This window comes from Salmo salar, chromosome ssa13 (assembly GCF_905237065.1).
Source record: "Salmo salar chromosome ssa13, Ssal_v3.1, whole genome shotgun sequence".
In the NCBI taxonomy this organism is placed as follows: Eukaryota; Metazoa; Chordata; class Actinopteri; order Salmoniformes; family Salmonidae; genus Salmo; species Salmo salar.
In genome coordinates, this window is record NC_059454.1 from 62757559 (window position 1) to 62813670 (window position 56112).

Sequence of the window (56112 nt, forward strand, 5' to 3'; positions counted from 1 at the left end):
TTTGACATGCAGTGCGCGACATGCGGCCAATGCAGAGTGCAATGCCTCTGACCACTTTTGACGCATCCACATTTCAAGAACAAGGGAAAAATTTACTGAATGAGTAAGTTCAAGGATCCGCCCAAGACCTGGTGGAAAAGTTAATGGGTTTCTGTAGTGGGAGATGATGGTTGCGTCTCCAATGGCGCCCTATTCCCTATACAGATGTAGGTTCTTAATTTGATCACTCTTTTGTTGCTGAGAATTTTCCTGCACAGCAGGAAATGCAAACTTGTAGTGTATTCAAGGTTTAAAAAGGCATCTAAAGTTTGTAATTTCAGACTTGATTTGCCCTAGTGAAAAATGTATCAACCCCTACAAAAAATGTCCATTAATTATAATCTCCATAATAATTTACATTTCTTGTTGCTGTAGGATTATTTACCTGCTGTAGCAAACTGGCTCAAATTAAGATCCTACGTCTATATTGTGCAATTTCGAGAGGTAGTGTGCATATTAGTGTACTTACAAGTGCGTGACCGGGAGAAGGTTCTGAGTCCGTGACTGATGATGACTCGGTCCACTGCCCATCTGTTTCACGTCAGGAAAGTGTGTGTGCTTGTGCGTGTGTGCATAGCCTTGGCTGTGCCTGGCTCCTTGCTCTCCGGGCCCCCTGGCTCTGACTCCCTCCCTCATAAGGTTGGCAGACTGAGAGGAGACATATACACATTCATATTATTCACGCAGAGCAAACCTTGCGCTCTTTTACTCATGGCATTATATCATAGAGCTCCCATACTCATCCCTTATCTCACCACTTCTCACCCCATCCCTTCTTTATCTCCAAGGAGCATGGGAGAGATCAAGGGTGACCTCATGTATGATGTAACCCCTATCCCCACTCACTGAAACACGCTTTTACAATGAAGTGTTTCATTCTAAACTTCATCTGAAAATGTTTTACCCCAGTATCTTTAAGACTCCAGTTACTAGCAGACAGCTGTTGTGTGTCTCAGGTCCATATTCAAACATCGGGATGGGAGGGTGGAACACAAATAAGAAGACTCAGGATAATGGAATCAAACCATATGCCACTTAGCTTTCCTTGATGAATCAGTTGTTTGCATGAAAAACAAAAAAACACCATTCCGAACATTTGGTTTGTTCTCTTTGAGGTGTGTCCAAGAACATGCGCTTTATGAAAACCAGGTTGGATCTGTCTGTTTATTGTTTTGCATGGCATTTTATGGTCATTTACCAGAGTTTAGAAAGTAATGCCTGCTAAAGAATCTAAATATCCTGCCAAATCACATGTGCTAGGATTTAATTTAATAGTCACTATTTGGAAAAAATGTGACTAATCAACAATGGCCATAATCCACCAGTCTTTCTTAAAACCTGTTGGGGATAGGGGGCAGTATTTGCACGGCCAGATAAAAAACGTACCCGATTTAATATTTCATCTGGTTACTACTCCTGCCCAGTAACTAGAATATGCATATAATTAGTAGATTTGGATAGAAAACACTCTAAAGTTTCTAAAACTGTTTGAATGGTGTCTGTGAGTATAACAGAACTCATATGGCAGTCAAAACCCTGAGACAAATCCTAACAGGAAATGGAAATCTGATGTGTGGAATCACTTCAAACCTTTGCCATTGAAACACACAGGGACTTATTAATCATTTAGCACTTCCTAAGGCTTCCACTAGATGTCAACAGTCTTTACAAAGTGGTTTGAGTCTTCTATGGTAGAAACTGACCCAAAGAGAGGCTTGGGAAGTTGGTCACAGGGGGAGGACTATTACTACTATGACGCGGGCGCCCATGGGAAACCTTTTGTTCCGAAACGTTTAGTAAGACAATGCAATCGTCTGCCTTGAATATTATTGAAGCTCTGGTTGAAAAAGGCCCTAAAGATTTATGTTATACAACGTTTGACATGTTTGAACAAACGTAAATATATTTTTTTTGCACATTCGTGACGACAAGTCCCGCGTGCTTCAGTACATTATGAGTAGCCTTCGGAACGCGCTAACAAGAAGGAACTATTGGGACATAAATTATTAACTTTTTCGAACAAAACTACATTTGTTGTAGACCTGGGATTCCTAGAAGTGCCTTCTGATGAAGATAATCAAAGGTAAGGGAATATTTACAATAGTATTTTTGATTTTAAATGGTTCCAAGATGGCGCTAACATGTATCGCCTAGCCTATTTTTCTGAGCATACCACGTCGTTTATTGCAAAGTGTGATTTCCCAGTAAATGTATTTTTAAATCTGGCAATGCGGTTGCATTCACGAGATGTTAATCTATAATTCTTTGAATGACAATATTACATTTTAACAATGTTTTCGAATAGTAATTTTGTAAATTGTAGCGCTGATCCACCAGAAGCATTTGAAGGGAAAATATTTTCTGAACGTCACGCGCCGATGTAAAATGCTGTTTTTATATATAAATATGAACTTTATCGAACAAAAAATGCATGTATTGTGTAACATGATGTCCTAGGAGTGTCATCTGATGAAGATTGTCAAAGGTTAGTGCTGCATTTAGCTGTGTTTTGGGTATTTGTGATGCATGCTAGTTGCTTTGAAAATGGCAGTGTGATTATTTCTGGCTGGGTACTCTCCTAACATAATCTAATGTTTTGCTTTTGCTGTAAAGCCTTTTTGAAATCGGACAACGTGGTTCGATTCAGGAGAGGTGTATCTATAAAACGGTGTAAAATTGTCATATGTTTGAGAAATTGAAGTTATAGCATTTATGAGGTTTTGTATTTCGCGCGACGCGATTCCACTGGCTGTTGACTAGGGTGGGACGCAAACGTCCCACCTTGCCCAGAGAGGTTAAAGAGGCTATACAGTAGCCTCTTTAATACCTCTGTGGGTGGGTGCCACTAAGCCAAAAGGGGTCCCCTAAAATGGAAAGAAATATTGTCTAGAAATTACCTCATTGGACAGAGAGGGGCACAACCTAAAACTAAGGTTTCATTCATTGATTAATGTTATATCATATGTCTATAAGTACCATTAAGGAAAGATTCAAGCCATTTGACGTGAACAATTTGTAACTAAACTTCCCTACAGCCTCATTAAAAATAGATAAATTGGCTTTTTGGGATAATGCACCTCTAAGTCTAAACAGATGCAAAGTTTGATCATAATTACAGTTTTAAACCCAAGCTGACTTCACTAGACAACTTCAGCTTCAGGGGGGAAAGCAGGAAAGGAGTGTCTACCTCTCTATAGCATGGGATTGTTGGATCTTCAAGAGTGAAATAAAACAATTTGGTGGTGTTTTATTCATAACTAAAGTCATTATTTATATATGTGAGTGGTTTGCTATTGTCCGTATGATCTTGGTATTTGTACTTCCCTTTTGTAAATAATAATATCAACTTTGACGTGCTTTTGAAATTTCCTTGTGTCCCACGGAGACCAGGCCCCTTCTGGACAGTTTGTTAATGATGTGTTAACAAACTGTCCAGAGGGAGGTATATGCTTGGAAGCTCACCATTTGAAAGTAAATTGTATCATGAGACAACCCTAATAGAGACATGGTATGTTCAGTGGGCTGCTCACCCTTGAGATTGGTATACTGTAGAGGCAGAGATAGACTGGCCATAAGGCAATTCTGGCAAATGGCAGATGGGCTTGTCGATCTTCAGTGCAGTAATATGATTATTTGGATAATAAGGGGCCTCAAAAAAATGTAAATAAAGGGCTGGTGTGTTAGAAATGCCCAGGAAAATGTCTGGTCCCAGTCCATCCCTGAATATAAGGGTGATGCAGTTTGACATGAACAATACTCTCTCCCCTGACTCAGTGGTGACTGATGTTCAGTGACTCAACACTACTTGAGACGAAAGTGACTGAGGTCTGCTTCCAATTAAGAAACTGCAAGCATCTCCTGTACTCCGCTCTTATCTCGGTCCATGTCATAAACAAGTCAAAATACTGCACAGGAGAAGAAAAAAATCAAGACAGGAAATCTGCGTCAAAGGAAATGATGCCTTTAGGGCGGGGTGGCATGGAGTTGCCAAAAACATCTGTCTGGTAAAGGAACAGAAGAAAACAAGGGGCGTGAGGGTTGTGTGCTTGCGTGTGAGAATGCGTGAGTTTCATTTTGGAGCCTTAAAGAGAGTTTTTGGTACTTACTTTTAAAGCTTACTTACTTTTATGTGGATAATTGCGAGACATAGCCCTAGGTTATTTAACTCACTTTAACAAAAATAGATTTCAGTTAAATAGATAATAAGCATAGATGATATACAGTGTTGTGCAGCTTTAGATTTGTATGTTTGTTAAGCACTCGGGGAATTCCGAACCCGAGTTAAGTGCGCTTAAAAGGAGCATAATTCCCTTTTATACATGTATTCTGCCCATGAACTTAAGCCTGATAATAGCATGCTATTCACCCACTACTCATTGGGGGTGGAGATCAAAGAAATTAAGGTGTGGCAGAGGTGTGTTTACAGATAAGCCGTATTCTGACCTTGACTTAATTCCCTCATAATTCCACCACCTCTATGCGCGATGAAACAACGAATAAGATGAAGTATTCTGTCAGGGTTCCAAGTGGAACAACATCTACTTAATTTTTTCCGATAGAAATAACACCATTTGCCATGCACTGTCATTTACAAATTGATATTGACAGTGATGTAGTGGTACAAAAATAGATGGGTAAATGCTTATCGTCGTTCACGGTGAGTAAAGTATATACGGTTAAAGTCGGAAGTTTACATAGACCTTAGCCAAATACATTTAAACTCAGTTTTTCACAATTCCTGACATTTAATCCTAGTAAAAAATCCCTGTTTTAGGTCAGTTAGGATCAGAACTTTATTTGAAGAATGTTAAATGTCAGAATAATAGTAGAGAGAATGATTTATTTCAGCTTTTTTTTCTTTCATCACATTCCCAGTGGGTCAGAAGTTTACATACACACAATTAGTATTTGGTAGCATTGCCTTTAAATTGTTTAACTTGGTTAAAACGTTTCAGGTAGCCTTCCACAAGCTTCCCACAATAGGTTGGGTGAATTTGGGCCCATTCCTCCTGACAGAGCTGGTGTAACTGAGTCAGGTTTGTAGGCCTCCTTGCTCGCACATGCTTTTTCAGTTTTGCCACACATTTTCTATAGGATTGAGGTCAGGGCTTTGTGATGGCCACTCCAATACCTTGACTTTGTTGTCCTTAAGCCATTTTGCCACAACTTTGGAAGTATGCTTGGGGTCATTGTCCATTTGCGACCAAGCTTTAACTTCCTGACTGATGTCTTGAGATGTTGCTTCAATATATCCACATCATTTTCCTGCCTCATGACAACAGCTATTTTGTGAATTGCACCAGTCCCTCCTGCAGCGATGCACCCCCACAACATGGATGCTGCCACCCCCGTGCTTCACATGGTGTTCTTCGGCTTGCTAGCTTCCCCCTTTTTCCTCCAAACATAGCGATGGTCATTGTGGCCAAACAGTTCCATTTTTGTTTCATCAGACCAGAGGACATTTCTCCAAAAAGTGAACCAGACTTGTGGAGGTCTACATTTTTTTTCTGAGGTCTTGGCTGATTTCTTTTGATTTTCCCATGATTTCAAGCAAAGAGGCACTGAGTTTGAAAGTAGGCCTTGAAATACATCCACAGGTACACCTCCAATTGACTCAAATTATGTCAATTAGCCTATCAGAACCTTCTAAAGCCATGACATCATTTTCTGGAATTTTCCAAGCTGTTTAAAGGCACAGTCAATTTAGTTTATGTAAGCTTCTGACCCACTGGAATTGTGATTTAGTGAAATAATCTGTCTGTAAGCAATTGTTGGGAAAATTACTTGTCATGCACAAAGTAGATGTCCTAACCGACTTGCCGAAACTATAGTTTGTGAACAAGAAATTTGTGGAGTGGTTGAAAAACAAGTTTTAATGACTCAAACCTAAGTGTATGTAAACTTCCAACTTCAACTTTATAGTGTACCTAAATGCCTTCTAGATATGCATTTTTATAAGGTACTTTCCAAAGAACCGTTCTATTCGGTTTGAGAATGGCAGCGGTGAGTGTCTGGGAAGTCTGCAAGTGTTTGTGACATCCGCGTTGATTTTAGCCATGAACAGAAGAACAAGATAAAATTCTGGTTTTCGGTCTGGAGTTTTTGCACGGGCTTTAGCACTGGACACCTGTTAAAACAGAGGGTCCTGAGGAATGTGTTAATCTTCCCAGGAGAAAGGGAGGCTAGGAGAAAGGGTCATCTATTGTCTGTCTGGGCTCAGCCCTGGGGATGTCATATCATGGAAGAAAAATAAATCAGGCTGCCTTGGCATGTAGTCTCCAATTGATGCCATTTGTAAACTGGCTAATGCCACTCTGTTGCATGAGGCCTTACTGTAGTGTAGGGGAGATGGGAGCACAGAAGTACTGGTTCATCTTTTCAATTTTTAAAGGACATAGGCAGGAACTATACCAGAGCTTCAGAAAGTGTCCACTGAAATGTTGGTTCAATGGAGTTCCCACTGGGCACAGATGTCAGTTCAACGTGTAGTTTTGGTTTACATCCATTGGATTTAGGTTAAAATTTGGGTGAAAAAAAATAGTAAATTCCTTTGTTGAGGACTTTTTGCAAATCCAATCAGTTTTCCACATTGATTCAATGTCATCACATTGATTTTTTTGGTGGAAATTACGTGGAAACAACATTGATTCAACCAGTTTTTGTCAAGTGGGGCGGCAGGTAGCCTAGTGGTTAGGGCGTTGGGCCAGTAACCGTAAAGGTTGCTAGATCAAATCCCCCAGCTGACAAGGTACAAATCTGTCGTTCTGTCCCTGAACAAGGCAGTTAACCCACTGTTCCTAGGCCATCTTAACTGACTTGCCTAGTTAAATAAGAAAGGGGGTTATTGTCTCTAGCTGAAAACTTGATCAGTGTCATTTTGATGGTTATAGAGGGCTTCATTGCGTGATGACTGACTGTATCTACCAAGTACATTGGAATTGAACTTGCTTAAACACATACAACTGTTAAAAATAGGTGAAGTCCTCTAGGTAGTTTCAGTGCCTATTAACTGATAGAATGAACGCAATGGTTCATTGTGAAGTGATACATTTACAGAATCCACCCCAACTTTCAGTTTGTGACAGTAATTCAAAAATAGACCTCTGTCGTAAAAGCCTATCAAACGTAGCCAATTTTATTTTTGAAGCTGTTACATTATTTAAAGTGGAAATGTTCAAATGTATTTGAAGGGGGCCTCCCAGGTGGCGCAGCGGTCTAAGGCACTGCATTGCTGTGCTTGAGGCGTCACTACAGACCCGGGTTCGATCCGAGGCTGTATCACAACTGGACATGATCGGGAGTCCCATAGGGCGCCACACAATTGGCCCAGCGTCGTTCGGGCTATGGGAGGGTTTGGCCGGGGGGACTTTACTTGGCACACCGTGCTCTAGCGACTCCTTGTGGAGGGCTGGGCGCCTGCAGGCTAACCCTGGTCTTCAGTTGAATGGTGTTTCCTCTGACACATTGGTGCAGCTGGCTTCCGCCTAAAGTGGGCGGGTGTTAAGAAACGTGGTTTGGCGGGTCATGTTTCAGAGGACGCATGACTCAACCTTCGCCTCCTTAGCCTGTTGGGGAGTTGCAGCGATGAGACAAGATTGAAATTGGAGGTAAAATACAAAAAAATATATAGAATTATGTTGAAGGTGAATTTTTAAGCTGTGCTCTGAAAGTTATCGACAACCAAAGCCAATACATCTGATTGTCTGTTTCACAACATGGTCTCAGAGCATTTCCAGTTAGGGGGAGTGATGAGCAGCAGAGTCTCACAACTCAATTGCTGGTTGAAAACTGTTTTCTGCTCCTCCCAAAATATAGAATTTGTAGATAATTGGCCCTCTTTTTGGGACTCACCCACAAGCAGGACCAAGCCTGCCCTGCTGAGGAGTGACGTACACCATCCTAGCTGGAGGGGTGCTCTCATCTTATCTATAAACATAGACAGGGCTCTAACTCCTATAGCTCCACAATGAGATAGGGTGCGCAGCAGGCTGTTAGCCACCCTGCCAGCTTAGTGGAGTCTGCAACTAGCATAGTCAGTGTAGTCAGCTCAGCTATCCCCATTGAGACCGTGTCTGTGCCTCGATCTAGTTTGGGAAAAACTAAACATGGCGGTGTTCGCCTTAGCAATCTCACTGGAATAAAGACCTCCTCCATTCCTGTCATTATTGAAAGAGATTGTGATATCTCACATCTCAAAATAGGGCTACTTAATGTTAGATCCCTCACTTCCAAGGCAGTTATAGTCAATGAACTAATCACTGATCATAATCTTGATGTGATTGGCCCTTCCTGAAACATGGCTTAAGCCTGATGAATTTACTGTGGTAAATGAGGCCTCTCCTCCTGGTTACACTAGTGACCATATCCCCGCGCATCCCGCAAAGGCGGAGGTGTTACTAACATTTACGTTAGCAAATTTCAATTTACAAAAAACTAAATGACTGCGTTTTCATCTTTTGAGCTTCTAGTCATGAAATCTATGCAGCCTACTCAATCCCTTTTTATAGCTACTGTTTACAGGCCTCCTGGGCCGTATACAGCGTTCCTCACTGAGTTCCCTGAATTCCTAATTTTTGGTGACTTTAATATTCACATGGAAAAGTCCACAGACCCACTCCAAAATGCTTTCGGAGCCATCATAAACTCAGTGGGTTTTATCCAACATTTTTCCGGACCTACTCACCGCCACAGTCATACTCTGGATTTAGTTTTGTCCCGTGGAATAAATATGGTGGATCTTAATGTTTTTCCTCGTAATCCTGGACTATCGGACCACCATTTTATTATGTTTGCAATCGCAACAAATGATCTGCTCAGAACCCAACCAAGGATCATCAAAAGCCGTGCTATAAATTCTCGGACAACCCAGGGATTCCTAGATGCCCTTCCAGACTCCATCCACCTACCCAAGGATGTTGGAGTACAACAATTGGTTAACCACCAAACTGAGGATCTAAATGTAACTTTGCGTAATGCCCTAGATGCAGTCGCACCCCTAAAAACAAAAAACATTTGTCATAAGAAACTAGTTCCCTGGTATATAGAAAATACCAGAGCCCTGAAGCAAGCTCCAGAAAAATGGAACGGAAATGACGCTACACCAAACTGGAAGTCTTCCGACTGGCTTGGAAAGACATTACCGAGCAGTATCGAAGAGCCCTCACTGATGCTTGATCATCCTATTTTTCCAACTTAATTGAGGAGAATAAGAACAATACCAAATTAATTTTTGATACTGTCACAAAGCTAACTAAAAAGCAGCATTCCCCAAGAGCGGATGGCTTTCACTTCAGAAATGATAAATTCATGAACTTCTTTGACCAAAAGATCATGATCATTAGAAAGCAAATTATGGACTCCTCTTTAAAGCTCAGTTGTCCTGAGTCTACACAACACTGCCAGGACCTAGGATCAAGGGAGACACTCAAGTTTCTTAATATTATATCTCTTGACACATTGATGAAAATAGTCTTGGCCTCTAAACCTTCAAGCTGCATACTGGACCCTATTCCAACTAAACTACTAAAAGAGCTGCTTCCTGTGCTTGGCCATTCTATGTTGAACATAATAAACGGCTCCCTATTCACTGGATGTGTACCAAACTCACTATAAGTGTCAATAATAAAGCCTCTTTTGAAAAGGCCAAACCTTGCCCCAGAAAATAGTTTTTAATATCGGCCTAAATCGAATCTCCCATTCCTCTCAAAAAAAATTGAAAAAGCTGTTGCACAGCAACTCACTGCCTTCCTGAAGACAAACAATGTATATGAAACGCCTCAGTCTGGTTTTAGACCCCATTATAGCACTGAGACTGCACTTATGAAGGTGGTAAATTACCTTTGTCTCTGTGGATGGTTTGTCCTCTGACAAATCAACTGTAAATTTCGGTGTTCCTCAAGGTTCCGTTTTAGGACCACTATTGTTTTCACTATATATTTTACCTCTTGGTAATGTCATTCGGAAACGTAATGTTAACTTTCACTGCTATGCGGACAATACACAGCTGTACATTTCGATGAAACATGGAGAAGCCCCAAAATTGCCCTCCCTGGAAGCCTGTGTTTCAGACATAAGGAAGTGGATGGCAGTAAATATACTGCTCAAAAAAATAAAGGGAACACTTAAACAACACATCCTAGATCTGAATGAAAGAAATAATCTTATTAAATACTTTTTTCTTTACATAGTTGAATGTGGTGACAACAAAATCACACAAAAATAATGGAAATCCAATTTATCAACCCATGGAGGTCTGGATTTGGAGTCACACTCAAAATTAAAGTGGAAAACCACACTATAGGCTGATCCAACTTTGATGTAATGTCCTTAAAACAAGTCAACAAGTCTCCTGAGGGATCTCCTCCCAGACCTGGACTAAAGCATCCGCCAACTCCTGGACAGTCTGTGGTGCAACGTGGCGTTGGTGGATGGAGCGAGACATGATGTCCCAGATGTGCTCAATTGGATTCAGGTCTGGGGAATGGCAGTCCATAGATGCCAGTCCATAGCATCAATGCCTTCCTCTTGCAGGAACTGCTGACACACTCCAGCCACATGAGGTCTAGCATTGTCTTGCATTAGGAGGAACCCAGGGCCAACCGCACCAGCATATGGTCTCACAAGGGGTCTGAGGATCTCATCTCGGTACCTAATGGCAGTCAGGCTACCTCTGGCGAGCACATGGAGGGCTGTGCGGCCCCCCAAAGAAATGCCACCCCACACCATGACTGCCCCAACACCAAACCGGTCATCCTGGAGGATGTTACAGGCAGCAGAACGTTCTCCACGGCGTCTCCAGACTCTGTCACGTCTGTCACGTGCTCAGTGTGAACCTGCTTTCATCTGTGAAGAGCACAGGGCGCCAGTGGCGAATTTGCCAATCTTGATGTTCTCTGGCAAATGCCAAACGTCCTGCACGGTGTTGGGCTGTAAGCACAACCCCCACCTGTGGACGTCGGGCCCTCATACCACCCTCATGGAGTCTGTTTCTGACCGTTTGAGCAGACACATGCACATTTGTGGCCTGCTGGAGGTCATTTTGCAGGGCTCTGGCAGTGCTTCTCCTGCTCCTCCTTGCACAATGGCAGAGGTAGCGGTCCTGCTGCTGGGTTGTTGCCCTCCTACGGCCTCCTCCACGTCTTCTGATGTACTGGCCTGTCTCCTGGTAGCGCTCCATGCTCTGGACACTACGCTGACAGACACAGCAAACCTTCTTGCCACAGCTCGCATTGATGTGCCATCCTGGATGAGCTGCACTACCTGAGCCACTTGTGTGGGTTGTAGACTCCGTCTCATGCTACCACTAGAGTGAAAGCACCGCCAGCATTCAAAAGTGACCAAAACATCAGCCAGGAAGCATAGGAACTGAGAAGTGGTCTGTGGTCCCCACCTGCAGAACCACTCCTTTATTGGGGGTGTCTTGCTAATTTCCTATAATTTCCACCTGTTGTCTATTCCATTTGCACAACAGCATGTGAAATTTATTGTCAATCAGTGTTGCTTCCTAAGTGGACAGTTTGATTTCACAGAAGTGTGATTGACTTGGAGTTACATTGTGTTGTTTAAGTGTTCCCTTTATTTTTTGAGCAGTGTAGTTCTAGATCCCAAGAAACAAAGCGATATTCTGTTGGATCTGACAATTAATCTTGATGGCTGTACAGTCTTCTGAAATAAAACTGTGAAAGATCTCAACGTGTCTATGGACCCTGATCTCTCTTTTGCTGAACATATCAAGAATATTTCAAGGACAGCTTTTTTCCATCTTCGTAACATTGCAAAAATCTGAAACTTTTTGTCCAATAATGATGCAGAAAAATGTATCCATGCTTTTGTCACTTACAGATTAGACTACTGTAATGCTCTACTTTCCAGCTACTCTGCTAAAGCACTAAATAAACTTCAGTTAGTGCTAAACACTGCTGCTAGAATCTTGACTAGAACCCCAAAATTTGATCATATTACTCCAGTGCTAGCCTCTCTACACTGGCTTCCTGTTAAAGGCTAGGGCTGATATCAAGGTTTTACTGCTAACCTACAAAGCATTACATGGGCTTGCTCCTACCTATCTCTCCAATTTTGGTCCTGCCGTACATACCTACACGTACGGTACAGTCACAAGACGCAGGCCTCCATACTGTCCCTAGAATTTCTAAGCAAACAGCTGGAGGCAGGGCTTTCTCCTACAGAGCTCAATTTTTATGGAATGGTCTGCCTATCCATGTGAGAGATGCAGACTCGGTCTCGACCTTTAGGTTTGTTTTGAAGACTCATCTCTTCAGTAGCTCCTATGATTGAGTGTAGTCTGGCCCAAGGTGTGAAGCTGAACGGAAAGGCACTGGAGCGACAAACCGCCCTTGCTGTCTCTGCCTGGCTGGTTCCCCTCTCTCCACTGGGATTCTCTGCCTCTAACCCTATTACAGGAGTTGAGTCACTGGCTTACTGGTGCTCTTCCATGCCGTCCCGAGGAGGGGTGCGTCACTGGAGTGGGTTGAGTCACCTACGTGATCTTCCTGACCGGGTTCATGCCGTGGGGTAGATTTTTGTGGGCTCTACTCGGCATTGTCTCAGGGTAGTAGGTTGGTGGTTGAAGATATCCCTCTAGTGGTGTGGGGGCTGTGCTTTGGCAAAGTGGGTGGGGTTATATCCTGCCTGTTTGGCCCTGTCTGGGGGTAACATCAGACAGGGCCACAGTGTCTCACGACCCCTCCTGTCTCAGCCTCCAGTATTTATGCTGCAATAGTTTATGTACCGGGGGGCTAGGGTCAGTCTGTTAAATCTGGAGTATTTCTCCTGTCTCATCCGGTGTCCTGTGTGAATTTAAGTATGCTCTCTAATTCTCTCTCTCTTTTTCTCTCTTTTTCTCTCTCTCTTTCTCTTCTCTCTCTCTTTCTCTCTCTCTTCTCTCGGAGGACCTGAGCCCTAGGACCATGCCTCAGGACTACCTGGCCTGATGACTCCTTGCTGTCCCCAGTCCACCTGGTCATGCTGCTGCTCCAGTTTCAACTGTTCTGCATGCGGCTGTGGAACCCTGACCTGTTCACTGGATGTGCTACCTTGTCCCGGACCTGCTGTTTTGAACCCTCTCTCTACCACACCTGCTGTCTCGAACTCTGAATGATCGGCTTTGAAAAGCCAACTGACATTTAATCCTGAGGTGCTGACCTGTTGCACCCTTGACAATCACTGTGATTATTATTATTCGACCCTGCTGGTCATCTTTGAACCTTTGAAAATCTTGGCCATGTTCTGTTATAATCTCCACCCGGCACAGCCAGAAGAGGACTGGCCACCCCTCAGAGCCTGGTTCCTCTCTATAGCTATCTTCCTAAGTATTGGCCTTTCTAGGGAGTTTTTCCTAGCCACCGCGCTTCTACATCTACATTAGTTGCTGTTTGGGGTTTTAGGCTGGGTTTCTGTACAGCACCTTGTGACATCAGCTGATGTAAAAAGGGCTTTATAAATGAATTTGATTGATTATTCTGAATGTAAATCCGAGACACTCAATTTCGTATGATATGTTACGAATTACAATTCGTATGATATGTTACAAACTGTATGATAGCCAGCTGACCAACGTTAGCTAAGCTAGGGGTTAGGGGTTAAGGTAAGGGTTAGGAGTTAGGAGTTAGGTTAAGTAACCTTCTATCTCATGTAACCATACCAAATGTAACATATCATACTAATTTCAGTGTCCTGAATTTACCACTGGGCGAAATTGTCAATATCAGGGTATATCTTTATCTTTTTATTTACGGATATAGAGTAGGAGTAGATATGCTCCAGATACCCATGTCCTTAATTTCATATATGGAGCTAGGATATTCTCAGAAATTGGACAGTTCCTACATGCATCCAATCCGGACCTCAGAAATCTCCCTGCTACCGTATGAGTGTCCAGAGAGATATTTGGGGTGAGATACGTTCAAGATATTCTACACAATATTCTAACTCCGGAAAGGGAGTACATGCTGAAAATGTCAACATGCTGACATACAGTATCTAAGCCTTTATACTTAGGCATGAACGAATCCACATATTTTCAGAAAATGTATCATATCTGTAGTCAATACTTGATCATTTATGTATCTGTATTTTTTTATTCAAAATATGCTTAAACATTTTAAAACATTAGCTGTCACCTTGAGTCTTGATAGGGGGTAAATATGATTTCTCTAAAGGGAAGGCTATTTTGTTATTTGTTAGCAAGCTAGGCTACCAGTTTACCTTTTACCCCCCTATCAAGCCTAGATAGCTAGCTAGTTAGCTAGCCATACTGGCTGATGGCCAAATTATTATTGAACTTTCTTGATTATAGTTTGTAAGATAAATAACACATCTCAAAATTAGCTACTCACTTTCGTGTTAACTTCTTGGAGGACTTTTCTGATCAGTTTCCCACTTTCTCCAGTTGTCAGTTCGACTACACACCATTTACACATTCATTTGTGGCGCGCAAATTAAAAAATGACGGTTGGAACTGTCAATATGGGATTCTTGTCGCTAGGCTACCAGTAACAGTTATTTTAGCTTGAGGTTTACGCATGCCTTTATCCAGAGGGAATACAATAATCGGAAAGAATGATTATTGAGCATGTTCTCAAAACTCAAATAATTATCAGAAATTGTCCTTATTTAGCATATCAAAATGCATATCAAGATCCTGATATGGACCTCAGTCAAGAGCATATGCATTGTATGTGCTGAAAAATATACTATGTAGGCCTACTGTCAGTGTTTGTCATCATATAGAGATAATAAGATGTCCACATAGACCTATTTTAGCATATCTAATGAGTGAATATCCGGCCATATCATGTATGTTATCTGCAGGGAATTCAAAATGTATTTGTGCATGAAAGAAAAATATGGATTTCATATTTGTCAAATTATTGAGAATGTTCTGAAAACTCAGAAATGCATCAGAAATCGTCATTATTTTCAGCTTATCAAAACAATATCAAGATCCAGATATGAACCTCAGCCAAGAGAAGCATATCTGGAATCAATATAGCTTCATATCTTGAATGTGCTGAGAAAACACAGATATGCGATGTATACAGTCAGTATTTGTCAACATGAAGAGAGAAAATAGGATGTCCAGGATATTGAATGAGTCGAGCCATAAGAAATTTCCATGTGTGATATTTGGAGTAATCCCCAGTGCCTTGCAAAAGTATTCATCCCCCTTGGCATTTTTCCTATTTTGCTGCATTACAACCTGTAATTTAAATTGATTTTTATTTGGATTTCATGTAATGGACATACACAAAATAGTCCGAATTGGTGAAGTGAAATGAAAAAAATAACAAAAAAAATGGGATTGTTTTTTAACAGAACAGTGGTGCGTGCATATGTATTCACCCCCTTTGCTATGAAGCCCCTAAATAAGATCTGGTGCAACCAATTACCTTTAGAAGTCACATAATAACTTAAATAAAGTCCACCTGTGTGCAATCTATGTGTCACATGATCTGTCACATGATCTCAGTATATATACACATGTTCTGAAAGGCCCCAGAGTCTGCAACACCACTAAGCAAGGGGCACCACCAAGCAAGTGACACCATGAAGATCAAGTTATGGAGAAGTATAATTCAGGATTGGGTTATAAAAAAATATCTGAACATCCCACGGAGCATATTAAATCCATTATTACAAAATGGAAAGAATATGGCACCACAACAATCCTGCAAAGAGAGGGCCGCCCACCAAAACTCAAGTGCCAGGCAAGGAGGGAATTAATCAGAGAGGCAACAAAGAGACCAAAGATAACCCTGAAGGAGCTACAAAGCTCCACAGCGGAGATTGGAGTATCTGTCCATAGGACCACTTTAAGCCGTACACTCCACAGAGCTGGGCTATATGAAGAGTGGCCAGAAAAAAGCCATTGCTTAAAGAAAAAAATAAGCAAACACGTTTGGTGTTCGCCAAAAGGCATATGGAAGAAGTGGTGAGATGAGACTAAAATTGAGCTTTTTGACCATCATGGAAAACGCTATGTCTGGCGCAAACCCAACATCTCTCATCACCTCGAGAACACCATCCCCACAGTGAAGCATGGTGGTGGCAGCATCATGCTGTGGGGATGTTTTTCATCGGCAGGGACTGGGAAACTGGTCAGAATTGAACCAATGATGGATGGCGTTAAATACAGGGAAATTCTTGAGGGAAACCTGTTTCAGTCTTCAAGAGATTTGAGACTGGGACAGAGGTTCACCTTCCAGCAGGGCAATGACCCTAAGCATACTGCTAAAGCAACACTCGAGTGGTTTAAAAGGAAACATTTAAATGTCTTGGAATGGCCTAGTAAAAGCCCAGACCTCTATCCAATTGAGAATCTGTGGTATGACTTAAAGATTGCTGTACACCAGCGGAACCCATCCAACTTGAAGGAGCTGGAGCAGTTTTGACTTGAAGAATGAGCAAAAATCCCAGTGGCTAGATGTGCCAAGCTTATAGAGACATACCCCAAGAGACTTGCAGCTATAATTGCTGCAAAAGGTGGCTCTACAAAGTATTGACTTTGTATTTGAATAGTTATGCATGCTCAAGTTTTCTGTTTTTTTGTCTTATTTTTTGTTAGTTTCACAATAAAAAATACTTTATCTCCAAAGTGGTAGGCATGTTGTGTAAATCAAATGATACAAACCCACCAAAAATTCCAGGTTGTAAGGCAACAAAATAGGAAAAATGCCAATGGGGGTGAATTCCTTCGCAAACCACTGTATATGTCTAAAAGACTCATCTGGATTCAGAATTTGTCAGGATATTGTGCATATCCACAAAACTCAAAACATGCATTGGAAATGGTCTGTAAGCTCTAGAACAGGGTTTCCCAAACAATATCCTTGGGCCCAAGTGATTTTTTTCTGGAGAGGATTTCAGAATGTGAAATGGGGTCAACTCATCTGGGGCATGAGAAGGGGCTGCTATCTGTGAGATAGGCATTGGAGGTGGAGCTCACACTGCTCCTGAGCCTCTGCCTCACTGTGTATTTGAACTGGCAAACACAGGGAGGGCCAGAGTGGACCCCCTTTAAATCCAGAAAACAAAATGAGAGAAATGTTGAAGTCATGGAATTGCAAAACGTAAGACATTCTCTCTGCTTTATTAAATCTCAACTAATATCAATTTATGAGTTTTGAGTTTACGAATACAATGAGGAGGCTTACACCCTGACCTGCTCGGGACTTTTTATATAACACAAGGCACTTGTGAAATGTCTCTCGCGTTTTGAGTGCTCTACAATACATTTTTATCCTTTCAGGGTTTTGAATATTATTAAAAGATTAAAAAGGCATGAAGTGTGTGGCTCACAGGAGGCTGGTGAGAGGAGGATTGCTCATAATAATGGCTGGAATGGAGTAGATGGAATGGCATCAAACACATGGAAACCATGTATGAAACCACATGGAAACCATGTATTTGATGTGTTTGATACCATTCCATGAATTCTGTTCCAGTCATTACTATGAACCCATCCTCCCCAATAAGGTGTCACCAGCTGCCTGTGGTGTGGCTGATTGACAGCACTTTGTATTGGCGCCAGGAACATGGATAACGTCAGAGGATAGCAATCCAGTGCCACCACCAATTCCAGAGAGCAGTAAAAACTCTAGGACAAACCTCCAATTGCCATCAAGAAAAAACACTTGAGGGGTATATCTCAAAAGTCTGTCCTCGATTCCTGTTCTGGATTCCTTGATTCTTCGACCTCCTCCTCAAAATGCAATGAAGGAGAAGATACGAGGTTATGAGAAGGAGATCACGGAATCATAGATTCAAGGAATTGAGGAAGGACCTTTAAGATTCATAAGGTGAATGCACCAATTTGTAAGTCGCTCTGGATAAGAGCGTCTGCTAAATGCCTTAAATGTAAATGTAAATGTAATTCACCTGAGGTCTTTCTGATGAAGTGTTGTATTTGTATTTATTATGGATCCCCATTAGCTGCTGCCAAAGCAGCAGCTACTCTTCCTGGGGTCCAGCATAATTAAGGCAGTTTATACAATTTTTAAAACATTACAATACATTCACAGATTTTACAACACACTGTGTGCCCTCAGGCCCTTACTCCACCACCACCACATATCTACAGTACTAAATCCATGTTTATGTACAGTGTGTATGTTATTGTGTGTGCGTGTGCGTGCGTGCGTGTGTATGCATGTGTCTGTGCCAATGTTTGCTTTGCTTCACAGTCCCCACTGTTCCATAAGGTGTTTTGAATCTGTTTTTTAAATCTAATTTCACTGCTTGCGTCAGTTACTTGATGTGGAATAGAGTTCCATGTAGTCATGGCTCTGTGTAATACTGTGTGCCTCCCATTGGATTGTGAGATGCACGTACAGAGTGGTGATTGTCGGTTACATAACATGGAGTTAACGCCCCAGCGTGGGACTGTTAGACTGCGGAGGTAATTGTGAATGTTACTTTGGGTGGATGGGAGACACAATTTTCAAACAAATTGAGTCTGGAGCAGTTGTTTGGATCTTCCTGCTAATCAGATTTTGGATTCTGAGGATGAGGATGTAGATTATGTCTGTTAGTTTACGTAAACAGTCTTAGTTTGGGGCTCCTGCGGCACTAAAACCCACCTTTATGTAACCAAATCTCCATGAGTTGAGGTTTCAATGTCATCCCTCACATTGTTTAGGTTAGATGGGGAAAACCACAAAATCCTGGTATTTGCAGGGCGGATAATGACATGACAGTTAATATAGCAGCAAAGACATAACATGTGCTATTGTGTTTGAGAAATTAGTTGTCTGCTTTGCAGAATAACATTATCCACCTACCTCTGTTAAAGAAACAGCACAATACTGTAAGGAAGGCCAAAGAACTGGAACTATTTTGAGACATTACATCTGACTTATGAGTAACATCTGAATCAAGGTGCTATTTATCTGTTATATACACACTCACCATTACTTATACATTTGGGGTCACTTGGCAGAAAGTGAAAGCTTTACTCTGGCTTAAATATTTTGATGACACGCCCTTACTAATATGTGAATCGTTTTGCTCATCAACTGTGGGGTCCCTCCTATCGCCATTCATGACACAGATGCACAGGCATTTTCCACCCAACATCAAATACTGCTCCCTCTGATAGGTTCATGGTACATGTACCCAATACCTGCTCAGACAGTAAATTACCTAACTGCCTGTCCTGCTTATGGGGGACCTTTGAGTCACAGGTCCCAGGTGCCGAGGGAAGGAAGCACTCAGTCTGTGATGGTGAGCCTCCCCAGGCCTCACACACATTCCAACACAAACAAACATGCTCGCACACACTAACAGGTTTGCACACATGAACATACGAACACAAACACACACGTTTCTATGTCACTAGTCTATAAAGGTGGCCCTTACTGCGCAATCAATAGGGGCCCTTTGGATTGGGGCCAGCGTGAATAATGACATAGAACACTCACCCTACTTACTACTCAAGTAGTAATGGTCGCTCCGTGAACTTATTTTGGTACTCCGGGACTTCCACAGTTTGTGATCACCTAAACACACTACTTAGCCCCAACCAGACATAGAGCTGTCAAGCCCTTGTGCTCATGTTGAAAGAAAGGTCTAGTTTATTAAAGAAATCGTCAAACGGTTATCGGCGAGGTAATAGTACAGTACATGTAACCAAATAAATAAGAACCAAGTTTGGTTCTTTGTAACTTTCGCTGCCCCTCAGTTTGGAATTTACCTCAGCAATCTAAGACAGGAGTTGGTTGAATTTATTTGAATTAAAAAGTGTAGGGCCTAAAGTGCAACATTCAACTCAGGCTTTGAGAGAATGCACAAAATAAGTTGGTGCTCCTTTAGGGTATCAGGACGAAATAGTATAATCTTACTAAGATGATCCCTGTGGGTGTCACATCCAAGAACACAGGCCTTATTTCACAAATACCTCAGAAACAATGGTGTATTTTAACACACACAGACCCCTGATTTTTGTGGGTAAGCATGGACGCTTTTGATCATGACAGGATCCAAACACACTATTAGAAATGGAATCTTGCAGCACACCTTTTCACTAGGCGGCGTTAACCACAGTGAGAGGTTAATAAGAACACAACAAAAGAAGGAAGCAACCCAAAACAATACAACAAACCTATAGGGGTTGGTCCATTTGGAAATGAATCAGCAAATAAGACGTCAGCTTATATTTATGTGTCCTGAGGTCTTTCCCATGAGCCTGCATCCTGTTTTGAGGGGTCAGAGGGGACTTGTGCTGCTGTATGGCTGCCAGATCAGCAGATCTCAGCCCCTTAGGTTATAAAAATAGAGATGATAGGCCAGTGTTCTCAGTGCAATCTGTGCCCAGAGAGACAAATCAGAGAAACTTTTACTGGCAACGGTGTCAGTTCTATTATTAAGTGTCTTCCCATAACCATGACAGGGTTGCATTAGAAGCCCCTGTTTCATCTGCTCAAGAAAATGAATTACCTGGTTCATGTTCATTAGGGCATTCTATGGAAAATGTTTTACAACATTAAATAGAAAATACAAATGAGTGTTTCTTATTGGACAAAATCCAGGTAGTCCCTCTCTTTTTTCCGTTGTTTTGTGCCCAATGAACATGATTCTGGTTAGTTGCATAGCTCTTAAAGCTCATATAAAAAACTAAGACAATATATTCTGTTACATAGATCATTTACTTAAGAAAATACAAACAATATAAATATATATTTTTACAGTAGTTCATAATAGATTCATTGTAATATCCTTCATATGCTGTACATGTAAAACACAGTGAACAGATAAACACAGAAGCAAGGGTGCAACTTCAATTTAACATTGCATAAAACTGTACGTAACACTGTCATGAAATTGACATAACATCAAAACCATTCTCCATTTATACTAATATTCTTTCTTTATTAGCTGTAACATGCACAGCCGTAGCTTTGACTTGCCTGCATGGCATCCAAACAGCCAACCAACATTTTGATAAATGTGTGACTTATGATATTTTATTATCATTGTATTGTCAATTTATGTAAAATGTTGGTCATTGACTGTAGTCAATGGTGGATGTCACTTCAAGCAGCAGGTGACTTATCTTGTCATCTCTATACATTAGTTTGACCTTTGACGGTTTCACTTGAAGTTCAGTCATGTGAGCGGGAAAAAGCAGAACAAGAGGGTTACCCCAAATGCAGTGACTGTGACTCAGCATGTCACAGTGAGAAACAGGATGGAACTGCTCTTCTTCTAGTGTTATCTCTGAAATAAATATCTATTAATATGGTTTAGGACATACTTTCCTCACCAGGGATTTCCCGTGGCTTGTTTTTCTTGTTTAAAATAGTCCCTAACATTACAAAATAAAGTAAGGAATCATATCTTCTATGACATTCAACTTAAAAATGCACTGTAATACAGACTTAATAGGAATGACAACTGTGTGAATTCAGTATGTATGTAACAATGTCCTATATAAAAGGCAGAAAGCTAAAACAAATGTAATTCAATGAACTCTCTACAGGTTGGTCAGTCCTTGTTGTCACTTTGTAACTGTATTGTTCTTTTCACAAGCTTTCCTCCTCATCATTCTCACTGACCTGCTGGGGCAAGTGTTGAGTAAGGACAATCCATGACTGGAGAATTTATAGTGTTCATGATTGGTCTTGTGGGCTAGGCCTATGCAGGGCTAGGCCTTTAAGGGCAAGATCTCTTTACGAGAACAAATGCAACATGGATAGCTTCCACATGAATAACAAAGCAATCTATCTTCAAAACAACATTGATTGTCTCAAATCCTTGCAATTACATGATTTTGATTGATATGAAGTTGATCATGGAGATGGTGGTGGAAAAAGATGAATGCTACCCAATTAAGGATTTCAGTCTGGCAGGGGTTCACTACAGCATTGATTAAGCGTTTGCCAAATTCTCTGTGAAGAAAGTGTTGGGCTAATGTTTGCTTCTGTCACTCCGCTCTGTCATTCAACTGACATACTGTAGGGAGAAAACCTAAAGAGCTAAGGGCCAGATTAGAATGCATTAAAAAAGGCTTTTGTTTCAGTGAAACAAAACAGATCCTTGTTTCTGTTAAAGCCTCACTGATCCACTGTATCACTTAACTTATCAAACCGGTCATTTGCCTATCCATGTATGGTAGCAACCGGAGAGGATTTCAGGGGGAAAATACATTTTATATCAAGGGCAAAACCACATTGCTGGAACCCAGCGTTGTGAAATTGCACATACTTATTTAGTACAGGCTTTTTCGAGAGTGAGATCATCAAAAACAGGAAAGGTATCGGCAGTGCCCTACAAGCTGTTAAAACAAGCTACATTTTTTTACTGCAGGTGTTCCGACAGTACTGCTTCCTCTGGAGTTATTGCTTCAATCCTGTTTTTGGTCTCCACATACCACCCCATACCTACTGTACATCTACCAGTGAAAAATACAAAAATACTGTTATAAAAATAATATTCACTGTAACTATCCTATAGGAGGTGAAACAATTCACTTCTATACAGTACTTCCTATTTATGTCCCAAAAATAGGAACTGTAAATTCTATAAAACACTAAGTGTATACTATTGTAGTGTCACAGTCATATAAAGAACTGCAGCCATAACCTTTAAACCCTGTGGTTTCATAATGATGTGTTGATGTTGAAATTAGGTGGAGAAGGCTCTCCACTCTGCCATTACATGGCATTGGTGGGCATGTTTGCATTATGTGCTCACTACTTAGTGTAATTTAGTCTATGTAACAAAAAAAACGCACATTCAAAAGCAGGTTAATAATGAACAAAAATACAAATACAATCAAATTAAAGTGCAAACTACAGCATTGATAAAGAGAGAGGCCTTGGTGTTTGGCCATAAATCTGGATCAGCAAATCTAATGCATATCAGCTGACCCTGTGAAGTCATAAAATATTTTGCCCAAGTGGAAATGGCTAAATGTCTATAAACTGTATGTGCACATGATGATGCTAATTATATAAAAAAGTGACCACATTCATACTCTTGTGTTTTCACATAACTGTCTGCTATTCCCTAGAAAAAGAGAACAACACCTTCAATTTATGAAACTTCAATAAACCAAAACATGTCTCAAATCTGACCCAAAATGAGTCACAGTACTTCCTGGATGATAAAATGTAATAAAGTCATATTGTTGTGGTCATGGTTTTTGTGTATTTTTTTTTCTTTTAACTTGAAGACTTGGCTGCCATGTTCCAGAGTTAAAATTAGGAAATAGTGCTCACTTCACATTGAAAATTCTCTGCTTAGTAGTCCCTCTGAGGAGACACATTTCCAGCATCTCTTTCTCCCCAATCACAGGACACATTCTTCAGGCCCTGAAGCTACTGTTGAGCTTACGCCTCCTGAGGTGGCACACCTTGGAGAGCACCACCAGCACCACGATCAGCACCAAAGCCATCACCACAATGACGATGATGCTAGCGCTCTTACTGTCCAGCTTCTGACACTGTTCCTGCGTCACGCTCCTAATGTTCAACTCCACTAGCTCTGAGTTCTCCATGTACTGGCAGGTTACTGTGGCGATGTCCGGGACGACCACATTGGAGCGTTGGAGCATGTTGAGGAAGCGGGGGTTGCTACAGCAACTGAGAGGGTTCGAGCCCATGTAAAGGGTTTTGAGCGTCCGCTCCAGGACCATGACTGTGTCGTACTCCAGGGTGACTAGGTTGTTGTTCTGCAGGTTCAGGGACTCTATGGAGGGCTCCTTGTTCCACAGGTGGAGAACGCTCAGCTTGTTGGTGGACAGGTCCACGAATTTGAGACTGCTTAGCAGGGAAAGGTCTGTGTTCAGTTCTGTGATATGGTTCTCTCTCAATGATAGGTGAGTTAGGGAGTTCTCCAGACCAGAGAAAGAATTCTGGTGAATATCCAAGCCTGGGTTTAGGGACAGGTCCAGCAACCTGAGCATGGTGCCATTGAAGGCATACGGTGGCAGAACTTCAAGACTGTTTCCAGAGAGGTTCAAGAAGTGCAAGCTTGGTATGGACGCAAAGGAGACACAGCCTGATGGATCCTGGGAGTTGTGGTCTGTCAGTGGTGGTTTTCGCTGTGAGGGGCAGACTTTCAGGTAGTTCTGCTGGAGGTGAAGGCCTCTGATGCTGGGCAGTCTTTGAAACAGTCCAAAGTCCATGTTTCTGAGAACATTCCCTTGTAAGAAGAGTTCCTGCAGTGACCTTAGGGTGTTCTCCCCAAACGAGAGTTTCTGTAGGGCATTGTAACTCAGGTCCAGGGTCTTCAGAGAGTTCAGAGGGCTCTCCTGATCTACAGAAAAGGCCCTGATACAATTATTACTGATGTTGAGGTGCTCAAGGGACACCATGCTGCAGAAGAAAGACTGCGGTATGCTATTGATCTGGTTGTAGCTCATGTTGAGGTACATAAGCTTTGAGAGGTCCTGGTGTCGGCTGGTTCCACCTGACTGCGTGTGAGGTACGAACGTGTCTCTGAAGTGCTCCATCTCATCCGCTGTCCCTGTGGTGTTGATGCTCATCAGGCGGTTCCTGGACAAATCCAGGTACATGAGCTTGTTTTTTCTTGGGAGAACAGGGAAGTAGTGGATCTTGTTTTCCCTCAGGTCGAGGTAGAGGAGCTCGTACTCTAGGTCTGAGTCTGTGGTTTGGAAGCACTCCATGCTGTTCCTACTGAGGTTCAGCACCTTCAGTTGGGAAAGGTTAAAGTCAGTGATACAAGTGATGGAGTTAATGGACAAATCAAGCTCAGACAGATGGATCAGCGAGTCAAATGCTCCATCATCAATCTCTAAGATGACATTGTTGTGTAGGTCAATGTTTCTCAAGGCCAAAGATCCGCAAAAGGTCTCCTTTCCCACTTTGGTGATACTATTGCCATTCAGAGAAAGGTTAATGAGTTCTGGGGCTTCACTGAGAAAGAAGTCGGTCATCCCTGTGTACAGGCCATTGCCTGAGAGGTCAAGCTTCTTCACGGCCGCAAGAGGCCCAATGCTGGTTTTCAAAACAGCAAAAACATCCAAGTAATTACTGGAGAGGTCCAGCACTTGCAGATTGGTCATGTCTTTGAACAGACCCGGCTGGATGAACTGGATCTTGTTGGAGTGGAGGTTCAGATGATGAACGGTGGTGTAGATTGATAGAACCTCTTGGGTAAGGTTTTGTAGAAGGTTCCGAGATAGGTCCAGCTTTTGGATGCCATGAGGAAGCTTGGCCGGAACGGTCCTCAGGTTCAGATCGTTGCAGTACACATCATTCTGTACCTGTGGACAAAACAAGGAGAGATAACTACATGAGCTTTGAACTTCATGGCACCACTGCACACTTCCAAATGACCACAAGTCACCTTGACACTTTTCACTCTAACAAAGTAAATGGTTTGTGCACATGTAGAGAGTTGTTTTATGGGCCATTGTATCTGTGTTTTTTGGCATTCAAGGGAGACTGTTAGGCTTGTTGTGGGGTTTTCACCTCATAAAACAAGCTCTTGTTACACCCCCTCTTCCACCCAGGGATTTTCAGAACGCCTGGTGGACAAAGAGTCTCTTTCCATTATTATTTCAAACATTCAACTATTAACTTATCAGCGTGGCTGGTAATTTAAACCATATGGCATAAGCCCACTCTCTAAATACAGCCTATAAAACAAACACACGTGCACATTCACCTGCACACACACACACACACACACACACACACACACACACACACACACACACACACACACACACACACACACACACACACACACACACACACACACACACACACACACACACACACACACACACACACACACACACACACCTCACATAAAACAAAGTGGATTTAGGTTCATGGCATACATTTGAAGTCAGTAGCAAGCCTTCCTTTGTTTTTTTTGCTAAATGTCAAGCTTTTTGAATGCTTTCTTCTGGCTTTTATGAACAAATGTTACCTTATACATTTCTGATTAATAACTTAACTCATATGCAATTGAAATAGCTTGCAAATCATAACAAGTCACAAACAATAAACCTATCATGGGTCATATATCACTATAACTATCTAAAGATGTTATAACAAAAAGAGATAGAAAGTGAGGTACAGCACATCTGTAAAACCCCAATTTATGTTTCCATCTACTTATTATTCTATTTTAATCTCTTTGGTGCAATATTCACAAGTATGTGGTACATTTTCAAAACTCTTAGTACAAAACTCCAAACAGATAATCAAAAATACAGTTGTTTCAAAACTCAATTGACTAAGTATAACACACAAAATCATACAGTCACTTATTCACCAAACTTAATCAGTGTTTCATCTAGAAATACTGTACATGTTTCACATTGCAATACATGGTCATATACAGTTGAAGTAGGAAGTTTACATACACTTAGGTTGGAGTCATTAAAACTTGTTTTTCAACCACTCCACAAATTTCTTGTTAACAAACTACAGTTTTGGCAAGTCGGTTAGGACATCTACTTTGTGCATGACACAAGTCATTTTTCCAACAATTGTTTACAGACAGATAATTTCAATTATCATTTACTGTATCACAATTCCAGTGGGTCATATGTTTACATACACTAAGTTGACTGCGTCTTTAAACAGCTTGGAAAATTCCAGAAATTATGTCATGGTTTTAGAAGCTTCTGATAGGCTAATTGACATCATTTGAGTCAATTGGAGGTGTACCTGTGGATGTATTCCAATGCCTACCTTCAAACTCAGTGCATAATTGCTTGACATCATGGGAAAATCAAAAGAAATCAGCCACCTCAGAAAATAAATTGTAGACCTCCACAAGTCTGGTTCATCAATGGGAGCAATTTCCAAACACCTGAAAGTACCACGTTCATCTGTACAAACAATAGTACGCAAATATAAACACCATGGGACCACGCAGCCGTCATACTGCTGAGAAAGGAGACACGTTCTGTCTCCGAGAAATGAACATATTTTGGTGCGAAAAGTGCAAATCAATCCCAGAACAACAGCAAAGGACCTTGTGAAGATGCTGGAGGAAACGGGTACAAAAGTGTCTATATCCACAGTAAAACGAGTCCTATATCGACATAACCTGAAAGGACGCTCAGCAAGGAAGAAGCCACTGCTCCAAAACCGCCATAAAAAAGCCAGACTACGGTTTGCAACTGCACATGGGGACAAAGATCGTACTTTTTGGATAAATGTCCTCTGGTCTGATGAAACAAAAATAGAACTGTTTGGCAATAATGACCATCGTTATGTTTGGAGGAAAAAGGGGGAGGCTTGCAAGCAGACGAGCAGCATCCCAACTGTGAAACACAGGGGAGGGAGGATCATGTTGTGGGGGTGGTTTGCTGCAGGAGGGACTGGTGCACTTCACAAAATAGATGGCATCATGAAAATTATGTGGATATATTGAAGCAACATCTCAAGACATCAGTCAGGAAGTTAAAGCTTGGTAACAAAAGGGTCTTCCAAACGGACAATGACCCAAAGCATACTTCCAAAGTTGTGTCAAAATGGCTTAAGGACAACAAAGTCAAGGTATTGGAGTGGCCATCACAAAGCCCTGACCTCAAAACTATAGAAAATGTGTGGCAAAACTGAAAGAACGTGTGCGAGCAAGGAGGCCTACAAACCTGACTCAGTTACACTAGCTCTGTCAGGAGGAATGGGCCCAAATTCACCCAACCTATTGTGGGAAGCTTGTGGAAGGCTACCCAAAACGTTTGACCCCAGTTAATGAATTTAAAGGAAATGCTACCAAATACTAATTGAGTGTATGTAAACTTCTGACCCACTTGGAATGTGATGAAAGAAATAAAAGCTGAAATAAATAATTCTCTCCACTATTATTCTGACATTTCACATTCTTAAAATAAAGTGGTGATCCTAACTGACTTAAGACAGGGAATTTTTACTAGGATTAAAGGTCAGGATTTGTGAAAAACTGAGTTTAAATGTATTTGGCTAAAGTGTATGTAGTGGGGAATCGTGAGTCAATCTCCGGTCTGCTAGGCCCGTTATGCTGGAGCAGGCCATAAGTATTGCTTCTGAGATGGAAGTCATCAGGAGTTTGGTACATAGTCATATAACCCCGATGCCAGGGTTCGGGGCGTCGGATCTCAAGTCAACTAATGATGCTCAAATGGAGGTTTTGCTTGGTGTAGTGGAAAGGCTTTGACAAGAGGTAAAAATCTATGCTCGACGAGGTAAAAAAGGGCCAAGCCCCCCACCCAAACAGACCATCTGAACCGGTTCACGCGACTAGCGCCCCTGCCGCTCGGGGACAAAGCCAGTTTGCTTATGACCAAGGGAACAGAGGCCGGGGAGAAATCTGCTGGCAATGTAACCGTCATACACTGCGAAATACCGCTACCTGCTGGGAAACTGTCCCTATCTGCACGCCCCCTTTCCTCCTTCTGCCAGACTGGCATCTCCATATGACAAGAACACTTCTGGGGTGTACCTCCATGCTAAACCAGGTGGGTGGGACACTCGTCTACTAGTTGATACCGGTGCTCAAGTTTCCATTGTCTCCAAGCATATATGGCTAAAAATAACTAATGGAGACACTGAGTTGATGGGTTACCAGGTCAAAGTTCCTGTAGCTAATTGGGGGGGGGGGATGGAGATCCTGGCCCATCTGCAGACCGTTTGTCAATTTGTGTCCTTAGCTGTAACTGCTGAAATCTTAGTGGTGGATATCCTGCCCCAAGACCTTTTGCTTGGCACTGACTTTCTAGCTAAATTTGGTGCTGTGATTGATCTGGGGGAAAGATTCTGCCGACTAATGGAAAAGAAGCTGACCTCTCTTATTGCTGTATGATGCTAACCAACCCAAACTTGTTACTGTTCATTCTGATACAGTTGTCACACCCAGAGCAGCGAAGTAATTATCCAAACTCACCTTACAATGCATCCGATACCGGTAACACAAAACAAATTAAAATGGCCCCATGCAGGATCCCCCTCCAACTGCAACAGGACGCTGTATACCACATTGAGCATAGATCATGGCATCATCCGCCCCTCATGTAGCCCCTGGGCAGACCCTGTCATTCTGTTTTTTTTTATATGGAACTTTAAGCTTCTGTCCTGATTATCAGAGACTCAATGTCACTGAGAAAGACACTTACCTGCTCCCAAGAATTGACAATGCTCTTAATAGTTTGAACAAGGTTTGTTGGTTCTCAACCGTCAACCTAGCCAGTGGCTACTGACAGGTCAAGGTGGACCCCAAAGATAGACCAAAAACAGTGTTTTCTACAAGACAGAGCTTGTTTGAATTCAACGTTTTGGGTGTTGGTTTATGCAACGTACCAAGTACCTTCCAGAGGTTGATGGACATAGTCCAAACAGATTCACAGTGGACCACCTGTTTAGTTTATTTGGATTACATTGTTTTCGGGCTAACCTTTCAAGAACATTTCCTCTATTTGGATGAAGTTCTTTCCAAGCTGCGCCAGGCCAATCTTAAGGTCAAGCTCTGCAACTGCAATCTCTTTGCCTCTCAAGTACAGTATCTGGGCCACATCATCTCAGATGAAAGACTGATGGCAGATCCTGCCAAGGTAGAAGCTGTGAGGGGGTGGCCTGTTTCTAAGAACCAGACTGAAGTAAGGAGTTTTGTGGGGCTGGCGTCTCATTATAGGCGGTTTGTGAAAGAGTTCACTGAAATAGCCCACCCTCTGCATCAGTTTACTGAGAAAAGAAGACTGTTTCAATAGGGGACAACTGCCAGCAGGCGTTCACGCAGTTCAAAGTTAACCTCACTACAGCACCATTTTTTTCTACCCAGACCACAAGGTGTTTATCCTAGATACTGATGCTAGCAATGATGGAATAGTATCTATACTACCCCAAGAAGAGGGGGGATTGGAGCGTGTGGTAGTGTATGCTAGTAGAGCTCTGACAAAAAAAGAACTCAACTATGCAACAACCAAAAATAAGTAGTTGGGCATGGTTACTTACACAAAATACTTCAAACATCACCTCTTAGGCAAAGAGTTCATTTTGCTTACCAACCACAACTCCCTACGATGCTTGCACAACTTTCAAGGTTTAGAAGGGCTGCTAGCTCGGTGGGTGGAACAGTTGGCCATTTGTCAGTATAAGATTGTGTACCGCCCCGGAAAGCAGCATGCAAATGCTGCTTTCTCAGCCCTGTCGAGGCTACCCACATTCTCTGCCGTGCCCTGTGTGACGTCAAGCCCCCCTTCTGATCATTGCCCTGTGATTTGTGCATTGAGGCATGTCAACCATCTGGCAGGGCTAGAACAGAAAGCAGGAGTGGGGGATGATTTGGCACAAGCCCAACAAGAAGATGCAGATTATTTTAAATGGACAAATGCATTTTCTCTTCCCATCCAAGAAGCCTACTCCATCGCCGCAGTATTCTATCTTTTCAAAGAAGTTTGCAGGCTGTTGAACATACACAAATCTCAAACTTCTGCATATCATCCCCAGTCAGATGGGTGGGTTGAGTGCTTTAATTGCACCCTTTTGTCTTTGCTGTCCGTTTTTGTTGATGAGAATCAGTTGAACTGGGACGTTCTACGACTGTATGTCATGATGGCCTATCGCAGTAGAGTTTACCTCATACAGGCTGGCTGACACTTTGTCTATAGTAGTGGGGGCAGTGAAAAGACACCAAGCTAGAGCCTCTGGTCGGCAGAAAGCTAACTTCGATTTTCTGGCCAATTTTCAATATTATTCTGTGGGTGAATTGGTTTGGGGTTTGAAATTAGGCTAGGAATCGGGGGGGGGGGGGGGTTGTGCTAAGTTACAGAAGCGCTACAAGGGTCCTTTCAAAGTGCTAGAGCAGGTTTTTTAACCCAGGATGCAGTCGGGGGTATCCCTGTCCGGGATCCAATCTACTGTGGCTTCTCCTGGGAGAGGGGCTGTGTCGGACCACTTCACTTGTGTCTAGGACCACTTCAAGAGATCCGCATCTAGGGCTGGTGTTTCCCACTGCATCTAGCCCATGAGATGGGTCATCTGACCTCCAGCATCCATGAGAGGGGTCTTCTAGCCTCATTTAGCAGCGGGAGGTGCCAGCAATGTCTCCTTCAGTGGGAGGAAGCCCAATGGGAGCCCAACCTTCTCGGGGGGCACGACCAGTGAGAGAGAGAGAGAGAGAGAGAGAGAGAGAGAGAGAGAGAGAGAGAGAGAGAGACAGAGAAAGAGAAAAAAAAACTTGGGGGAAAAGTCCACCCCCTCCCACAGAAGGGATGTGCATAACGGGTATCCTTAGGCAAACACATTTTGAAGAGAAATAAGAGGACACATTTTTTTTGTTATTCAATAAAAACAAAAATGCCCCCTGAAGATTAGTGTGTTAATCCATTTATATGTTTTATTTAGTAATTTTTTGTAATTGACTCTTAAAAGCTAAAGTTTTGCTGTTCTCCAATTGTATGAGCTTCAACTTTTAAAAATAATTCTGGACCTTACCAAAACTCAAACTCTGGTTACACCCCTGCGTACCACCCTCCTTCAGGGCATGGATGAGGCACGCAATAATTTCAATCCAGACCTATGTCAGACTTGGATTTGCAATGCCAAAAGTTTTTTCCACAGCTGCATTAACAATGAGGTTATTCACTGTAATTTCGATACGAACCTATGGCCAAATGCTCAAGACAGGCTTGATGCAAATTAGTGCCTGCTAAACATTGTTTTACATCTTTCATTTGATTACATTGTGAAAGATGTCTTCAATGATCATACCTTTGATCACACATGGGACCAAAATTATGGACATTAATATTCAGTCAATTTTAATGGGCAGTGCCGAATGTGAAAACAGTGTTATGTACTGTAATTTACAGTACTGTACAATAGCATACTACATTGAACAAAAATATAAATACAACATGTAAAGTGTTGGTTCCATGTTTCATGAGCTGAAATAAAAGACCCCAGAAATGTTCCATATGCACAAAAAGCTTATTTCGCAAAAATATTGTCCACAAATTAGTTTACATCACTGTTAGTGAGCATCCACCAGACAGGTGTGGCATATCAATAAGCTGATTAAACAGCATGATCATTACACAATATCTGCATAAACTGTCAGAAACCATCTCAGGGAAGCTCATCTGCGGGCTCGTCGTCCTCACCAGGGTCTTGACCTTACAGCAGTTCAGCAAATGCTCACCTTCGATACCCACGCTGGAGAAGTGTGCTCTTCACAGATGAATCCCAGTTTCAACGGTGGGTTTATGGTATGGGCATGCATAAGCCCATCACCTCATGTTTCAGCATAATAATGCATGGCCCCATGTTGCAAGGATCTGTACACAATTTCCAAGAGGGTGAAAATGTCCCAGTTCTTCCATGGCCTGCAAACTCACCAGACATGTCACCCATTGAGCAAGTTTGGGATGCTCTGCACGGCAGCGTGTTCCAGTTCCTGCCAATATCCAGAAACTTCACACAGCCATTGAAGAGGAGTGGGACAACATTCCATGAACTGTAACTCAGGCAAATCTTGTAAATTGTTGCATGTTGCATTTATATTTTTGTACAGTGTACATTCAAAGGGAAATTTTGAAATACAGTGAATATTTTTTATTATTTTGGCTCTATACTCCAAACGTTTGGTATTTGAAATCACGTATAGGGAGTGAAAATTCGGCTGTTGTTTTTGTAATGTATGCTGGCACTTTGGATTTGAAATGATACAATAACTATGAAGTTAAAGTGCAGACGGCCAGCTTTAATGTGAGTGCATTTTAATCCATATTGGGTGAACCGATTAGAAATTACAACACTTTGTTTACATAGTCCCCCCATTTTAGGGGAGCAAATGTATTGCAACAAATTCACTTATACAGTTCAAGTCGGAAGTTTACATACACCTTAGCCAAATATATTTAAACTCAGTTTTTCACAATTCTTGACAATTAATCCGAGTAAAAATTCCCTGTTTAAGGTGAATTTGTATCACCACTTTATTTGAAGAATGTGAAATGTCAGAATGATAGTAGAGAGAATGATTTATTTCAGCTTTTATTTCTTTCATTGCATTCCAAGTGGGTCAGAAGTTTACATACACTCAATTAGTATTTGGTAGCATTGCCTTTAAATTGTTTAACTTGGGTCAAATGTTCCGGGTAGCCTTCCACAAGCTTCCCACAATAAGTTGGGTGAATTTTGGCCCATTCCTCCTGACAGAGCTGATGTAACTGAGTCAGGTTTGTAGGCCTCCAATACCTTGACTTTGTTGTCCTTAAGCCATTTTGCCACAACTTTGGAAGTATGCTTGGGGTCATTGTCCATTTGCGACCAAGCTTTAACTTCCTGACTGATGTCTTGAGATGTTGCTTCAATATATCCACATAATTTTCCTGCCTCATGATGCCATCTATTTTGTGAAATGCACTAGTCCCTCCTGCAAACCACCCCCACAACATGATGCTGCCACCCCCGTGCTTCACGGTTGGGATGCTGTTCTTTGGCTTGCAAGCATTTTCCTCCAAACATAACGATGGTCATTATGGTCAACCAGTTCTATTTTTGTTTCATCAGACCAGAGGACATTTATCCAAAAGGTACGATCTTTGTCCCCATGTGCAGTTGCAAACCGCAGTCTGGCTTTTTTATGGCGGTTTTGGAGCAGTGGCTTCTTTCTTGCTGAGCGACCTTTCAGGTTATGTCTATATAGGACTCGTTTTACTATGGATATAGATACTTTTGTACCTGTCTCCTCCAGCATCTCCACAAGGTCCTTTGCTGTTGTTCTGGGATTGATTTGCACTTTTCGCATCAAAGTACATTCATCTCTAGGAGACAGAACACGTCTCCTTCCTGAGTGGTATGACGGCTGTGTGGTCCCATGGTGTTTATACTTGCGTTCTATTGTTTGTACAGATGAACGTGGTACCTTCAGGCGTTTGGAAATTGCTCCCAAGGATGAACCAGACTTGTGGAGGTCTGCAATTGTTTTTCTGAGGTCTTGGCTGATTTCTTTTGATTTTCCCATGATGTCAAGCAAAGTGGCACTGAGTTTGAAGCTAGGCATTGAAATACATCCAATTGACTCAAATAATGTCAATTAGCCTATCAGAAGCTTCTAAAGCCATGACATCATTTTCTGGAATTTTTCAAACTGTTTAAAGGCACAGTCAACTTAGTGTATGTAAACTTCTGACCCACTGGAATTGTGATACAGTGAATTATAAGTGAAATAATCTGTCTGTAAACAATTGTTGGAAAAATGACTTGTGTCATGCACAAAGTAGATGTCCTAACCGACTTGCCAAAACTATAGTTTGTTAACATGAAATTTGTGGAGTGGCTGATAAACAAGTTTTAATGACGCCAACCTAAGTGTATGTAAACTTCCGACTTCAACTGTATGTGTGTTAAAGTAGTCAAAAGTTAAGTATTTGTTCCCATATTCATAGCACGCAATGACTACATCAAGCTTGTGACTCTACACATTTGTCGGACGCATTTCCTCTTTGATTTGGTTGCAGTTCAGATTATTTTGTACCCAATATAAATGTATGGTAAATAATGACCTGTCATTTTGGAGTCACTTTTATTGAAAATAAGAATAGAATATGTTTCTAAACACTTCTACATGAAAGTGGATGCTACCATGATTATGGACAATCCTGAGTGAATCGTGAATGATGAGTGAGAAAGTTACAGACTCACAAATATCATACCCCCAAGACATGCTAACCTCTCACCATGACAATAACAGCATTTTTTAAACATTCTTTGGGGGAAGGGGGGTATTCACGATTCAATCAGGATTATCCGTAATCATGGTAGCATCCACATTCATAGAAACATATTGATTCTTATATCTATATCTATTCTTATTCTATTCTTAAAAGTGACTGCAAGGTGACTTCACCCGACACGGATGAAAATACCCTCAAATTAATGCCAACATTCTGCACTTTAATCTCATAGTCATTGTTTGATTTCAAATCCAAACTTTTTAAGTATATAGCCAAAAGAAGAAAAAATGCTTATCTGTCCCAATAATTATGAAGGGCACTATATGTATCTTACATGTTTTGCTATTGAATTAACTGTTTTTTAAAATAACAAAATTGAGAAGATATCATTAAGATGTGCTTGGTGATTAAACTAATGTACTCATTATATTCACAGTAAAAATTGGTTGTATGGTGAAAGATGTCTACAAACCAAATGTATGCACAATGAAAGCTTTTGTGTTAAAAGTGTCACCACTTTGTAGTTTTGTACTAAGAGTTTAGAAAATTCATCACATACTTGTGAAAATAGTACCAAAGCTATGAAATAAAACTAAGAGAATGCATAAACAATGAACACTGCCTCTAAAAACATCTCCTTCTAGTCTGTTCCATTCAAACTGGCACGCTATGATATCAGTTCTTGCAGTCTAAAGAGCCAATTTCCTGCCCAGCTCCAATTCATCCTGCCTGTTTATACAGTTTAGTCGTTAGTAGTCAGGAATGCAATACATTCCCAGAACTACAGCAATATGAACTTCGTATCAGATATTGTTTTCTTGTGTCTTCGCAGAGGGTGGAAAAATGAGAGAAGGAAAACACCAAAGGACTTTAATGTTCTATGGACTCAGGGCAGAAAGCTACTGTATGCCAGAGCCTCCTTTAGTTAAAGACTAACAAAGAAAATTGTGTAACATCAGGTCCAGATTCATAGTACCTGAGAGAGGGAAAATTCCCTTATCGAAAGCAGCCCTGGGGCTTTCAGCTCCTTAATATGGTCCGTTTGGCTGTGGACATAGAGCCGCTTCATCCAAATACGGAGCTAGACCGAGATTACACATTTGTCACGACAACCATTTAGACAGAGGAAGTTAGTCAGTCAGTCTACCCAAGGAAGATGCCAAGAAGAGTCAGACTTTATGTCCAGCTATGTCTAAAAACTTACATTAATGTAGGTGCTCGGAGGATGAGAGTTGAATACACTGTCTGAAAGTGATTTGAGACATCACAAGCACAGTGCAGAGCCGTGAGGTAGTGGAACATGTGCCTCCTCTATGGCTATAGTTTACTTTTATCTTGCCTGGGCACATTTACTTATTCTTCTCCATCTCAAAATGAAACAGTGTAGGTGTGACTACATATGGGTTATGTGGTCAAACGGTATGTGCTGTTATCTGCTGTTCAGAGCATGAGGAAACAGCATGGCTAGAATAACAACAAGGATCGGTTTCATATCACAAGACTTCAATAGAAACGTTCTCTGCCACCGGAGAATTCGAATGTAACCAATATATTTTGGATATACAGTATATAAGAGATTTGTGATAAAACTGCCAAAACTCTCAGATAATAACATTGAGGTACACACAGGCAGTATTGTAGTACTCAGATTTATCAATAAAACATAGGATACTCTATCAAAACCGATAAGAGAAACATCAGTTATCCGCAACTATCAACACTATTCCTCCCCTCTATGTAACTATAATCAGGGGTCCCACATTAAAATAAGTACCCCAATACCTACTTATTGTATTGCACACACTAACACTTTGCGAAAAAGTGCATTACAAATTAAATGTATTCATATTTTACATGGCAGTTAAATAGTTTACACATTATGCAGTTTCAGCTGACATACTTATATGTGGTTGACAGCTATGAAAACATTCAAAAAGTCTGCTACTGCGGCAACTCAGTTCAGGGTCACTTACCACTTGGCAGGGGGAGAGCTGGTGTGAGGGATGTAACAAGGATTCTGCCACATCACTGACAATGGCCAGGACCAGCCAGAGGTAGGCTGCCATGGTGCTGTGACACACAGAGAGAGGGGAGGTGAGAAGAGACAGAGCAGACATGAGTGCAGGAAACACAATGATGGGGTTATGACATGAACTGAGACCATCCACAGGAGGAATTCCTAACAGGGAAGTTGTTTATCTGGACACGGTTGGCTTTGTTTGACTTGTCATTGTTCATTTATTCTACTTGTGACGTCAAATCGCGGGTACTAAAAATGCATGACTGATCTTAACTGAGAATGTCTTAGTTCGTTTTGGGAAGCCCACACATGCAAGGCTTTGCTTTGAATACTTTGCAGGAATATTAAATCCTGTGAGAGTTAAATTGTGATTATTTCTTAAATCATGAAAATGATTACGCTTGTTACCTCAATGTCTCTGGTGTCTGCTGACCACCAATTACATTTGCAAACTTTTTTGTATTTTTTTGTATTTATTAAGGATCCCCATTAGCTGCTGCCAAGGCAGCTACTCTTCCTGGGGTCCTGGGGTCCACCAACATTAAAGCAGTTAAACCTAATCAATCACAATATGACCCTACATGAAAATATGGAATACTTTACAATATTTCAAGGAATGAGAGTAAGAGAGAGATTGGTTTGCTAAATAAGAGTGAGTGCAGTGGATACGTAAACATTTTAGCATGCCACTATATTTAGTTATTGTTCCTCTCAGGCTTGTTTTTAGTCTTAAGTGACGCAAAAGGAATCTCCCACTGATCACTCAAGCCGAGATCTAAAAGGTTATCAGTTATTATTGGAACAAAGGTAGTCTTTAACCAACAACAATGACTTGTTTTGGTTCTTACAGCTGAAGTGCTGACCTTTTTAATATTGTAGATATTTACTGTCTCACCAGAAATAGTATAATTTGACAGCTAAAACTAATTCCAGAGATGAAAGTGTGATTCTCCCTCCGCGCCCTATGTGTCTTTTGTACAAAGCCTCAAAGATCTCAGACTGTTTTTAGGTAGAATGAAAAAGTTGCAGAAATTAATAGAATTGTCGGGGTCATACATCTACCGCAAAAATCAAGACTGTCATTGCATGACTTTTCTTTGACATGAGCACAATGCTATCCACATCACTCAGGTAACAGGAAAATACCCTTTGAATCCTCATTGAATGACGCTTGCCTCAGAGACTTCACAATAGACCATTAGAACATACCTCACACATTATCTCTCATATGTTCATCTGTACACCCATCCACACATTTTCTAATTCTCTTCCTTACTCTTTTACATAGGACATTTCTTTCCCTACTCCACAAGCTCCACTGCTAAGTATCTCATACTCCTCTCCTCTGCCCTCTGTTGCACAGCTGAGGACACTTCTATCCTTCTCCAAGGCATTCCTACCATTCACCCTAACCAGCAAATAATAGAAACCACACACGTCAGAATATTATCCAATATCATTGTCCATAGGTGTTTACCTCTCTTCGAAATGGTTACTTTCCCCTGCAGTCTTCTTCTCATGCTGCTGCTCCTGTTGTACTCTTACATCCTCACTGACACACACTCCCACACAAACTCAGCCGGCTCTACCCTGCACCTTTCAGTGCTGGTCCAGTGCTAACACATCCTGTGAAAATATCCGGCATCATTGTTGCTTTCCCCCTTCCCTTTTTTAGGGAAATACTTTAAATGGGATTGGGAAGTCCATTCTCTCCGTAATTCCTCCAATATCATACTAATTTCTCTCTATCTCTTCCTTTCTCTCTCTTTCTCTCTCACTCACCCTCTCGCTATCTCCATTTATTCACTTCTCTCTTCCTTTCTCTCTCATGCTATCTTTCTCTTCTCTCTTTCTTCTCCTCCCTCTCTTCATCTATTGCTAATCAATCAGAACAACTGGGTCCTACTTCTTTGTGGCTTGTCATTCCCACATGTTGGCAGTTGCTCATTTTGGAACAGCTGCATACATAGTGAGGTTATAAATTCCTTGTATCTTTCTGTAAACATCTAGGCATGCAAACACATAAACTTCTGAAAGCGCTCGGTTGAGAGGCTATTTATTATGTGGTCTCTGTGGCCAGCCAAGTTATCATACGCTAACCAGATTGTTATTCTATTCTTCGGAGAAAGACAAACATACATATTTACAAGACGTACAATTAGGTTACATGTCATGGACATATGGCTAACTTTCAAATACTGTTTAAGCCTCAACTGAAGATGTAAAAGACAGACATACACAAACGCATGCGTGCGCGAGTGCACACACACACACATACACACACACATACACTGTCTCACCATTTCCATCCAAGGAGACAATGTCTTCTGAGATGTTGTACCATTCCAGAATTGAATGGCAGAAATATGTTCCTCTCTCCCCTAGGTCATCCGGAGGTATACATGAGGCATTGAAGTGAGTGTCTGTCAGTGGCAGTGCGTTTGGCAGCATCCTCAGTCCAGTTATATTGAGCCCAATGGGGAATCCCATGACATGGTGTGCCTCCCCTAAGGGATAAAACTAGATTATCAAGCTTACACTCTTAGAGGGTTCCAAAAGGGTTCTTCGGCTGTCCCCATAGGAGATCCCTTTTTGGTTCCAGGTAAAATCATTTTTGGTTCCAGGTAAAATCATTTTTGATTCCAGGTAGAACCCTTTTGGGTTCCATGTAGAACCCTCTGTTGAAATATTTGTACATGGAACCCAAAATGGTTCTACTTGGAACTAAAATGATTTTACCTGGAATCAAAAAGGGTTCTTCAAATGGTTCTCCTTTGGGGACAGCCGAAGAACCCTTTTAGGTTCTATATAGCACCTTTTTTCTAAGTGTAGGATTAACACACTTTCGGTTTTAGTTTCATTTATTCAACCCAGTAAGCAAAATGACGTATTTTAGACATCCATGGGACAGTACTCACCCAGTGAGCAAAATTATGTCTTTTAGATGTCTATGGACATCGACGTTGGACGGTGCTCACTGGGAAATGTCTTCAGTGCATTCTCAATAATAATGGTCTATCCATTTTTACCCAGTGTTGACAGGTTATGAAGTTTCGTCACTATCTGTCATTTACTTAACTCCGGCTCTGAATTAACTCCACTAAAAGTTGAAAGGGTGAACATCTCTAGACACACCTGTTTGAGTGGAAAACAGAACTTTTCAGCTTTATGTTTTGTATTTATCAAGGTATATGTGTCCCCCTAGTGCCAAAGAAAATGTATTGCACATGAGTGACCTCCGCTCCACATAAATACTAGAGAATGTTGAAAACCATTCTTCACTTTGAAAATTACTCCTGTGCAATCTGAAAAGGTTAAGGCTTCTTAGTGGTCATTTAAATTTGATTTGTGACGTTTTTAACTTATAAATCCCTCATGAATTTACTAAAACTCTGACCCTATCATATGAGGTTGGTTATATCATCATGGTTATTGTACAATAATGTGCTTTTAGTTTAAAATAACACTTAACTATGTTTTAAAACTATTTTAAAACTCTTTCCAACCTAAACTGCCTCATCTGCCTTTCCATCATCTGAAGCTGACTAGAGACATTCAATATCCATCAAATCAATTAGTATTTTTTTTTATAGCTTTCCATGCGCTTGAGATCATTTTTGTAATGTGAAGTGCTCTACAAGTTAAATGAATAATAATGAATCTTATTTTGTACAGGGGCACAGGATCAGAGAAGAGGCACACACACAAAAAAACACCTCCGCAGAGCCTTACTAAGTTCTTAGAAGAATAGAATATAATAGAATAGAATACTTTATTATACCTCAGGAAAATTAGCCTTGCAACAAAAAACAGGCATACCTCTGATGGTCCCTTTAAGACAAATCTGAAATCTTCTGCTTTGTGTATGAAATTCACTGGGTCTGGGTGATATGGGAAAGGGAGATACCCTAGTCAGTTGTACAACTGAATGCATTCAACTGATATGTGTCTTCCTCATTTAACCCAACCCCTCTGAATCAGAGGCGTCCAGGGAGAAGTTGTTGTTGGGGGTTAACTGCCTTGCTCACGGGCAGAACAACAGATTTTTGTCGGCTTGGGGATTCGAATCTGTAACCTTTCAGTTACTGGCTCAACACTCCTACCTGCCAGGATATGAGGGTGGGGGAAAGGAAATCTAATTCTATGGTACTGGCAAAGCAACTAAATTATCCTCTTTGCGTTTGGGGGGGACTAAGCTAACATACCATGGATCATTTAGCTATTTGATTTTGAATTTTAGATCCCTTTAGGTATAAATACAATTATATTTTACAAATATTTGCTAAAATATTTAATTTGGCCTTTACTATTGAATAACACATTCATAAATGGCAAAAAAAAGACAGTACTATGTCAAGGAGATATGAGATAAGATATGAGATAAGAAAGCTCAAGAAATATATATACAGTACCAGTCAAAAGTTTGGACACATCTACTCATTCAAGGGTTGTTCTTTATTTTTTTTCTACATTGTAGAGTAATAGTGAAGACATCAAAACTATTAAATAACACATATGGAATCATGTAGTAACCAAAAAAGTGTTAAACAAATCAAAATATATTTTATATTTGAGATTATTCAAAGTAGCCAACCGTTGACTGGATGACAGCTTTGCACACTCTTAGCATTCTTTTAACCAGCTTCATGAGGTACTCACCTGGAATGCATGTCAATTAACAGGTGTGCCTTGTTAAAAGTTCATTTGTGGAATATCTTTCCTTCTTAATGCGTTTGAGCCAATCAGTTGTGTTGTGACAAGGTAGGGGTGGTATACAGAAGATAGCCCTATTTGATAAAAGACCAAGTCCATATTATGTCAAGGCACGCTCGAATAAGCAAAGAGAAATGACAGTCCACCATTACTTTAAGACATGAAGGTCAGTCAATCCGAAAAACTTCAATAACTTTGAAAGTTTCTTCAAGTGCAGTCGTAAAAACCATCAAGCGCTATGATGAAACTGGCTCTCATGAGGACCGCTACAGGAAAGGAAGACCCAGAGTTGGTAAATCAGCATTGCCGACTTCACATGAGTCCCGTGGGGCTTTTGGGGGTCATAGACCAAAACGGAGAACAGCATCATGTTCGTGAGAGTCTCATCTTTCCATGAGTGGTCATATTAGTTTGTAGGCCATTCAGATCGTTCGGATGCTGCAGACGTTTTCGTGAATAGACTGATTTTTGGGATGTCTCATGGTCTGACAAACACCGCTGTAGCTCAGTCACCTCCACCGCAGATGTGTAAAGCTGACATACTGTACAGTAGGTGGATGCGGCAGATTGAGACGCAGCACATGCAAAAAAACATATATCTAGCTTAAACTGACAAATTTTGATAGGGATTTTTGTATTATGTTACTTAGATTGATGCACAGGTCAATTGCATTTTCTTCCTCAATGTATACTGCTCAAAAAAATAAAGGGAACACTTAAACAACACATCCTAGATCTGAATGAAAGAAATAATCTTATTAAATACTTTTTTCTTTACATAGTTGAATGTGCTGACAACAAAAATCACGCAAAAAGAATCAATGGAAATCCAATTTATCAACCCATGGAGGTCTGGATTTGGAGTCACACTCAAAATTAAAGTGGAAAACCACACTATAGGCTGATCCAACTTTGATGTAATGTCCTTAAAACAAGTCAAAATGAGGCTCAGTAGTGTGTGTGGCCTCCATGTGCCTGTATGACCTCCCTACAATGCCTGGGCATGCTCCTGATGAGGTGGCGGATGGTCTCCTGAGGGATCTCCTCCCAGACCTGGACTAAAGCATCCGCCAACTCCTGGACAGTCTGTGGTGCAACGTGGCGTTGGTGGATGGAGTGAGACATGATGTCCCAGATGTGCTCAATTGGATTCAGGTCTGGGGAACGGGCGGGCCAGTCCATAGCATCAATGCCTTCCTCTTGCAGGAACTGCTGACACACTCCAGCCACATGAGGTCTAGCATTGTCTTGCATTAGGAGGAACCCAGGGCCAACCGCACCAGCATATGGTCTCACAAGGGGTCTGAGGATCTCATCTCGGTACCTAATGGCAGTCAGGCTACCTCTGGCGAGCACATGGAGGGCTGTGCGGCCCCCCAAAGAAATTCCACCCCACACCATGACTGACCCACCGCCAAACCGGTCATGCTGGAGGATGTTGCAGGCAGCAGAACGTTCTCCACGGCGTCTCCAGACTCTGTCACGTGCTCAGTGTAAACCTGCTTTCATCTGTGAAGGGAACAGGGCGCCAGTGGTGAATTTGCCAATCTTGGTGTTCTCTGGCAAATGCCAAACGTCCTGCACGGTGTTGGGCTGTAAGCACAACCCCCACCTGTGGATGTCGGGCCCTCATACCACCCTCATGGAGTCTGGTTCTGACCGTTTGAGCAGACATATGCACATTTGTGGCCTGCTGGAGGTCATTTTGCAGGGCTCTGGCAGTGCTTCTCCTGCTCCTCCTTGCACAAAGGCGGAGGTAGCGGTCCTGCTGCTGGGTTGTTGCCCTCCTACGGCCTCCTCCACGTCTCCTGATGTACTGGCCTGTCTCCTGGTAGCGCCTCCATGCTCTGGACACTACGCTGACAGACACAGCAAACCTTCTTGCCACAGCTCGCATTGATGTGCCATCCTGGATGAGCTGCACTACCTGAGCCACTTGTGTGGGTTGTAGACTCCGTCTCATGCTACCACTAGAGTGAAAGCACCGCCAGCATTCAAAAATGACCAAAACATCAGCCAGGAAGCATAGGAACTGAGAACTGGTCTGTGGTCCCCACCTGCAGAACCACTCCTTTATTGGAGGTGTCTTGCTAATTGCCTATAATTTCCACCTGTTGTCTATTCCATTTGCACAACAGCATGTGACATTTATTGTCAATCAGTGTTGCTTCCTAAGTGGACAGTTTGACTTGGAGTGACATTGTGTTGTTTAAGTGTTCCCTTTATTTTTTTGAGCAGTGTAGTTCAATGCAGTTTGTTTTTAATTGCTTTTCACTGTATCTCTGCCCTAGATTTATTTACCCAGACAGACATTTCCAAAGCCTATAAGAAAGCCCAAGGCGATATAGTGGCAAGGAAAATCTCCCCTCAGGAATGCAGTGGCATTTTTCAAAGCTATTGAACATGTCCATTGCCTCAGTTCCTGAAATCTGGGGTGGTATGAATCAAGAGTCTCAGAGTAGGAGTGCTGATCTAGCATCAGCTGTCCATGCAATCTTATTCCTTGTGATCTAAATGGCAAAACTGATGTTAGATTAGCACGCCTACTCTGAAACGCTTGATAGCCTACATGTTGACCCTGACCTGATTGTATCGTCTTGCAGGAGGTCAGTTGAACCGCTCGGTTGAACCGTTCCCCCAAAACATAGTTCAAAGGCAAGGGGTTAGAAGTACAGTAGGTTAGACGACCCTTTTCAGCATTGAGTTGAGTAACCCACGCTGGCCAGGTTACGCATCCACCATAGTTGCTGGAACCGTGTGAAAAAATCTGCGCCAGCACAGTACGGTTTTGGTGGTATGGTAATGTGAAAAGGATATTAGAGTCGGGTAAACTATTACATTAAAACTATTTGATTTCCTTCACACATATCATGAAACCCCAGTTCAAGCTTAAGAACTTGTGAATATAGACAAGCATTCCCCAACTCTAAATACGGATACAAAAACTGAAGTTTTCAATGCAACAGAATTGCAAGATAGTTGACATAACATAATCTACCAGCACGTGTTGTTATTCTACTCTTCACCACACTGAGACAAAGGCTTGTAAACTCAAACAATAGCTGGATTATGGAATAACAAGTACTCCCTGTGTCGATATATCAAATGTCAACCGAGGTTCTTCAATTGTGACATAGAAGAGACAGAGAGCCTTGTCTTGCTTTTGTGGAATTTTTGGGAATGTTTTGTGGAATTTCATGCAATGTTACCTTTTACAAAGAACGCCTTCAGAATCATGTTACCTACTCTCGTGTTACATGTTGTCAACTTACACATTATCCATTTGAAGAAGTTCTCCAAACTGTAATCCTCCTTGGATTGTACAGGCTATAACCAAGAATATGCTATTCTTTTGTGCCTTAGAGCTTGTCTTAACATGATTCTTATAATGGATTCTGGAAACAAGGAGCATTCCAAACTGTAAACACTGTCATACTCTCTCATTAAGAACCCCATCATTCAGTATTTGCCTACAAAACTGACACACTGTTTGTGTCAAGTGGATCAGCTGTTGTTCTGCTGGTGTGTAAACCCCTCCTCTCACAATACTGTAGTATTAGTCAAATGTAGAGTTTATCTTTTTCTTACAAATGATTGTATTGTCCATAGAGTTGCAGTGCTTTTGGGCTGATTTCCCAGACACAGAATAGTCCTAGACCAAAAAGCACCTTCAATGGAAATTCTTCATTGACATTAATTTTAGTCCTAGACTAGGCTTAATCAGTGACCAGGAAACCACCCCCAAAAGTAATGTATTATAAGAAAACCCTATAGGCTTACTAAACATCCTAATAATACAAAATAAAGGGGAATTTATCTATTTATATACACATGTAAAATTTCTGCCAAATATGTGAAATCTCTCTCTATACACAAAGGGGAATTTCACAGCTGCTCTATTTCACTATACATTCACCAGACAGTTTATTAGCTACACCATCTGTCCACAAAAAATGGATCACTCCTACAGACAGTGAGTCACGTGGCCATGGCTTGCTATATAAAGCAGGCAGACAGGCATCAAGGAATTCAGTTACTGTTTTGTTGAACATTAGAATGGGCAAAACATGTGACCTGAGCAACTTTAAGCATAGTATGATCGTCAACTCCCGGAGCTCCAGGTCCAGTATCTATCCAGTAACGGCCACCTTCCTAGGCTTTTCAGGCATGACAGTGTCTAGGGTTTACAGAGAATGGTGCGACAAACAACAAGCATCCAGTCAGTCAGCGGCAGTCCTGTGGGCGAAAGCAACTTGTTAATGATAGAGGTTGAAAAGAATGGCAAGAATCGTGCAAGCTAACAGGCCGGCCACAATCAGACAAATAATGGCGCAGTGGTGTGCAGAATAGCATCTCGGAACGCACAACTCGTCGATCCTTGTCACGGATGGGCTATTGCAGCAGACAACCACACCAGGTTACACTCCTATCAGTACGCGATCACCAACACTGGACAATTGAGGAGTGGAAAAACATTGCCTGGTCCGACGAATCCCAGTTTCTGTTGCGTCATGCTGATGGCAGAGTCAGGATTTGGCGTAAGTAGCATGAGTCCATGGACCAATCCTGCCTGGTACAGGCGTGGGGAATGGTGTGGGGAATGTTTTCCTGGCACACGTTAGGTCCATTGATACCAAATGAGAAACACTTGTTTCCAACACCTTGTAGAATCCATGCCCTGAAGAATTCAGTCTGTTCTGGAGGCAAAGGGGGGCACCAGACAGTAGTAGATGTGTTTACCTTATAAACTGGCCCGTGAGTGTATATGTCCATTAATGTGTTATTAACATATCATATGTGTCATAAAAATGTAGAATTTCCTCATTAAATGCAAATATGAGCGTTTATGCATCTTACCTGCTACATGGCCTGGTTGTAAGCACACCACAATATCCAGAATTCATAACAATTTTAGGATGTGGAGGACCGCGTCGTGGAGGTGTGAGAAATATAAAAATGTCTGTCTTTGTAGCCAGCACTTTCAGCGAGAGGATTTCGAAATGGAACTGAAGTCTCAAATGGGGTTGCCATGTAGTCGAATGTTGAAAAGTGATGCTATTCTATCGATTTTCCCCTTCACTTCAAAGAGGGAGCTATCTGATCAGCCAACATCCGCGCAGCAGAAAATAAGTCAACCTGAAATAATGTAGCTACCTAGATTGCTAGCTAGCGAACTACATTTGTTCATCTAAACCAAAATCTAGCTAACTGGCTTTCATAATATGCTGGCTATACATTCCAAAGCATATCAATATAATTTGGCAGCTGATATCTGCCGATGTAATTTGTAACTTTGCATGCTAACGTTAGCTTCGTCAGGCTACGTTAGCTAACAGTTAGCTAGCTAGCTAACTAACTACCACAGAGGCTAACGTGACTATATTCTATTTAGAGTCCGATCCCATCAACATCTGCAGAGGCATCAACATTAAGCTCAGCACCAGGAACTAGTGTAAGTCAACTTCTAAAATCTACTCAATCTTTCCATGACTCCATGATGAGCAAATAAATATACTGGAGCTAGGAATAAGCATTGTCCATGTCTTGTTGCTATAGTTGGTGTTTACAACTAGGCTACAACTTCTACTGTAGTTTTCTCTGTATTATGGAGGCTTAGTTGATTGTTCATGCAAGGCTTGGAGAAAATTGGAGAAATGGAGGTATTAGTAAGGAGGGGATGGTCTGGGTGACTCACCGGGGTCTGTTGGGGGTGGGTTTTGTATGTGAAGGTTAGTATGAATGATTTATTGAGATGAGGGAGGTGGGTGGATATAGTACATTGTTTGAGTGTATATTGGTGGGGGCAAAGTAGTAAAATGTTGGTTAAGACTAATCCTGCTGCTGATGATGATGACTTTGACAACAGCTTTATTAGTACATAGTCTGTGACCCATTCCATGAAAGCTTTCAGCCTGGAATAAACTCAACCTCAACATCATCTGACTTTGAAACAAGCCAGTACAGCCAAAGGTACATTATTTATAAAAGCACAATACCCTCTTGTGACTAAACTGTCTACAACTGCCTCAAACTTTTCACACACTTGCAGTCAGTTCTTTGACATGGGGGAGAGGGGCTGTTAATATACTCTTCTAGCCTATTCACTCTATTGTTGGCATTGCTTGTCTACTCAACAGCACAACTGTAGGTGCTCATACACAATACATGACGAGACTGTCTACAAGTCAAGCCCCCCGTTTCACGTCTTTGCTAACAGCCTGTCTCAATGCCATTATTGACTCAAAAGTGTATCAAAACACATACCAGTCTACTGTATCCTTTTTTGTTACAGATAGATGAACATGGGTTTATTGGATGGTTACACATCCTCATGATCAGCCTGCATGTCTTTCCAGGAGATAAATCTTCTGCAAGAGGTCGAAGCAGTGGGTGGTGAAGAAAGTGTGCGAAAGGCTTGTCTACCTGGCTGTGGAGTGCAGAAAGGACAAGACGATTGTCTACAAGGAGCCAGAGTCACAGCCCCCAAACCCAACACAAGCTGCCATTAACCTAAACCAGCTGCTATTACAAGAAGAGGTTCACCAGCTGAAGAACATTTTGGAACATTCAACCAACACAACATCCATATTCAGTTAGACTGATGTTGTAGTATGATATAGAATACCTAGCATGCTTACAACTGCATTGTGGTATAGATATTGTTAGCTGTTGTATACAATGGTGTTTTATATAATATTTTGTGTACTGATAAGTGGCACAATTATTCCGTCTGCATCAGAAACAAACAAAGTGTTGACAATTTATTATGATTGATGAATTGATAGAACTGATAAAGGGGGCAGGAGTTGCAATCTACTGTAGAGATAGCCTGAAGAGTCATTTAGCAGACACTCTTATCCAGAGCGACTTACAAATCGGTGCATTCACCTTATGATATCCAGTGGAACAACCACTTTACAATAATACATCTATATATTTTTTTTGGGGGGGGTGGTTCGAAGGATTACTTAATCCTATCCCAGGTATTCCTTAAAGAGGTGGGGTTTCAGGTGTCTTGTTGTGAGGGAGCTTGTTCCACCATTGGGGTGCCAGAGCAGCGAACAGTTTTGACTGGGCTGAGCGGGAACTGTGCTTCCGCAGAGGTAGGGAGGCGAGCAGGCCAGAGGTGGATGAACGCAGTGCCCTTCTTTGGGTGTAGGGACTGATCAGAGCCTGAAGGTACGGAGGTGCCGTTCCCCTCACAGCTCCGTAGGCAAGCACCATGGTCTTGTAGCAGATGCGAGCTTCAACTGGAAGCCAGTGGAGTGTGCGGAGGAGCGGGGTGACGTGAGAGAACTTGGGAAGGTTGAACACCAGACGGGCTGCGGCGTTCTGGATGAGTTGTAGGGGTTTGATGGCACAGGCAGGGAGCCCCGCCAACAGCGAGTTGCAGTAATCCAGACGGGAGATGACAAGTGCCTGGATTAGGACCTGCGCCGCTTCCTGTGTGAGGCAGGGTCGTACTCTGTGAATGTTGTAGAGCGTGAACCTACAGGATCGGGTCACTGCCTTGATGTTAGTAGAGAACGACAGGGTGTTGTCCAGGGTCACGCCAAGGCTCTTAGCACTCTGGGAGGAGGACACAATGGAGTTGTCAACCATGATGGCGAGATCATGGAACAGGCAGTCCTTCCCCGGGAGGAAGAGCAGCTCCGTCTTGCCGAGGTTCAGCTTGAGGTGGTGATCCGTCATCCACACTGATATGTCTGCCAGACATGCAGAGATGCGATTCGCCACCTGGTTATCAGAAAGGGGAAAGGAGAAGATTAATTGTGTGTCGTCTGCGTAGCAATGATAGGAGAGACCATGTGAGGATATGACAAAGCCAAGTGACTTGGAGATGCCCTACTCGGAGAGGGTGGAGAGGAGGATCTGATGGTTCACAGTATCAAAGGCAGCAGATAGGTCTAGAAGGATGAGAGCAGAGGAGAGAGAGTTAGCTTTAGCAGTGCCGAGAGCCTCTGTGACACAGAGAAGAGCAGTCTCAGTTGAATGAGACTCCAGACTTGACTGCCCTTAACCAGCACAAAAACATCCTGTGGCGTACTGCACTAGCATCAAATAGTCCCCGCGATATACAACTTTTCAGGGAAGTCAGGAACCAATATACACAGTCAGTTAGGAAAGCAAAGGCTAGCTTTTTCAAACAGAAATTTGCATCCTGCAGTACTAATTCCAAAAAGTTCTGGGACACTGTAAAGTCCATGGAGAATAAGAGCACCTCCTCCCAGCTGCCCATTGCACTGAGGCTAGGAAACACTGTCACCACTGATAAATCCACGATAATCAAGAATTTCAATAAGCATTTCTCTACGGCTGGCCATGCTTCTCCTTCACCCAAATCCAGACAGCTGACGTTCTAATAGAGCTGTAAAATCTGGATCCCTACAAATCAGCGGTCATCCCCCTCTTCAAAGGGGGAGACACTCTAGACCCAAACTGTTACAGACCTATATCCATCCTGCCCTGCCTTTCTAAAGTCTTCGAAAGCCAAGTGAACAAACAGACCACCGACCATTTCAAATCCCACCATACCTTCTCCACTACATAATCCGGTTTCCGAGCTGGTCACGGGTGCACCTCAACCACACTCATGGTCCTAAACGATACCATCACCGCCATCGAGAAAAGACAGTACTGTGCAGCCGTCTTCATCGACTTGGCCAAGGCCTTCGACTCTGTCAATCATTGTATTCTTATTGGCAGACTCAACAGCCTTGGTTTCTCAAATGACTGCCTCGCCTGGTTCACTAACTACTTCTCAGATAGAGTTCAGTGTGTCAAATCGGAGGGCCTGTTGTCCGGACCTCTGGCAGTCTCTATGGGGGTGTGCCACAGGGTTCAATTCTTGGGCCGACTCTTTTCTCTGTATATATCAATGATGTCGCTCTTGCTGCGGGTGATTCTTTGATCCACCTCTATGCAGACGTCACCATTCTCTATACATCTGGCCCTTCTTTGGACACTGTGTTAACAAACCTCCAAACGAGACTCAACGCCATACAACACTCCTTCCGTGGCCTCCAACTGCTCTTAAATACCAGTAAAATGAAATGCATGCTCTTCAACCGATCGCTGCCCGCACCCGCCCGCCCCACTAGCATCACTACTCTGGACGGTTCTGACTTAGAAAATGTGGACAACTATAAATACATAGGTGTCTGGTTGGACTGTAAACTCTACTTCCAGACTCAATTAAGCATCTCCAATCCAAAATAAAATCTAGAATCGGCTTCCTCTTTCGCAACAAAGCCTCCTTCACTTTTGCTGCCAAACATACCCTCGTAAAACTGACTATCCTACCGATCCTTGACTTCGACGATGTCATTTACAAAATAGCCTCCAACACTCTACTCAGAAACTTGGATGCAGTCTATCACAGTGCCAACCGTTTTGTCACCAAAGCCCCATATACTACCCACCACTGCGACCTGTATGCTCTCGTTGGCTGGTCCTCGCTACATATTTGTCGCCATACCCACTGGCTCCAGGTCATCTATAAGTCCTTGCTAAAATTAAAAATTAAAAAATGATATTCATGAAATGTACACTGAACAAAAATAAACGCAACAAGCAACAAATGTAAAGATTTTACTGAGTTACAGTTCATATAAGGAAATCAGTCGATTGAAATACATTCATTAGGCCCTAATCTATGGATTTCACATGACTGGGAATACAGATATGCATCTGTTGGTCACAGATACCTTAAAAAAAAAGATATGGGCGTGGATCAGAAAACCAGTCAGTATCTGGTGTGACCACCATGCAGCTCGACACTTCTTCTTCCCATAGAGTTGATCAGGCTGTTGATTGTGGCCTGTGGAATGTTGTCCCACTCCTCTTCAATGGCTTTGCGAAGTTTCTGGATATTGGCAGAAACTGGAACATGCTGTTGTACACGTCGATTCAGAGGGCATCCCAAACATGCTCAATGGGTCACGTCTGGTGAGTATGCAGGCCATGGAAGAACTTGCAATATGTGGCCGTGAATTATCATGCTGAAACATGATATAATGGCTGCGGATGAATGGCACGACAATTGACCTCAGGATCTCGTCACGGTATCTCTGTGCATTCAGTTTGCCATCGATGAAATGCAATTGTGTTCATTGTTCATAGTTTATGCCTGCCTATATATACACCATAACCCCACCACCAACATGGGGCACTCAGCAAACCGCTCGCCCACATGATGACATAAACACTGTCTGCCATCTGCCCTGTACAGTTGAAACCGGATTTCATCCATGAAGAGCACACTTCTCCAGCATGCCAGTGGCCATCGAAGGTGAGCATAAACCCACTGAAGTCGGTTACAACGCAGAACTGCTGTCAGGGCAAGACCCTGATGAGCACGCAGATGAGTTTTCTCAGAGACGGTTTCTGACAGTTTGTGCAAAAAGTATTCGGTTGTGCAAACCCACAGTTTCATCAAATGTCCTGGGGGCTGGTCTCAGATGATCCCGCAGGTGAAGAAACTGGATATGGAGGTCCTGGGCTGGTGTGGTTACACGTGGTCTGCGGTTGTGAGGCCAGTTTGACCTACTGCCAAAATCTCTAAAACGACGTATGGTAGAGAAATTAACATTAAACATGCCAATTGCACGCTCCCTCAAAACTTGAGACATTTGTAGCATTGTGTTACGTGACAACACTGCACATTTTAGAGTGGCTTTTTATTGTACCCAGCACAAGGTGCACCTGTTTAATGATCATGCTGTTTAATCAGCTTCTTGATATGCCACACCCGTCAGGTGGATGGATTATCTTGGCAAATGAGAAATGCTCACTAACAAGGATGTAAACTAATTTGTGCACCATATTTGAGAGAAATAAGCTTCGTATATGTCACGTCCTGACCAGTGAGAAGGGTCATTTTGCCATCGTAGAATGGTCAGGGCGTGGCAGGGGGGTTGTTTTGTGTGTTTTGGGGTTGGTTTGTTTCTAGGGGAATTTGTTCTAGTTTTCTGTTTCTATGTTTCATTTTCCTTGTGTGGCCGAGTATGGTTTCCAATCTGAGGCAGGTGTCTTTCGTTGTCTCTGATTGGAAGCCATACTTAGGCAGCCTGTTTTTCTTTGGGTTTTGTGGGTATTTATTTTCCGTTTAGTGATTGTACCTGACGGAACTGTTGAGCGTTTATTATTTTGTTGTTGAAGTGCATTCATTAAAATCCAAAGATGAGCACTATACACGCTGCGCCTTGGTCTAATCCTTTTGACGCTTGTGACAGAAACATCCACCATAAGAAGACCAAGCAGCGTGGGAGGAGGTACGTCGAGTCGTGGACCTGGGCGGAAATCCTGGATGGGGCAGGACCGTGGACAAGGCCGGGAGAGTATCGCCGCCCGCCGGAGGAGATAGAGGCAGCGAAGGCGGAACGGCGTTACTGGGAGGAACGGCAAGAGGAGGCTGAGAGGCAGCCCCCCCAAAAAATTTGGGGGGGCATACGGGTAGTTTGGCTAGGTCAGGGGAGCCCTGACCTAACTTCCCGGGCGTACAGGAGAGAGCTGTGGAGCAAACCGCCAATAAAGGAGTCAATTGCTGAGTTCGACGCGAGATTCCGGGAAATGGTGCCGGCGGAGAGGGCACTGCGGAGCGGGCATGCAGAGGGGTGAGAAATGCATTATGGGGTAATGCGCACTCTCGCCCATCCGCATGCACAGTCCGGTGCGGTCGGTACGGGCTCTGCAGCGTTGCCAGGCGAGAGTTGGCCGGCAGCCAGGAAGAAGTGCGCTGGCTCAACGCATCTGGCCGCCAGTGCGTCTCCTCGGCCCAGTTTATCCTGCGCCTGCTCTACGCACGGCAGCCCTCATTCCCCAGCACAGCCCAGTTCGCCCTGTGCCAGCGCTCCGCCCGTGTCGGGCTACAGTGACCATCCAGCCAGGACGGGGTGTGCCAGCCCTGAGCTCCAGACTTCCGGTGCACCTCCACGGCCCAGTGTGCCTTGTGCCTGCTCTGCGCACCTAGTGTCCTGTGCGTCTCCCCAGTCTGGTGAGACTGGTTCCAGCTCCCCGTAGGAAGCCTCCAGTAATGATCAACGGTCCGAAGCCTCCAGCGATAATCCATGGCATGAAGCCTCCAGTGATGATCCATGGCCCGGAGCCTGTAGGGTTAATCCATGACACGAAGCCTCCAGTCATGATCCATGGCCCAGAGCCTGTAGGGATGATCCATGGCACGAAGCCTCCAGTGATGATCCATGGCCTGGAGCCTGTAGGGATGATCCATGGCACGGAGCCTGTAGGGATGATCCATGGCACGAAGCCTCCAGTGATAACCCATGGCCCGGAGGCTCCAGTGATGATCCATGGCGCGGAACCAGTAGTGATGATCCATGGCGCGGAACCAGTAGTGATGATCCATGGCGCGGAACCAGTAGTGATGATCCATGGCGCGGAGCCTGCAGCGAAGGTCCCCAGTCCGGAACCTACAGAGACGCTCTCCAGCCCGGGGCCTCCGGCGACGCCCCTCAGCCCGGGGCCTCCGGCGACGCCCCTCAGCCCGGGGCCTCCGGCGACGCCTTGCAGCCCGGAGTCTCCGGCGACGGTCGGCAGCCCAGAGCCTTCGGTAACGGTCTGCAGCGCAGAACGGGGGCTACGCCCAGAGCCAGAAACACCTCTGTAGCTGGAGGATTGGCGGAAGGGTTGGGTGTAGCACAGGGACCGTCGTAGACGGTGGCCACCCTCCCTTCCCTCCCTTTATGTTTGGGTTGTTTTTGTGGGTTTTTTGTTTGGGGTGGGGTCTGCACCTTCGGGGGGGGGGGGATTATTTTGTGTGTTTTGGGGTTGGTTTGTTTCTATGAGAATTTGTTCTAGTTTTCTGTTTCTATGTTTCATTTTCCTTGTGTGGCCAAGTATGGTTTCCAATCTGAGGCAGGTGTCTTTCGTTGTCTCTGATTGGAAGCCATACTTAGGCAGCCTGTTTTTCTTTGGGTTTTGTGGGTATTTATTTACAGTTTAGTGATTGTACCTGACGGAACTGTTGAGCGTTTATTATTTTGTTGTTGAAGTGCATTCATTAAAATCCAAAGATGAGCACTATACACGCTGCGCCTTGGTCTAATCCTTTTGACGCTTGTGACAGTATGGACATTTTCTGTGACCTTTTATTTCAGCTCATGAAACATGGGACCAACACTTTACTTGTTGTGTTTATATTTTTGTATTTGTATAAACTAGCTTCAGTCTTACTGCTAAAAAAATTATGCAGGGAGTTGGTGTATAATTTAAACCCCAAGAGGTGCATTTAGTTTTTTGCTCTAATACTACACTGCTGTTTCAAATGATCAAAGCTTGATGATTAGTTGATCATTTGAATCAGCAGTGTAATGCTAGGGCAAAAACCAAAACGTGCACCCCTTGGGGTCCCGAGGACCAAGTTTGAGAGACCGTGAGTTAGGAACAAAATAAAAAATATATGTTTCAATATGAATCTTCAACATCTCCTATCTTCCCTATAGGCCTACATTAAAATGCAGACAATACAGTTCAAAAAATGTCATACAGTTTTGTTTATATTGGTGGTTGTTCATTTTATCTTGATCGCACACTGGAGTTTATAGTTTACCCATTTCCCACCTTTTATTTACCACTACATCATTGATATTAATATGGACTCGTAAGAAATATTCTAATAATTAATGTGAATCTGATAGTACGAACATCTTTGTGCTTCATTGATGTCTGTTTGATTAGTAATGCTTAGGAATACAAGTGTGAACACTATATCCACCTGGCCGTGCTGCTGCTCCAGTTTCAACTGTTCTGCCTGCGGCTATGGAACCCTGACCTGTTCACCGGACGTGCTTGTTGCACCCTCGACAACTGCTATGATTATTATTATTTGACCATGCTGGTCATTTATGAACATTTTAACATTTTAACATTTTGACCATGTTCTGTTATAATATCCACCCTGCACAGCCAGAAGAGGACTGGCCACCCCTCATAGCCTGGTTCCTCTCTAGGTTTCTTCCTAGGTTTTTGGCCTTTCTAGGGAGTTTTTCCTGGGGAGTTTTTCCTAGCCACCGTGCTTCTTTCACATGCTTTGCTTGCTGTTTGGGGTTTTAGGCTGGGTTTCTGTACAGCACTTTGAGAATATCAGCTGATGTACGAAGGGCTATATAAAAATAAATTTGATTTGATGTCATTTGAGAAAAAGAGATATCTATGTAGAGTTAATGATTTTGTGAAATTCAACATTACAACTGACTTAACAGTCACTGATGCTACGTGTCAGTGGGAATAACTTCTCATATTTCCCCCCCTTTAAAAGGTATAACATTACAATTGTATAGCTAAGGCTGTGTTTTTAGATCAACTGTGGTGAATGAACCTACAGCAGTCAAGGTGATAATGGCTGGGGTCATTTTTGCTAGTTTTTTCCTGTTCTACAAATAGCATTTTTACGTTTTTAATTGTTCAGCAATGCAGTAAATGAGCTTCAACTTTCAACCCCCCCCCCAAAAAAATTGTTGGTTAAGAGTAAAAAACTTAACGGTTAAGTTTAGGCATTAATTCGGACTGGTAAGGATTATGGTTTGAAGGCATCTCCCGACGTGCTGGGGACCTGGACAAATGTTGAATACTGAAGTCTATCTGGTGTGATCTTGCTGCAACTACGGTGCAACAAGGTGCAAGGAGTGAGAGAATGGTGCTGAAAAACATAATAGGCAGCCTA

General features: G+C 42.5%; 1 protein-coding gene across 2 annotated transcripts; it reads right to left on the bottom strand.

Moving 5' to 3' along the window:
* Nucleotides 1-20680: 20680 nt before the first annotated feature.
* On the bottom strand, nt 20681-39215 carry LOC106567550 (transforming growth factor beta activator LRRC32). Of its 2 annotated transcripts, none has more exons than XM_014136998.2 (3): nt 39017-39215; nt 36670-36766; nt 20681-25282 (listed from the first exon to the last, which is right to left on the bottom strand). In XM_014136998.2, the coding sequence occupies exons 1-3, from the start codon at nt 39058-39060 to the stop codon at nt 23360-23362; spliced, it is 2064 nt and encodes a 687-aa protein (XP_013992473.1). In that variant the 5' UTR covers nt 39061-39215; the 3' UTR covers nt 20681-23359. The 2 variants fall into 2 exon arrangements, with proteins under 2 accessions (XP_013992473.1, XP_013992474.1); XM_014136999.2 differs by lacking the exon at nt 39017-39215 and adding an exon at nt 38194-38858.
* Between the last annotated feature and the right edge of the window lie 16897 nt (nt 39216-56112).

Coding starts and splice junctions, on each gene's coding strand:
- LOC106567550 (XM_014136998.2), bottom strand. CDS start 39,060: ATGGTACAACATCTCAGAAGACATTGTCTCCTTGGATGGAAATG. Junction 36,767..39,016: donor TGTCTCCTTGGATGGAAATG/GTGAGACAGTGT, acceptor TGTGTGTCACAG/CACCATGGCAGCCTACCTCT. Junction 25,283..36,669: donor AGCTCTCCCCCTGCCAAGTG/GTAAGTGACCCT, acceptor TTTTGTCCACAG/GTACAGAATGATGTGTACTG.